Source organism: Myxine glutinosa, chromosome 1, assembly GCF_964187855.1.
Source record: "Myxine glutinosa chromosome 1, kmMyxGlut1.1, whole genome shotgun sequence".
Classification (NCBI taxonomy): domain Eukaryota; kingdom Metazoa; phylum Chordata; class Myxini; order Myxiniformes; family Myxinidae; genus Myxine; species Myxine glutinosa.
The window spans coordinates 162,838,417-162,910,505 of record NC_136261.1 but is presented as its reverse complement, the minus strand read 5'-3'; the positions used below and the strand labels follow the sequence as shown (position 1 = coordinate 162,910,505).

The 72,089-nt window shown below is 44.8% G+C and overlaps 1 long non-coding RNA gene across 1 annotated transcript; it reads right to left on the bottom strand.

The window, feature by feature from the left end:
* Positions 1-36,218: 36,218 nt before the first annotated feature.
* On the bottom strand, positions 36,219-40,428 carry LOC144892518 (uncharacterized). Its single transcript, XR_013623722.1, has 3 exons — positions 40,369-40,428; positions 36,519-36,560; positions 36,219-36,254 (listed from the first exon to the last, which is right to left on the bottom strand). It is a non-coding gene; the product is annotated as an uncharacterized LOC144892518 (long non-coding RNA).
* Positions 40,429-72,089: the final 31,661 nt, after the last annotated feature.

Sequence of the window (72,089 nt, the reverse complement as noted above, 5' to 3'; positions counted from 1 at the left end):
AGAAGGTACGGTCGGGGTGTCAGAAGGTACGGTCGGGGTGTCAGAAGGTACGGTCGGGGTGTCAGAAGGTACGGTCGGGGCGTCCGAAGGTGCGGTCGGGGTGTCAGAGGGTACGGTCCGGGTGACGGAAGGTACGGTAGGGGTAACAGGAGATACGGTCCGGGTGTCAGCGAGCATGGTCGGGGTGTCACAAGGCGCGGTGGAGGGATTGGCCTTTTTACAAACCCTTTCGTTATGTCCCGGTTCACCACACTTCGGACAAGAGGCCCTAGGATAGAATCTTTTAACGTGTCCGAATTCTCCACAATTAAAGCAAGTTAAGGAGGCTGAGGAAGCATACATGTGGTATTCCCGATCATCCAACGATACTTTAAAGGATATATTTAAACCTGTATCGGCTCCGCGATCCGGGAGAATCATGTACACCTGCCTCCTAAAGCTCATTACGTGTTTAACACGATCGCTGCGACACCCGAGCGGAATCATTGAGATTCGGGAAACAATTTTACCATAACGAGACAGAACCGATAGGAGTTTCTCGCCTGGCACAAACGGTGGAACGTTGGATATTGTTATCTTGGTAGCTGCGGTATCCATAGGGGATACCGTAATATAATGACCCCCCTTTTATGGTTAGACCGGTACTAACGACGTCATGAACGAGTTTTTCTTCTGACACGAAGACAACAAATTTCTGGTTCATTCGTGATGCCGCACGAACATTACCGTCTCCTATGATGGATCCCACGGCAAGGATGATGTCCTCAGCGGAGCTCCTTCGGGCGGAACACATGCGAATGCATGCTTACGCGTTAGATTTTCGAACGCCTCGTAACGAGAGCGTGTATTCGCCATACCAGCGAAATCCCCCCCCCTCCCCCCCTTGTCCGAACCGGACAAGAAGGTATCAAACCTAAATAATCGAACTAAAGTAAATAATAAACGTGCATTATAAGCACAAAAAAGGCTTACAAAGCGTCGTCAAAGCCAGTAGGCCGCACCCAGAATGGGCTCGCTCTCAATCCTCTCTCTCTCGAAGACAAGGGTGCAGAACGGATGAAAACACAATGCGAAGCACACAGGATGGAAAGGAGAGGGAGGGGGGCAGGGGGAGGCAGGAGAGGGGGGAAAACTCACAACGGACTCACCAAAACACGAGCAGTTGCTCACAGCCGCCATGACGCTACACCCAACGCACCGACAGCCGATAGGTGCGCGCAGAGAGAGAGAGAGAGAGAGAGGGGGGGGGAGAAGAGAAGAGAGAGAGAGAGAGAGAGGGGGGGGGAGAAGAGAGAGAGAGAGAGAGAGGGGGGAGAAGAGAGAGAGAGAGAGAGAGAGGGGGAGAAGAGAGAGAGAGGGGGGGGGAGAAGAGAGAGAGAGAGAGGGGGGGGGGGAGAAGAGAGAGAGAGAGAGGGGGGGAGAAGAGAGAGAGAGAGAGAGGGGGGGGAGAAGAGAGAGAGAGAGAGGGGGGGTGGGGGAGAGAGAGGAGAGAGGAGAGAGGGGAGAGGGGCGAGGGGAGAGAGAGGAGAGAGAGGAGAGAGGGGGAGAGAGGGAGCGAGGGGGAGAGTGAGAGGGAGAGGGGGAGGGGGAGAGGGAGAGGGAGAGGGGGAGGGGGAGAGGAGAGGGAGAGGGGGAGGGGGAGAGGAGGAGAGGGGGAGGGGGAGAGGGAGAGGGAGAGAGGGAGAGGAGAGAGGAGGAGGGGAGAGAGAGAGAGAGAGAGCGGGAGAGAGTGGGGGGAGGGAGGGTAACACAGCACACTGGAAGTGAAGGGCAGAATGAAAAGAGGGTTCATGGGGAAAGAAAAAATGTTGAGGAAGGATGGAGGGTGACATGAGATGGGTGATGCACCACCTGTATTTTTTTGGGGGGGGTATAAAGAATCGAGGCTCGTGAAAGAGCTAACACCTTAAACACGAAACATACACGGACACATAAAGCATACAATAAAGGGAGTCGGAGACGGAGGAAAGAGATAGGAAAGCACACAAGCACAATAACAGTAGAGAACAGGGACGTCAGTAGATCTGTGGAAGGAGATGGCTGGGGGAAGGGCGGAGGGGTGCATGGTATAAAACAATTGGACACTACGAGAAATTCAGGAATTAAGTCGGAGATTGAAAAAGGTGGATTTGGAGTGTATTAACAGGGGTAGAAAAGATCAAGGTTTTGGATGGGGGAAGATAAGAGATGGTGGTGAACAGCTTTTTAAGACTTGGAGGGAGGAGCGGGATTGAAGAGAGTGTGGGAATTTGTTCAGAGGCTGAGAAGAGAGGAATGAAAGAGTGAAAGGTAAGCAGAGTCTTAATTTTTGCAGCTTCAGCAGAAGAGGGTTGCTGTCAGATCTTGTGCGACTGTAGGAAGGACAGAGCACAGACAGAGCAGGGGAGCGAGGCCGGAGAGGAGTCGGTAGAAGACAAAAAGACCACCAACCTGCCTGCGGTGAGCGAGTGAAAGGCCCTCAGAATCGGCTTCATCGCAAGAGATACCAATGATTCTGAATGCTTTGGTTTCAACCGTGTGATGCCGGGCTAGGTGGGAGGCAGGAGCTCCAGCACAGAGGGAAGAACAGTATTCCATTGAGCTGCGGATGAAAGCCTTATATGTGGTGAGGAGCTCAGAAGTGCCCAGGAAGGACTTCGCACGACGGAGGATGCCCAGCCGGCGACTGGCTTTGGAGGCCAGCTTGGAAATGTGGTTTTCCGAGAAAAGCTCATGGCAGATAGTGAGACCCAAAAGCTTGAGTGACAGAACTTCTTGGAGAGGATGGTTCAGAAAGTAGATGGGAGGGTTGTCCAGTCGGTCTTTTCGGAGAGCCATTGTAAGAGTGTGAGATTTGTCAGGATTGAAAGACATGTTCCACTTGTTTGACCAGTTTGTGATTTTATCCAAGTTTGCAGAGAGTGAAGAGGCTGCAGCTTGCAGATATGAGGGTTGAGATATGCAGCGACAAAGAGTGGAGTCATCAGCAAAGAGATGTAGAGGCAGAGAGATCATTAATGAAGATTAGAAAAAGCACAGAGCAGCTCTGATTTCCTGTTTGGCATTGAGGACCTCCATCCATGTTGACAGCAGAAGCAGCTTGTCCAGAGTAGCGTGAACTGGTCTGAATCCAAATTTATGATCAGAGATCAAGCCATTGGAGAAGAGGAAGGATTTGATGTCTTAAGTGATGATTGATTCCATGACCTTGCTGATTATTGGGATTCAGGCTGATTGGTCTGTCGTTGCAAGGATCTGTGTTTGCACCTTTTTGTGTAAAGCGGTAATGTTGGCTGTTTTCCCAGAAGATGGAAGATGACTTTGAGCAAACGAAAGGGTGAAGAGAGCAGAGAGAGGGTAAGACAGAGCGGTAGAGCGGGATTTTAGGACCCGTAGGCTGATGCCGTCTGGTCCAGTTGCAGAATCAGTCATGGTTTGGCAGAAACTTCACCTTGTTAGGAGAGAGGACACAGAGTCCAGGAGTGGCTGCGTTCAACTGGGTAAGGTGGGTACAGAGAGAGATGGATTTGGGATAGAAGGTTTGGAGGCAAACACAGAGTTGAGGCATTCAGATTTTTCACGTGCGGTGTCAGCTGTGTATCCGTTTGAGGTAAGTGAGGTGATTGGGGGGGAACAAACATCAGAAACAGATTTGACCAGATGCCACCAGGATTTGGAGGAGGGAGACAGGTTTGAGAGTTCAGTCTTGAGACAACAACAACAACAACATGCATTTTAAGGCCATTTTCCCTGCTCGAGCGGGGGTTAGTCTTGCGGTCCCCATGACAATCTTCCCCATTTTGCCCTATTTTCTGCATCTCTCCTTGTTAACCCCCTTGCACGCATTTCTTCTTCCGCCATCTTTAGCCAAGTCTTTCTCGGTCTTCCCCGTCCTCTACTTCCTTCTACATTCATTTCCATCACTCTTCTCAACCAGTCACTTTCATCCTTCCTCAACACATGACCAAACCATCTCAACCTGTTCCTCTTCACACCATCAATCACAGGCTCTATTCCCATCATCTTTTGCAATTCATCATTTGTCTTCCTCTCTCTCTCAACGATACTCCGCACATCCACCGAACCATTCGCATTTCCACCCTTCGTTGCTGCTCTACATTCATGACCCATGTCTCGCTCCCATAAATCATAACACTTCTCACACATGCAGCATACACCTTTCCCTTCAGCTTCAACGACACTCCCCTCCTCATCAGCATGCCACTCAGTTCCCGAAACTTCTTCCATGCACATCTCACTCTTGCAACCGTTGCCGAGTCTCATCCACCTTCTCCATTCAGCATGTCTCCGAGGTAGCAAAATGTTTTCACACCTTCCAGATTCACGCCGTCTCCAAGATCCAACTCAACATTTCCTCCATGTGCAGCTCCCTCTGTGCACACCTTACATTTGAATGTAGCTGCCACACTGGTTAATGACCCTCTCAGACCACTACATTTTTGATGAACCCAATCAGCTCACATTGTACATTGAATGGAGTTCACTCCGACAACATTCCTGCACACAGCACATGGCCACTTCCCAGTTCTTTCCACCTCACCACATGCTTTACCACTTGCCATCACCTTTGTCTTTCCTATATTCACATTCAGACCTTTTGTCTCCATACGTTCCTTCCACTTGTTCATCTTTTCCTTCAGTCCATCCATACTTTCCGCAATCAACACCATATCATCTACATACAACAACTCCCACGGTAAACCCTCCTTTACGTTCTGAGCCAGCACCTCCATCACAGCTACAAATAGTATTGGACTTAGTACCGACCCCTGATGCACTTCCACCTTCACCTCAAAATCACCATTGTTCCCGTCCTTCGTCCTTACAGCTGTGCGCGCTCTTTTGTACATTGCGATGACTACTCTGATCAACCATTCCTCCACTCCTAACTTCCTCAATGCCCATGTCAATACTTCGCTTGGAACCCTATCAAATGCTTTCTCCAGATCAACAAACCCAAGAAACAACTTCTTCCTCTTCTCCATTTACTTCTCCTGCAACTGCCTCCCAATAAAGAGCGCGTCTGTCGTTCCTCTTCCTGGCATAAATCCAAACTGCATTTCATCGATCTTCACCTTCTTCCTTATCCTCCTCTCCAACACCCTTTCCAATACTTTCATTCCATGCTCCAATAACTTTATCGCTCGGTGTGAGCCACACTCCAGAGGGTCACCTTTCCCTTTGTATAGAGGGACGAGGGTACTCAGTTCCCAATCCACTGGAATGCGGCCTTCTTTCACCACCAGATTACAGATCTCTATCATTCTCTTCACACCCCAACTTCCTGCTGCCTTCAACATATCTCCCACAACTCCCGTCGGCCCTCCCGCTTTTCTACTCTTCATTGCTTTTATCGCTTCCTCAACTTCCTTCTCAGTTATCTTCTCTGCCGGTCCTAAACCTGGGTTACTCTCTATGTTACCATCCCATTCATTCTCTGTATTCAACAGCATTTCCATTTATCTTTTCCATCTTCCTTTAATTCCATCTGGGTCCACAACGATTTGTCCCACTTCATCCTTCAAGCAACTCACCCCCATCACATCACACCTCTCTTTCGCTATCTGCTTTGCAATCCTGAATACCGCTCTCTGACCCTCTTCCGAATCCAGGCTTTCTCCGAACATTTTCCTCCCGGCCTCCTGCGCCTTTGCTACCTCTTTCTTTGCAGCCTTCTTGGCTGCCTTATAACTTTCATGCTTTGCTTTTTCTGCTCCCGTACCCTTCGCCTTCTGCCACTCCTTGAACTTCTTCCCCTTCTCGTCAATCCTCTTTCCAACTTCCTCATCCCACCACCATGTTTCCGAGTGCCTCGGTGGTCCTTTTGTCCATCCACATACCTCACCAACAGCTCCCAACAGACTATCTTTCATTGACATCCAACCACGTTCAAGCTCAACCACATCATCCTCGACCATACTCAGCCTCTCTTTTAATGCCTCCCTTACTGTCACCTCTTTCAACCTCCACACCTTCATTCTCGGTTGGTACTTCACCCGCCGAGCTCTCCTCGCACCTTTCACCCTTATGTCGCAGACAACCAAGTGGTGCTGTGAAACAGCCTCCTCCCTCGGGATCACCTTTGTCTCCCGGAGGTGCCCCCTATCTCGCCTACGCACCATCAGGTAGTAAACGGTTGTCGTCGACCCACCTGACGTGTATGTAACAAGCTTATTATCCTCTTTCTGGAACTGAGTATTACAAATCAACAAATCAGCTCCATCAGCAAACTCCAAAATCCTTTCACCTTCTCCATTTCTCACACCATATCCGTAACCCCCATGAACTCCCTCAAAACCGTCCATACTCCTTCCCACATGTCCATTTAAGTCTCCTCCTACCACAACAACTTCTTCATCTTTCACGTTTTCCATCAGCTTCTCTATCGCACACCAGAACCTGTCCTTCTCTTCATCGTCCGACCAACCTGCGGAGCATATCCCGAGATGACGTTCACCAAGAGCTTTCCAATCATCATTTTCACCATCATCAACCTATCACTCACTCTAGTCACACTCACCACACTGTCTACAAACTCCTCAGAAAACAGGACACCAACACCATTCACGCCCTCTGGGCACCCTTGCCACACAAACTTGTATTTCTGTCCCTGCCTACCCTTCAGCATTCTCACACCACTTCCCTTCCATCTCGTCTCTTGCACACAACATATGTCCACTCTTCTTCTGATCAATACTTCCACCACTTCTCCTGATCTCCCTGTCATTGTCCCTACATTCCATGTCCCAAACCTCAGAAACCGATCTCCACTTCGGGCTGTACCCTGCCCATATGTAGTTGTAATTGTCATGGTTCTCTTTTTGAGGCAATGTTTTTATGGCCGGATGCCCTTCCTGACGCCAACCCTCTTAGTCGCCTCTTACGACACGCAGGGATACGGTGTACCTATTCTAACCAGGGTACACACCGGTAACAGATTATTACAGATTATAACAGATTAACAGACCAGATCTCAGTCTTGAGAGTAGATAGATATTGTTGCCTGGCTCTCCTGAGGGTAGACACACTTGTTCCAAGCTTTGTGAAAGGAACTGAGATTACCTTCAGTTGGATTTGCCTTCCAGGAGGCGAAGGCAAGTTGTTTCACAGCAACTGCCTCACCATGAGATTCAGTGTACCATGGATGGGAGAAAGAGTATGACAACTGAAGACGAGATGGGATAAATCTGTGCATGAGAGTGTGATGAATCGGACGACGGAAAGCCAGTTGCTGGCGTGATACACATACCTGTCTGGCAGGGGTGGTCCCTGCGGAGATGGGCAGTTTTGCATATGTAATCAGCTGTGAGAGTGGGAGACTGCCATATTTGCTGCTTTGACTCGTTGAGATCTAGATAAGAGTTATTAATTTGCTGCTTCGTAGTTTGCCTCATTTTAAATGTATTAAGATGCCTTGTTTGTATCATGTAGACTAATGTTATGATCTTGTGTTATGTATCGATGCACCTGGTCGATTTCAATAAAGCCTCCTTTCCTGCGAGGTCTCTGGCTCTACTTTCACAACAGAGAGAGAGAGCACTTTACTTAGGAGATTTCAGAAGAGCTTGGAGAAAGGAAAGGATGAGGAGGACAAAAGATTTGTTGGTGATGGGATGAGGCACAGTGAGGTGTTGTTTGAGGGGGGGGGCAGAGCGAAGTAGAAGGTGTTGCTTGAGGGCGGGGGCAGAGCGAATTAGAAGGTTGGAGGAGGTGGAGGTATGAGTTGGAAGGGAGAGGAAGCAGGGAGGAGTCAGCCTTGAGGAGAAGGGGCGAGAGGGGAGAAACATGGTGGGGAGAGATTTGAATGGGGAGGGGAGGAGTGAGGGAGGAGTTTGGAAGAGGAGGGGTGAGGGGGGAGTTTTGAAGGGGAGGGTTGAGGGAAGAAATTTGGAGGGAAGGGGTGAGAAGGGAGTTTAGGAGGGGAGGGGTGAGGGTTGAGCTTAGGAAGGGAGAGTGAGGAGGTTTTTAGGAGGGGAGGGTGAGAGGGGAGATTTGAATGGGAGGAGTGAGGGGGGATTTTAGGAGGTGAGGGACGAGGGGAGTTTAGAAAGTGTTGGATGACAAAAGAAAATCGAACATTTATTACAAACTGGGTTTCTTGTGATTTTTAAGTCAGAGATCCGTTTGAAAAAGTTAGAGTAGCGGTGGAATGAAGGTGAGTTTAGAGAATGTAGAAAGGAAGAACAGTAAGAGATTGAATTTTTCTTGAAATGGAATGATTTGAAGAGGAAATTGAAGACAGCCTTTCAAAGAGGAAGAAAAATAGCGTGTTGTAATATACAACTGAGTACAGGACTGCAAGGGGAAGTTCAAATATTTTTAAACAAAACCATGAAAACTATCTGGGAATATTCCCTGAGGTGCGGGCATGGATCTGAGAAAAAGAAAAAGGGTTGAATGAGCATGGTGAAAACAAGAATTGGAAAGTTGAGTATCGGCTGGAGAGGTGGAAGGAAAAGGAGATAAAGGGGGTGGGGCGAGACAACACGTGGTCGCACACGGGGGAGGGAGCCGTGAGGAGAAAAGGAAATTATTATTTGGATTGGTTTTTTGGGGGTTTTTTTAGATTTAAGACTAAACAAAGTGTAAGGTGTTCGGAGGAAATAGGGGGTGAACAACACGATGGTTTAGTGATCCGACAACGCGACGGGAAGCCTAGAGGGACAGTCCCCACACGCGGCGCGAACAACAAAACGACGCATTACACACAAGTTTGCAAGAATACAAACCAATATCGAACTAGAAAAACACAGTGAAAACATACACAGTAAAATAACCAGTAGAAATTTGACAAAAATACGATTGCGAAAATACTTATCTTTGATGATGTGGAGAGCTCGGAAGGACACTTCCTCACCGGAGGAACCGGAAGCGGGAACTAGTATTAAGACTTCGAGGGGAGAATGGGATTGAATAGTTTCCGGAGGGCAATTGGAGAAAAGAGGAACAAAAAAGTGGAGGTGTGTGTAAAGTGTGCACTTTGAGTTTAACCAAGAGGCGATTAGTGCAGGAACTTGTGTAGTGAAGGATTGGGAGACATAGATCAGTCTCTTCCAAGACACTCTGCCTTTTGACAGGTCGCATAAATGAGATGAGCCACCCCATCTGCCATGTTAGGAACTGGCAATGAGTTTCAGCCTCATCACGTGATATGATAATAATTTTGAGAGCTTCTTATTTAACAGAAACCAAATCAGTTTGTGATGCTGCCATCTCATCACCTAAATGAGAGGTAGCAAAATCACAAACGGGTCTCCTGGATCCTGTGGAATATAAAGCTCTCAAGAGGTCTCCATTGGACAACACAGATGCCGTGTAGACTATGAGTTTAAGGAATTATTTGGAATGATGGAATCTGCAGCTCAGTTTGAAGACAGCTTTGATATGTGATCCATGTCATGGCTGATGGTGAAACCTATAAAGTCAAGAAATCGAACAACTTCCTGTGTCTGACCAGGAAAAAAGATCAGTTGGTTGTTTTTTTACAATCGTGCTGGAGTGACAGGGTGAAACTGAGATTTGTCAGAACTGAAAGAGATGGTCCAACAATCACATCAAAATTCATGTTTACTAATTACTAACTTATTTAGCTACTCAGGTAAAAGTGGACTTGACAGACACAAAGAGTGGATTTTTCAGCAAAATGACATCAGAAACCTCACCTGCTTCCACATACTCCATAACGAGAGAGACGCGGTGACTGCATAGATGTTTTATCGGGATGTCGATCAACTTTACTGAAGGGAAATGAGATAGTGGAGCATAGGTTAATATGGCATAAGAATCTTACCGAAAGTCAAACACCTTCAAACAACATGATCAACATGCACATTTTTTGTGATGACAAGTAGTCAACAGGTGAGCCTCAACATAATCCCTTCACCATCACCATTCATGATCTTGTATGTAAACATTTATCTGGGTAGTGTGTGTACGAATTGTAATTCGTATCCAGTGGACTTAAGTTTCGGCAAACAACTGATCAGAATTGTTCCGAGAACACGACATTTGGCGAACACACAACTCGAATTATTCAACGTGTTATTTCTTTGATTCGACCATTTCGTCCCTTCCATCTATTGACTGAGCGTGATACGAATTATATCGCTCTAACCGGGTTCCCATAACAAGGTAATTGCAAGGACCACGTGGTACGCCATCCGCTCGGACGTACTCAAATTACGCGAGGTTCGTGCGAGACTTGATTCCCGCTTCCATGGCGGCGCGGGTACTTAGGTACGTGCGAACATTGTCCCGAAACCCTGCCCCACGTCCGACCGGAAGTGGCGATTCGAGTCTCGCGGTTGCGACGACCCAAGGAGAACAAGGGAAACATTACAGGTATGGTCACCACGGTTCAAACAATAATGTGAAATGTTCTGAATAAGAAAAACACAAGACCAGGTGAGAACAAGGGAGGTCAAAATCAGTATCTTGTGTGATCCCCGTGAGCGTTGATGACAGCCATACATCGTCTGTACATGGAGTGGATTAATCGGTTGACGAAGGCATTGGTCACTTGGGCCCACCCTCTGAGAAATGCCTGACTGAGTTGAGCTGCAGTTGTCGGCCTTGGTCGAACGTCATTCAGTCTTCTTTGAACCTCATCCCACAAGTGCTCTATCGGGTTTAAATCGGGGCTGAGCGCAGGACAGTGCATGGTTTGGATGCCATTCTGTTGCAGGAAGTCCCTTGTTGCTCTGGCAGTGTGGGCACGGGTGTTGTCCTGCTGGAAGACATGATTTCCGTGACGTCCAAAATGTGGCACAACGTGAGGTCTGAGGACTTGATCGATGTAGCGAGCAGCTGTGACACCATTGCCTCTTCCTGGACCAATATTCTGGAACACCACAGGACCGACTTTGTGATTGAGAGCAATAGCACCCCATACCATGATGTTTGGACCACCCCACGAGTCTCTTTCCATCACACAGTCATCTGAGTAGTGTTCCCCACGTCTGCGCCAAACTCTCACTCTGCCATCTGCCGTGTAAACACAGTATCGGCTTTCGTCTGAGAAAAGAACAGTGCTCCACTGCTGGTAACACCAACTGCTCCACTGCTGGAACAGTGCTCCACTGTAGTCGGTCACGGCAGTGTCGAGCTGTAAGAATGGGGAAACGATACGGCCTGTGACAACGGACATCCCTGTTCTTCAAACGTCGACGGACTGTATCACCACTAATGTGTCCCTGGTGGGTTCCAACTGTTTGTCTTGCAGTTTCTGTCGCCCTGGTAAAGCGATCTTGGCTGTGATGACGCACAATCTGTCGATCCTGTCGTGGTGTTGTTACCCTCGGTCTGCCACTGCGTGGGCGGTCATCGGTGCTGTTGGTGGCCTGGTATCGTTTCTGTAACCTGTAGATGGTTCTCACGTTGACACGGAAAGCATTGGCAACCATTGGTGCAGTCTGTCCAGCATGCAATCTTCCAATAGCCTGGTCTCTCTGAATCCTCGTAAGTCTGGGCATGGCGCTGGCATCGAAACACGAATGATGAACACACGTTTTGGGGTGCCTTTTATAGGGAAAGTCACAAGAAGACGCACGTGCATTTTGATTTCCATGGGAATCATGCACGACTTTGTACCATGGTCATTTTTTTGCCTGCGTTTTGGTGCCCTGTTTTTATCCACGTGTGCACCACTGTCGGTAGTTAGGATTAAATTTAGATGCAGACCAATGTAAATAACGAGATATCTAAACGAAATGCATTGATATTTATATGGGAAATGTTCAGGAATTATTTTTATGAAATGACGTTTCTCTTGCTGTTCAGTGTGTATGTATGTATATATATATATATATGTAGTCACGTGAAAAAGTAAGTACACCCTATGTAAAGTTTTGACTTCTTCAACATATTTCAACATACAGCTATTTGATCTTCATTTCAACAATATTGATAGATAAAGGTGATATAATATAACAAATATCATGAAACATTTACATTTTGTAGTCCATTGAATAATTTAAATAAACATTAATACAAATTTCGCATGTGGAAAAAGTAAGTACACCCTTGGCTCCAATAGGTGGTATTGCCCCCTTTGGCAGAAACAACCTCAAGTAGGCATTTCTTATAACTGTCTACCAGTCTCTAGCATCGACTGGGAGAAATTTTTGCCCACTCCTCCATGCAGAATTATTTGAGCTGTGCGATGATTGAGGGGTTTCTTGCATGCACAGCTCGTTTCCAATCCCCCCACACCATCTCGATGGGATTTAGATCCGGGCGTTGACATGGCCATTCCAGAACCCTCCATTTCTTTCTTTTCAGCCATTCCTTGGTGGATTTACTGGTATGTTTAGGGTCATTGCCATGTTGCAAGGTCCACCTTCGGTTGAGCTTCAACTTTCCGACAGATGGCCTCACATTATCCTCAAGCACCCTCTGGTACAATGAAGAATTCATAGTGGATTCTATGATGGTGAGCTGCCCAGGCCCTGATGCAGCAAAGCTGCCCCAAACCATAATATTTCCACCACCATGCTTTGCAGTTGGTATCAGGTTCTTGTGGTCAGATGCTGTCTTTGGTTTTTGCCAAACATGTCTTCTGGTACCGTGGCCAAATAGCTCTACCTTTGACTCATCTGTCCAGAGCACATTGTTCCAGAAGTGCTGGTCTTTGCCCAAGTGTTTGTTGGCAAACTTTAATCTTGCCATGATGTTCTTTCTGGACAGCAAAGGTTTCCTTCTGGCACACCTCCCATGTAGATCAAATTTGTGCAGCCTCTTTCTGACGGTAGACTCATGCACTTTGACATCAACAGGGGAAAGAGCTACCTGTAGTTCCCGTGATGACATTCTGGGGTTCTTGGAGACTTCTTTCAGCATCTTGCGGTCTGCTCTCGGGCTGGACTTGCTGGGGCGGCCTGGCCTGAACAAGATGGCAGTTGTTTGAAATCTTCTCCACTTGTAGATGATCTTCCGGACAGTCGAATGATTGATTTCAAATTGTTTGGAGATCTTTTTAAATTCCTTCCCAGACTCGTTGGCATCTATAACCTTATTTTTGAAGGCCTCAGAGAGCTCTTTTGGTCTAGGCATGGTGATGCCACACACTTCAACAGCAAAGAGCAAACCAAACGAAATGTCTAAGGTTTAAATAAGACAGGTTCCCCCAAGATCCTCTCTAACGATTTTCCAATCATTTGCACCTGAGCTGGTGCACCTGATTCTAATTTTAGGTATTTGAAGTAGTGATAAATGTAGGGGTGTACTTACTTTTTCCACGTGCGAAATTTGCATTTATGTTTATTTAAATTATACAATGGACGAGAATATGTAAATGTTTCATGATATTTGTTATATTACATCACCTTCATCTGTCAATATCTATCTATAATTCCAGCAATCTCTGTGTGTGTGTGTGTGTGTCTGTGTGTCTGTGTGTGTGTTTGTTTGTTTGTCTGTGACCGCTGTTTCTCGACAACCACGGGTCCGATATACTTTAAACTTGCCAGGTATATTGCTGGGGACCCGAGGATGTGCCTTTTCAAGGTTTCATATTAATCGGAGAAGTAGTTACCGAGCTATGTCCAAAAAACGATTCAACCAATCAGAGAGCAGCGAGCTATCACGTGTGCCGAACGTGGCGAACAGACTCTGCCTCGGACGGCACATTTGAGAGCGTATTCATTTATTTCACGTTGGCAAACTATGTTGCCGTTAAACTATGTTTTAAAACTAATTAAAACTAATTTGCGATTCATTCGCTTTCCTGCGCGTTTGTGCACGCGATGGCGATTTCTTTACCAAACTCCGCAAGCCGTTCGCTTTGGACCAAACCATTTCATGTAAATAGAGGGGGGGGATTGTCACCGTACTCGCAAGCCGTTCGCTTTGGACCAAACCATTTGATGTAAATAGAGGGGGGGGGGGGGATTGTCAACGTACTCGCAAGCCGTTCGCTTTGGATCAAACCATTTCATGTAAATAGAGGGGGGGGGGATTGTCACCGTACTCGCAAGCCGTTCGCTTTGGCTTTGTGAATGGACCAAACCATTTCATGTAAATAGAGGGGGGGGATATAATTTTAGATATATATATAGTACGGGCATGCCCTAGTTGTTGAAATGAAGATCAAATAGATGTATGTTGAAAGATGTTAAAAAACTCAAAACTTTACATGGGGTGTACTTACTTTTTCACGTGACGGTGTGTGTGTGTGTGTGTGTGTGTGTGTGTGTGTGTGTGTGTGTGTGTGTGTGTGTGTGTGTGTGTGTGTGTGTGTGTGTGTGTGTGTGTGTGTGTGTGTGTGTGTATATATGTCGAGATCATGCCTTTTATTGTGCCTTATGTAATTGTGGTTTGCATTTAATAATGGTTGCTTTGTGAAAAGGATTAAGCTTACTATGTTCCCTCTTGCTTTTTAACTATGCTATATTTTCCAACTGTGCCAAGGAATGTAGAAAGATAGTGAAACTGCTTGCTCTGTTAGACCCCCTCGTGAAAACGCGTCTGTCTGTCCTTGACCAAAAGCCAGCATGGAAGATAAGTTTTGAGAATGTCACGGTGCTCTTGTGCTCTTTCTCCCGCATCTTTCCCTTTGCTCATGCCAAAGAAGATAGGGTCTCGGTGGGAGATGTCGAGCCAGTTTTCCTTTGTCCGTGCTCATTTTTCAGCGGAGATTTTTTGTATAATTTTGTGTATATAAAGAAACTCTGGGTTGCCAATTTTCTAGGAGTGTATGTGGCCATGCTGTTCAATTGTGAATGGTATGACTCTTACACCCTCCACAGCGCTGTGATATTGGTTCATCATTAAATCTTGTTATCTCTTGAACTCAAGGTGTGGAACATGGTTCTATTCTCCTCATATATATGTCAGGTAGCTGATTTGTTACTGTACGAGCTCTGTTATAAATGTTGTTTGAAAAATGTTATTTCATAGTTAATAAAAAGGTTTTCGCTTTGCCATAGTTTAAAATGAGAAATACACGCTTCATCTGTGCAGAACAGATGGCTTTGTTGTATACGTGCGTTCTTTACAGGCCAGATAGCCTTGTCGTAAAACTCTCTCCTTGGCCCGCAAACGGCGTCTCGAGCCGCGGGCAGGAATGCGGATTATACGTGTGTGAAATGTGAACCTTACGTGGGATGCTTGAATTTGTAGACATAGACCTTTGCTGATAGACTGTTAAAACATTAACTATATTTCGTATAATCAAATGATGCTCGAGTTATGATAAATATACTCTGGATTTAAGTTTAAATAAGAAAGTGAGCTGAAAGGTACATCCAACACCTGGAACTCATCAGAACGACCTCATACATTTTATGGCCTTATCAGGACCAGGAATGCAATCCCCCTTCAGTGAGTTATATTTCTTGTCACCTCGGAGCCTTGAAAACACATCTGGTCCAGATCCTAATGGTGCGTGCTTCACTCCTCCAAGACGAAAGGACGGATGACGGTGGGGAACATGGCCCACTGGGGATGCCGGTGGGAGGACCATTAGCCCAGTTTCTTTGTCCTCTCAGACTCCAGCGGAGATTCTCTGATAAAGTGTGCCTCTATATAAATGAACTGCGAATCGATGTGTCCTTAGGAAGGTTGACTTGGCATGCTGTTCCTTCATGCTGTAGACGTCTCCGTTTTCCTCCCAGCTGTGTACTTGGTTTTTAATAAACGTTTGTCATTCTCAAATTGGTGGTGGAATTCTATTACGATCAAGGAGTCACTCCCGACATATATACATATATATATATATATATATATATGTATATATAGACATATATATATATATATATATATATATATATATATATATATATATATATATATATATATATATATATATATATATATATATATATATATATATATACATATATACATATATATATATATATATACATATATATATATATATACATATATATATATATACACTACCAGTCAAGAGTTTTAGAACACCTCAATTTTTCCAGTTCATTGAGATTTAAGCAATTCAAGTCCAGTGAATAACCTGAAATGGTACAAAAATAAGCAGTAAACTGCTCGAGGTTTAAAAAAGGTTTAGGTTGGCAAAAACGGGAAAATAATGTAAATTGCACAGTTATATTGTACAAAAAAAGACCTTCTTCAGGGAACAAGCAATGGGTTAACAACTTACAGCTGTTCTGCAGCAATGTAAGTAAATCAAGCCATGAAAGTAGATATAAACAATTCCTACAGGTGTCCCAGCCTCTGCTGATTACACGATTACAAACCCCGTCTGTATAAAAGCAGTATTGGATCAGACTGTTATTACACCCTCTGAAGCATTATTTGGACAATATTGCACTGCAGGAAGTAGTACATTGCTATGATAATGGCAAGAAAAAGGCAATTGACAAAGGAAGACAGGTAGACCATTATAACCCTTGAAAGTGTAGGTGTTTCCTTTTGAGAAATGGCAAAGAAAGCCAAGGTGTCAGTGAGTACAGTTGTGAAGAATCAGCTCTTCGTTTGCAAAAGAAGTCCACAAATAGCCTGAAAAATGACGCAGTTTATTAAAGCCAACTTATACAGATCCGGAGGAGACAAGACATCTACAGCAAGCTACAGCAAGAACATGCCAAGTCAAGCCTTCCTGACAACGCATTGATTCTCATTTACTTATATACGAATACGATTATCAGAAAATCTCCGAGAGAACGAAGCGACTGGCGAGAGTCCCTCCCACCGTTATCATTCGGGGGAGTCAGCCTTTCCTTATCATTTGGACCAATTGTTTCTCTGGGCTCCGAGAAAACAGAAATATAACTCACAAAGAGGAGAGTGTATGCTTAGCCAAACAAACCCATATATTTTATGGGTTTGTGTACATGAGTAATCCAAAGCATGTTTATACAGAGTCATGCGTTGCTGAGATTAAAACAAAATATATATGGTTAACGATCATGTCATTCTACTAGCATTACGCAAAAACAAGCGCATGTGGGCGTGGTTTTACGACCAGCCTCGAAAAAAGCACACGTATACAATTTGTTCAGCATGACCTCAGCGAGCCTTTTCTCATCCAAAACTAAAACGAAGCAAAAACCCTTTATTAACTTTATGAAATAGCATTTTTAAACATCATATAAATCATAACACATTAGCACCCAACGTCTATAACTGAACTTTAGGCAATAACAAATCTACTACTTGACATTCCTTCCTCTTGTCTCGTCGAGACAAAGTATCTTAAGAGACAACGTGCCACATCGGGTTTTATTGAAAAATAATTGTGTAATGCGGGTATTGAAAAAATAATTGTGTAATGCGGGTATCTCCCAAGGGCATATCGTGCGCCCAAAGCGCCTCGCCCGTGCATTTGGCGAACGTGTCGTGTGGTGCGTGCTCGGAGCCTGAGGGCTCAGAACATGAAAGTCCATTAACGTTTCGGATCCACAACGAAGGTGTCTGGTCCAGATGAGGTTCTGCTCCGCCAGAGGGCCCATCACCTCCCCTGCGGAACTTGCTCCCCCCACCCTTTGCAGACCCAGTCCTTGCAGATCTTCGAAGTTAATCAACGATCATGCCCATGAGGTCCCTCACGTGCTGCTGTTCTGGGGAATACATAGTATTGTCAGTATCTTGTGTCTCAATTTCCTGGTCAGGGTACAGAGCGTAAAAATCCGATTCACTTGAAGCATTTGAACTTAAAACATTTGGAGAAAAGAGAGGGACTTCCTTTATGTCAAAGTCTCCCTTGGGCGCCTGGTCGGCTTGCGGGTCTAGGACATCCGCGTCGGGTCCCTCGACCGCCAGACCCAGTGTCGCAATCAGATCCATAGTTGGGTCGGAAGGGGGCGTGCAGCTGTCAGCTTGTAATACATAAGCAGCGTTAGCCAGTACACGCAAGGGGTTTATAGCACAAGTATCACAGTCATCACATACACCGTTACAGGCAGCAGCCAGTTCCCACATGGGATCCACACAAGTATCACAGTCATTACATACACCGTTACAGGCAGCAGCCAGTTCCCACATGGGATCCACACAAGTATCACAGTTGCCACAAAATTCAATGCAATTTTCTGGAGCGCCGGTCGCAACTGCCTTGTTGAAGGACCCGTTCAGGTCGACGGCCTCAGTGGTCAGAGCCATAGTCGTTGTCGGCGGCTTTTTCACTTTCCATCCTGTAAAATACTTTCTCATACAGAGGAGGACTAGAGATTTCATTAGTGCCCCCCAAATTACTACCCCGATTATCACAGCCAGTGCGGTCAATAACCACTTCACTATGGTGCCCGTCCATCCCTGGAACCAGTCAGTGAGCCAGCTAAATTTATAAGAGTTCTCGCGCGCGATCCGATCGATTGTCAGGGCGTGGCTAGTTTCCCTTAGTCTCACTATTGCGGCTGACACTCCTTCAGATGGATCGGGTATGTAAGTGCAACATTTTCCCTCTATAATTCCGCATACCCCTCCTTTCTCTGCCAAGAGCATGTCCAAAGCCACCCGATTCTGCATCACCATTGTACGCATGTGAATCACCGTATCCAATAGTATGTCATGAGCCGTAGCGGTGTCGTTTGCCACCTTTTCTAGGGCCAAAGCCAATTTGTCTATCCGGAAACTATCCATGACTGTGCGCGCTCCTGGGAAGAAGAAACCAAACACCTTTTCCCATAGACTCCCGTGTAGTTTAGTGGTTCCATCTTCGTTCATGACTGACCTCTTATAACGCCTGTCCAAGGACTTTGGGTCTAGCTCATCCAGTATCTCAACGTCAGGAAGAACTGAACCCAGATAACATGTGCCCCCCCAATTATTTGGTAAATAGGGGTAAGCCTTGTCGCCGCATATAAACATTGTCCCATGGGGTGGGACCAGGTGGGTGGATAAGCACTGGAGTCCCTTTACCACCCCATTAATCCTACTAACCCCCCTAGAGAATGTTATAGCCGTTATGTTGTGGTTGTGTTTATCTTGCAGTACTATTCGTAATGTAATCCCCGAGCTCCCTTGTCCCAGCTTCCCGGGGAGAGTGTAGGCGCATTCTGATTCTCCCATACGCAAGTGGCCGGAACCCTGGAGGCAGACCCTCCCTTTCTGTGGTTTGACCCAGACGGGGGCAGGCCTCTCGGCCACATGGGCAATCATTGACGGGCGATAATTAAATTGTCGATTGCAACTCTTGCCGTTGTCAACCCCTTCTCTTTCCAGCGTGGTGACTAAACATGGGGAATCGATAGGTTGTGAGCAGAGGTCATTGAGGGACAGAGGTAGCACTATCATGTGTATTCCTGTGGTGCCTGCTTGGGGAAAGCGCATGCACGACCAGCAGTGTGTCCTATTTTGAATTGTTGCCACTTCCCTGGCCACTTTCCAATATGTGTTTTCACCCTTCTTTGGGGCCTTATTCTGGGGTTGTGGCGTGAGTATGTATTCGATGCATGGTATGTAGTTCTTTTCGCCACCGGCCGCGCCAGGGGTCCAGACGCTGCACCGGACCTGCATAGTCATGCCTTTCTCTAGGCGCGTGCGTGTTTGTAGCTTAAAATCAGGGGTTCCCCATTTGTATCCTGGTTGGGCCAAGGTCTTAATGCTAGCTTGCCCGTCTTCCCGGAACTCTCGTTGCTTTTGTAGTACCATGCCAACGCGTCCAGGCCCTGCCGACAGTGCTAGCCAATTTATGTTCACCCAATTTGTGTGCAGGGCTTTCTGTTCGAAACATGGTAGTGATACTCTTTGTCCCCATGTTACGGTGAGGTGTCGGGTTTCGTTTTCGCATCTATTGGAATCGGAGTTTCCCCTAGCTGCTGTCGCTATCAATAGTATTGTACCTATGATTAGGCCCATCCTTACTGTGTTCTGGGGGTGTGGTGTCTGGTGCTTGTATGGCCAACTTACAGTGCGTGGCGTGGATCCACGAAGTCTTGCCCTCGCAAAAGACTGCCGTTGGTGTAGTCAGCAACACCTGGACTGGTCCCTTCCACCTTGGTTCCAAGGCGTTCTTGCAGGTGAAGTGCTCCACGAACACCTGGTCTTTTTCCTCTGGTGGAACACCTGGTCCACAAGTCTCCTGGGAGCGCCTGGTCTACAGGTCTCCAATTTCCTAATCCACTTTTTTTCAAGTGGATCCAATTTTATCCAATATTCAATTTTTTTAAATTCAATCCCATTTAATCCAGTCCAATTCAAATTAAATTCAATCCTTCTCTCAGCATCCCATTACCTGTTTCCAACATCAATAAAAATAAAATTATAAAATTAATAAAAAATCAATCATCTCAACTCTCAAATCGAATCAAAAAATAAAAATAAACGAAAATTACTTCAGCGAGAGTTTCAACTAGAATTAACACAAACAAACCACCATTAACCTCCATTAACACAAACAAACCACCATTAACCTCCATTAACACAAACAAACCACCATTAACCTCCATTAACCTCCCCCTATTATTTATTTATTTTCACGAATAAACAAATAATAGAAATAACCTGGTCTACTTCCAATTTCAATTCTGGTCAGTTCTGGTGTCTGGTCACACACAATGTTTTCCTCACCCACTGTGATTCGCTCAAAATAGATTCTCACTGTTATGTCTGAAATTCGTCTCATGAAAACCCATTCAAGAGTCCGGTGTGACAGACAGCCAAACACATAGACACGCCGAAGACCCCAGGGTACCCATCAAACTAGCTTGTCCGCAGATCCACAACACAGCGAAACATGTAACTTTACTAAAATAATCACTTACTCATAACTAGCTGGATAACTAGCATAACTAGCTCAACACCTGGAACTCATAACTAATACTCATACCACTAATTACTCATAATAACTCATAATTACTTCTGTAATTACTCATACCAATACTTACTTAAAATAATGTAATATCCCAATCTTCACCCCTTATGCAAATCGAAGCACCCCGGACAACCCACAACCAATATCAACCACTGTAGCCGCCTTCCCCTCCAGGCAGCCACACACAGCCACATACATCTCCATCCACGTCACACAAGACAACAGCCAACGAGTGTGTCCACCACACAGAAACCTTTGGCAATGCAACAACCGAACTCCCAGACAACCAACAACAAAACCCAATCCATCTCCATGGCTCATCAAGCAGTTCCAACTTAATCCAGCTTCACATACCGATTTCCCCAAAAACTCGTGAAACTTCACCCCCATTTTGGGAAAACCCTGGACTAAACCCTGACACCCTAAATAACTTCAGACCCATCTCCAATCTACCCTTTCTGTCAAAAGTTTTGGAACGTGCTGTGGCCACTCAACTCAAACATCACCACTCTGCCAATAACCTGTATGAAACATCCCAATCCGGATTCTGCTCCAGCCACAGTACTGAAACTGCTCTCCTCAAAATCACCAGCGACCTTCTCTCTCCTCTGACGCCGGCAACCTCAACATTTTCATCCTCCTCACCTCGACGCCTCCTTTGACATCATCAATCACACCATCCTCCTCACCCTGTTTAGACCAGCTTGTGCCTATTAAACCCAAATTAGTTCACCCCCAAGCCTACAAGGACCACCTACAGCACTGCAAAGATGTCCTCTACTCCACCTACTACCCTCAAATTATCCACTCTGGCTCCGGAATCCCAAAAGCACTCTTCTCTACAATAAACAAACTAAATAAACAAACTTTACAACGTGAACAAACTCCTCAGCGCCCTGGATACCGCCACCTGTCATTCAGAGTAGACAACAGCATCTCCTTTCTGGCTTTCAGCATCTCCTTTCTCCTTTCTGGCATCCAAATAAAATTCTGGCTTCAAATCAACTTCCTCGAACTTAACTATGATAAATCTAAATTAATCTTCGTTTGCCCACAACCACTCATAACTTTGCCCCCCAAAAAACAAGTCACATTCTTTGTATATTGCCAACATTGTTCATCGTTTAAGTATCATCCAGAACTAAATTTTTATAAACCATCAACTTGTAGATGCATTTATTTATATCCCATTAACCCAAGAACTCTCAATTGCTTGGTTATATTTTAGTAATGTCATATATCCATATTTCTTTTCCAAATTGTTCCTGATATACACATTAATCCCATCTGTCTTTGTTTCCAGATGAACTCAAATCAGGAAATCAACACAAATCCTTATTACCTCCAATCAATTCAAAATTAAATCAACAATTCAAAACCAGATCGGATCAGCGATCAGAAATCACTTTCCAATCAACACATTCCAAGCAACAATTCATTCAAAGACCAAGCTTAAAAACACAACTCTCATCTTACTGTGACAAATAAGCAACCAACCTACTTCACACTAAACAAATAACTTTTCATCACCCCTTTCTTCTCCACCGCCTCTTACACTTAAACAGATCATAATTACTCACTCATACACTATTGCCCATCACCCAGTTGCCCCAGACCCAAACACAGGTTTGAAATCCCAGTAGGTTGTTCTTCAATCCCAACCATCATGTGATCCCAACATCTCTCCATTTATTTCGTTCCTCATGGGGTTGGTGTTTTATGGCCTTTACCTCTTACCCAATCACACTGCACATTATTCCCCGTCCTTGATGGATAATTTTACATCCAGATGGGCACAGCATCCCATTTTTGGCGACCCAGCCCTAAAACAAGCCCCTGGACTCCTTGCAGGCTGGACCAAAACCCCCGGACCTGCCTCCATGGAACAATGACGCCTAAGCACTCAATTAGCCCTCCCAGTACCAAAGACTTACAATCAGACCGACAGACAGACAAATAACAGAGGCATGTCGCCAGCCCCAGCACAGGACATCCCCTTTCCGGGCAGGCACAATATAATCCACAGCATCGAAATGCCAATTTCTATCCGGAGCCTCGCAAAGCCAAAATCCATGCATGCGTGCTCCATCATGCAACCCGATCTGTACTCGGTGCGCCCGGCGCCCCCTATAATCAGTGAGTTATAATAACCACAATATCTCTGGCACCCAACTCGTGATACCACAATTTAATCCACGTTACTTGCATCTCTTCATCCTCACAAATGTCCTCCATTTAACGTGACTCAAATCCATCTTCTCCAGATTTAAGTCCTATATATCCTGTCGTTAAAGCAACACCCTGTAGACTGACTCCGCCTGTCGTTCTTCCAAGGTTAGTGAATTACCTCTGACCTTTCCCTTGCATATCTCGAACAAAGGTCAACTAAACTTTAAAAGGTCAAACTTCGAATTGGTCAACACAAATGCATCGATGCATCTTCCAGCCGCCACTCCGCACTGTACCTTACTGTATGAACAAGACTTCCTGTTGGAACTTGGCTCCGGAAATTAATTACTCTGTCTTGAAATCGTTTATTTTAGCCATCTTAAATAAATCCATCCATCTATCCATCTTATAAATCCATCTTAAATAAAAATCCATCTTGTAACATTGCCTGGCATATATGTCGCAGCCGGCCACTATTCCGACATGGCTCGTCTGACATGAACGTCCGACATCCAGCAAAGTCGAAATGACCCACAATGCATTTGGGCACACATCCTCCTCTGAGAGTGGGCGAGTTATCGCCAGCACTCTGAGCAAATCTCATACAGCACACCCGTGACTCGCGGCTCGCTCGGCTCCTGTCTGAACACACAATAACCCTCTACCCAAACTTCCACGGAGCCGCACGGCGGAAACACAGGTTTGTACCACACTTTTAATTAAACGAACATTGCCAGGATTCTCGGATAGACGTTTAATTTCACAACACACATGACAAAAATCCGATTTAAATTCAGAGATCGCCGATCGACCTGGCACAACCATCTCAACGCGACGACGCCACGCCGCCCCCCGTCTTGGCGCGCACCCTCGTGCCTCCACACGAATCCCAACACTCCCTGCACGCCGCTCTATTCGCGTTCGCGGCGGGGTTTACATCGCAAAAAAACAGGATCTCCGACGCTTGACCTCTCTGATCCAAAATGCACTATATGACACCAATTCCAAAGGTGAGCTGCCTCAGCGATACATCCCACACATACAATCCACAATATCTGCCATTGAATGAACTCTTCAATTCAAGTAAAACACACATATTGATTCGAATTCTGCAACCATCTCCAAGAAACCGCTTCATATCAACAGTAGATCGACAAGGGCACTCCGAGTGCTTTCCTGACCCGATTTATATCAATTCGCTTCCCAAACAACTCCCAAACAGATGAAAATCCGGACTCAGTTCAGGACCTCGCCTGTTCTCTCGGATAGACGTTAAAATGGACATTCCCGGCCTGAATTTCCCCCAAGTCGAGCAGATCGCTTACAAAGTTTCACACCGAAACCCTCTGCTTTGCACTTGACACACAGACAAACACATTGGCCAGACACACACGTCAATTAATATCCCAATATACATTCATTCCTCATTCATATCCTCATTCATATTACGTCTCTCATTCAAGGAAAAAGGATTTTTGGGACGGGTTGGACGGGGGGTGGGTTGAGGTGGAAAGGGGAGGCAGGGCGGGGGGTGTTGGGGTGTTGCCTAGAGCCCCGGGGCTGAGCTCAGGTCTTGGGGGGGGGTTGGGGGCATGGTGGCTACCTCCCCTTTCGCGGGGTCTTGGTCCGGATTATGGACGAGCGGCATTAGCCGCTGATTTGCTTGCTTAACTACCTCCTTAATTGTTTTGTCCTGAACTTTGCTTCCTGAACTTGCTTCCTTTGGCTCTGAAGCTTCAAATTCCTACAATGCAGCTCCTGCTTCAATTTTCAATATTTCAAAACCTAACCTGTCCTTCTCACCCTGTGGCCACCTGGCCCATTTCCTGTGAGCTTATTTATTTTCTCTTGTCCACCAGGTCCTGGCCTGTTTCTATCTGGACCTTCTAAGTTCACCACAGCCCATCTTTCCCTGGCATGCAATGGCATACCCCATCTTGTCTCTGGGCTGTTCCTTCCTGGAAAAATCTTGGCCACCCGGTTTCAACCTATATGGCTGTCCGACCTCATTTTCCCCTCCTGGTGCTAACTGTAACTTTAAGCTTACTGTTAAGTCCTTACTTGTATCCTTACTTGTTTATCCTGGCTTTAACAAAGCTACGTCATTCTGAGGCCTAAATGAGCCTCTACTTACAATTTCTGTTCGAGTGCAGACAGCGCGGAAGACAAGGAGACTGAACCCGCTCGAAGGAGGAAGGTACGAATTTGGAAAGATAGCCCTCTGATATAAAACAACTCCCACCTTTAATCAAATCAACGTGCCGGCGCCGGCCTCAGGTCAGCCTTCCTCCTGTCCCTCGGGCTCCGTTTCCCGTCCTCCGCGTCTGTTGACACCCCACTCCTGGTACCATCTGTGAAGAATCAGCTCTTCGTTTGCAAAAGAAGTCCACAAATAGCCTGAAAAATGACGCAGTTTATTAAAGCCAACTTATACAGATCCGGAGGAGACAAGACATCTACAGCAAGCTACAGCAAGAACATGCCAAGTCAAGCCTTCCTGACAACGCATTGATTCTCATTTACTTATATACGAATACGATTATCAGAAAATCTCCGAGAGAACGAAGCGACTGGCGAGAGTCCCTCCCACCGTTATCATTCGGGGGAGTCAGCCTTTCCTTATCATTTGGACCAATTGTTTCTCTGGGCTCCGAGAAAACAGAAATATAACTCACAAAGAGGAGAGTGTATGCTTAGCCAAACAAACCCATATATTTTATGGGTTTGTGTACATGAGTAATCCAAAGCATGTTTATACAGAGTCATGCGTTGCTGAGATTAAAACAAAATATATATGGTTAACGATCATGTCATTCTACTAGCATTACGCAAAAACAAGCGCATGTGGGCGTGGTTTTACGACCAGCCTCGAAAAAAGCACACGTATACAATTTGTTCAGCATGACCTCAGCGAGCCTTTTCTCATCCAAAACTAAAACGAAGCAAAAACCCTTTATTAACTTTATGAAATAGCATTTTTAAACATCATATAAATCATAACACATTAGCACCCAACGTCTATAACTGAACTTTAGGCAATAACAAATCTACTACTTGACACAGTTTCCTACACCATCAAAAGGCACTTGGAAACTGGAGGAAACTGACAGGAAGAGGTCTGGCAGACCCAAAGCCACAAAATAATCAGAAGACAAGTATTTGAGAGTCAACAGCTTGCGTGATAGGTGGCTCACAGGACAACAGCTTCAAGTACAGCTTAACATTGGTCGAATAAGCAAGTCTCAGTTTCAACTGTGAAGAGAAGACTTCGAGCTGCAGGTTTGACAGGTCGAGTGGCAGCAAGAAAGCCATTGATAAGATGGCAAAATAAGAAAAAGAGGCTTGCCTGGGCCATGATGCACTTACCAGTGCACTTCTGAAGACTGGAAGAAGGACTTATGGACCAATAAATCAAAATTTTAAATCTTTGGTTCATCACGCAGGGTTTTTGTACGCCGTCGAGTAGGCGAAAGATGGTTCCTCAGTGTGACACACCAACTGTCAAACATGGAGGAGGATGTGTGATTGTCTGGGGCTCTTTTGCTGGATCCAGAGTCAGCGACTTGCACAGAGTGACTGGCACCCTGAACCAAAAGGGCTACCACAGCATTTTGCAGCACCATGCAATAACCTCTGGTCTATGCCGAGTTGGTCAGGGGTTCATCCTCCAGCAAGATAATGACCCTAAACACACCTCCAGGCTATGTCAAAACTACCTTCCAGGAAAAGAACAAGACGGTAGGCTTCAAATCATGGAATGGTCAGCACAGCCTCCAGACTTAAACCCCATCGAGCTGGTTTGGGATGAACTGGACAGAGGGGTGAAAGCAAAGCAACCTACAAGTGCAACACATTTGTGGGAACTTCTGCAACAGTGTTGGGAAGAACTTCCCGAACAATATTCGATTTCCATTGTACAAAGAATGCCACGGGTGTGTTCGGCGGTTATATCTGCAAAAGGTGGCTACTTTGCTGAGTCAAAAGTTTAAATTAAATTTTGTTAAACAAAATGATTCTTTGATTTCTTTTTCATCTCCAATTGTTTATTTGTTCTCTGCTTAATTTCAGAGTACACTGAGACATTAAACTGCGTACATTTCAATATATATGTATATGTATATATATGTATATATATATATATATATATATATATGTATATGTATATGTATATTGTTACAGACGCGGTTGTGGATGTTAGTTTACCGAGCGGTTTGGTATGACCACGTCTGCACAGTTTACCCGATTATGCTCGAACGTTGACTAGTCGCGCTACGCTAGCTCAATGAAGGAAAAGACACAACAGCTGGATTAAAATGACACGACACGACACCAAGGGTTCAGTTCTCAAGACCTCCGGAGGAGGTTATATTAGGGCGGAAGGTCAGATTACAGGAATTAGAGGGACAGCATAGAAAGACAAGCACTTAGACACACTCTTATATTAACCCCAACAGACGACAGATAAACGGGACAAAAACTGACTCACACGGGGATTGATGGCAAGGAAAGGCAGAATCGATGGCTCCAGGTGCACCTGGGCTCAGGGCAGAATCGACCCGGTCCGGTCCGGTCCAAAGATGCGGGGAGGTATCGTCGCGCTGGGGGTGGCTTCCTCTGCTCTCCGTAGTTCAGGCGCATCTGACGTCACGTCCGGTAAGTGGCCGCGTATATCCGGCGGGGAGTGACACGCCCTCGGCTCGTTAGCTCCGCCCCAGATGGAATCGGTCCGCCCTTCTTATTGGGTGCGTGCGGGGGGGTTACCGGCTCCGCCCTTGACGAGGGGCTGACAGGGAGCCCCTTCGTGGTAACCCCGTGGAGCGCATGGTCATGGCGGCTAACCGAGCCGGTGTGAGGACGCACACTCCCCCCGCGCCGCGCCACCCCCATCTCCTCTGTTGTTGTAGTTGTTGTTGTTGTTGTAGTTGTTGTTGTTGTAGTTGTTGTTGTAGTTGTTGGTTGGGGAAGAAGATGGGAGGAGGTATGGGAAGGTCCTAAACTCACTACTGGTGCCATATAATCACATTCTGGTGCAACGAAGAGTCAGAATTAATGGAAACGAGTCCTTAACTGACATAGACTAAGAATAACTAGCAAGATGTCCTATAGTTGTCTACGTGAGATGCGGTGGACCTGGGCACGACATTTAATGGGGGAAAAGGGGAAGGTCGGTTCTACAGAGTGTTATTTACAGGCAATGGGACTAGGGAATGGGGGATTGGGGATAGTTGGGGAGTATTGGGGAAATAGGGGAATATTTACAAGCGGATATGGAGGCCAAAATGCCATATCCGCAACATTGCACCCTTCTCTACCCTCGGGGCGTCCCGACCCGATAAATTTTTACCTATTTTAGTGTGGCACTCAGATGTAGTTCCCTCTACTATTAACTCTACCCTGAGTGCGACAGTTTTACAGATATTCACAAATGAGTAAATATGTCCCCCTGCGACGTTGCACCCTTCTCCTCACAGAAACACACCCACAGGATAACCGAATCCGGAAAGAATTCGCAAACTAAACATACAGCCGGTAGGGAGCATTATTTACAAGACTACGCTGCTATTTACACTACAATCCAGGACCTGTTTTTGGAGGAACACATGCAGATGTTATGCATAGAGAGAGCACGCATGCCAGCATCGATACACCAACGCACGAGTGCTCTGTGGCCGACGGCCTTTAATAACGTGCAGAGCACCCTTTCCCAGCACCAAAAGCACCACCCCAGCACCAATCGGTGCAGTCACCATTGTTCAATGAATAAAAATAAATTCAACAACCCCTAACCCTGCAGGTGTCTCTTGCTCTTCATGTGGTGCACTTGGCCTTCTGGCTTCTTTCAAAAATAAAGAAAGGCGCCAACCGCGTCCATTTCTCTATTGTGGCCGTCAGTGGTGTCAACTAAAAGTGGTTCACCTGTATGGCATAGGTGCCACGTTGACCCATAGGTCCATCCACGGGTGGTGCTTGGCCGCAAAAGAACTGCGGTCCATTGTGGGTGGCCACAAACATTGCGGTCCATATGGTGTATCGATCCAGGCAGCAAGCAGCGAAAGTGCAGGCCCACAACTGCGTAGCCAGCACCTCTCACTCCTCTCTCTCTACCCCAAAGCCAGATCCTCGGAGGTGGGAGACAAAAGAAGCAGACAAGTGAGTAAGGTGGTAAGGGCGCAAAAGTGCACGCAATACAAGATGATGCACACTGGGGGCACATGGGAACCAGGTGAGACAGGTACGTTCCTATCGTACGCCCCCCCCCCCCACCAGGTAACCTACATGGCCCCTCCCTTACCCCTTACTGTATCCACAAAACACAACACTACCCATAAACATCTACTTTACAAATCAACAAACATCCCTACTGTCTTCCCCGTTCCTCCCATATACCAAATTCGTCTTCTCTCCCTCCTAACCAATCAAATTTGCCATTTTCAACTCTCATCAAAATTTGCCATCTCCAACTGAACATCAAAATTTGCCATTACCAATTCATCATCAGTCCCTCCGAAGGAGGGAGAGATGGAATCACCCCAATGTCTCATCCACGTCGTGATGCGTCTCACAAATCCTCACAGCAATCCTTACTTCCTGCAACAGAACAAAGAAAACACAGGTGTGGAGTCATCATCATCACCACAGGTAAGTGGCTGCGTATGGTGCGACAGGTTCATCAATCCTAACTATTTCCTAAATGACTTTAACAACTTTACACTACCCGGGGTCTTTCTCCGGCCAAACCATTGGCCCTCTTACACTATGGGTTCTAAAAACCAATTCCCATTGGCCAAACTGTGGTGCTTTCCAATTTGGGGTCTCACTCCCCCGATTCATCTCCCGGTGCCCTCGCACAATTTCCGGGCTGTGGCGTGTACCTCTCCCAGCGGGTCTACCCACCTGCACACCTCCACCACTGCAGTTGCCTCCGAGCTTACCTGCTCCTTACCCTAACCTAACTACCTGGGGAAGGCCCTCTGGCGCTCTCCCCACTCGGTGCCCTCTCTGGCACTGGGCTACCCGGGTCCGTCCTCCGGATCCTCGGGCCCCATCCACAACTCTACCGGCTCCCAGAGCCCACCTGCGGCCTCACCTGGCCGACATCCTCACAGTGGTGGAGTGCCCAACCAACTACACACACTAACAGGCTACACGCCCAGCCATTTCCACAACACTAATGCACCCATCCAACTACCATTCTGCAACCGCACCACAAATGCCAATATCCAACCACAATTTACCTATACCCTCTGCCTAACACTTACACTACCCGCCCCGGGTACTCGTGAAAGGGGTCCACTCTTCCCCCATCCACACCTTCGCACCATGCACACCACTCCGTACCACTTACTCCAACTCTCTCCACACACCTGTACCTGCACACCTGTGCTCTCACACCTGGTGCCACCTGCACCCTTCTCTCCCCAAGCGCATTCGCGCTGATCCACAACACTCACTACTCATACACTGCTCCACACACCTGTCCAGTTGCACACCTGTGCAATCACACCTGTTCAATTCTCACACACACGGCATCATCTCAGCTAACTACTCCCTTCTGAAACTTGCGCTTCCCAGTCGTCCCTTTAAACTATTGCGCTCCCTCGTCATTATCATCCATACTAATCTACCTGCGTCCCCACTACAGGTATCAGTCACTAACTAAACTTAACGTTACCTAATGTCATCTTCTAGGGCCCTACACACGATATATCCTAACCCACCCGGGCTAGTTTTCACTGCCATACACCCCATAAGCTATTGCTCCTTTGCCCCCTACTTTTGTGAGGGATGACAGAGTTGCTATCCCACCACATCGGGCATCTCCCACTACCAATTTTGCACATCAAATTTCAACAAATTAAAAATTTGCCAATCACTACCCATCATCTGCCAATCACTACTGCCAATCCTTTGCCAATCACCAAATTTTGTTTTTCTTTAATTTTGGGGCCAAAACACTAACCTCATCACCCAGTCTACTCACTACTGCCTCTCGGTGCGCCAATTCCTGTCCAAAGCCCGGCTTTGTAAAGCCAAGCCATGAATGCGGGTTGTTCTGTGCCAGCGGCTGGATGCGTCCGGCACTCGGTGCAGGGAAGGAGGTTTACCCGGGCTGAGATCCCACGCACCATCTCGGCACGGAGCCATTCCATGGCTCGATCTCGACCTGCCGGAATGCCTCAACAGAAAGTGGTCGCCATGACGACCCTTCCTATCCAGCCGCCCGCTCCGCCTATTGGAGCACAGACGCGGCCGTTCAAAGCGAGGCCCAGCGTGGATCGTGCACGGCGGTCCTTTCGAACCCGCCGTGGCTCGGATCCCCGCTGGTTCTCGCGGCACGCGAAGCCCGGCACGCACCGAGGGCCGGCTTCGGCTAAAAGTCGACCTAACCTCTAACCTGGTTACCGTCGATGCTTCACCTGGATGCTTACACCCCGCAGCCCGTTCCTTGCTCACACATCCAGCCGTTTCCATGCTCCTCGTACCGTTCCTTACACACCCAGGTACCCTCATTCCACTCACAGCCTTGGTCACACACCTGACCACCGAACACTTTGGCACACATTCGTTGGTAGCACACCTCACCAACACACCTCTTCGCACCCCCTCCTCGGTCACCTCCTCTGTGACAATCACAGGTGTGCTCTCATTCGCACACCCCACCACGTGCCTCACTACCAACTCCAGCGTGCATTCCCACTCACGCTCTACCATTCCAGGTGTGCATCCTTCCATCCCAGGTGTACATCCTCGCTCACCTGTCACAACTAACTCACTCTCCTTGTCACTCTCACTACTCTCACCTCCATTCTTGACAGCGCACTCACCCTTACTCTTGACAGCGCACTCTTTCCTCATGCACCTGTCCGTCACACACCTTTCTCGCGCACACTCTCCCGTTACACCCTTTGTAACACTCACCACAGGTGTGCATTCTTCCTTGCCTTTGACAGCGCACTCTTTCCCCATGCACCTGTCCGTCACACACCTTTCTCGCGCACACTCTTGCGCACACTCTCCCGTCACACCCTCTGTAACACTCACCACACCGCGCTTCCATGTGCTCCCTCGCACACGCGCTACGACCGACTCACTCTCGCCAGCACCCTCACTCCTTGGCACGCACTTTTTCCTCACACACCCCAGAGTCGGACTTTCTTGCACATCTCCTTTTTCGCACACCAGACCTGTCGCACACTTTACCAACGGCCTCTCACGAACACCCGGGTCCATCTCGACCCCCAAGCTCCTTAAATCCCCTGGCGCATCATACGCACGACCATATTGGTCACCACTTACACCGGGTTCTCTTCCTCTTCGCTTCTCCTCCATCACCTGCGAATCCCTCATCCGGTTAATGAGCACATCACGATCCAAACACAGACTTTGGACCAATTCTTTTATCTCCTCTTTTATCTCTTTGTTATCCCCTCTCCGTCGCTTTTTAATTTCGCTCACCCCCTCTTCCACTTCTTCTAATTTCTGCTTCACCTCTTTTATTCCCCGGTATGTCTCCTCAAGCTCGTCCTCCAAGGCTACCTTGACCGTTTCCATGTGCGTCCTCACCTGCCGGTCCTTCGTCTCCATTACCTCTATCACCTCGTCCAGCCTCGTTGTCAGTCCCTCACGTACCATCTGACATTCCCTCTTCGTCGCTATCAAGTCATCTTTGAGTTCTTTCTGTGTCGCCTTTAAACCTCCTAATACCGCAGTGTTCCTTTGAACCTGCTCCACTAACTCCGTCTGTCCCACCATCAGCTGCTCCACCTCCTGCGTCAGGTCCTCTATGCCCCCTTGTAACTTTACAGTCCCCTTTCTCACCTCCTTCTCCATGTGCTCCTTACAGTGCCTCACCTCCTCGCGCACTCCTCCGACCTCCTCACTCACACCTCTTCTGATCTCCTCTCCCATCACTTGCATCTCCTGCCCAGATGCCACCCTCATCTGCTCCATTTCCTCCCTGTGAGCATCCAGTTTGGTTTCTACCCCCATTCTGACCCCCTCTATCTGCTGCCCCATTTGGTTAACTTCCCTTTCCGCTTGGTCCCTCATGTCCCTCAATTTGCCTTCCATACTGTTTTCTAACCCCTCTTACCCCTTTTTCATCCCTTCCATTTGATTCTCTTGAGCGGCCATTCTGTTTTCTACCCCCGTTAACCTCCCCTGTATTTCCCCTAATCTATTGTCTAATCCCTCAAATTTGTTGTCTAGTCCCTCAAATTTGTTTCCTAATCCCTCTATTCTACTCCCTAACCCTCCGATCTGGGCCCCCATGTCCTCCCTCAATTTCTCGCTATTGGACCCTATGTCCTCCCTCAATTTCTCGCTATTCTGGGCCATAAGGGCCTTCATTTGTATAAAAAAAAAGGTCCAAATTTACCAGCGGCGCTACTTCGGTCGCGGGCGTGGGCGCCGTGGCCATGTGCGAGGCGCTATTTCGCGCGTCTGCTACCCTCGCTGCTTCGCTCTCCTCGCGTCCCTCAATTTGGTCCTGGACCGACCCGGTCTCACTCTCCCCTACCGGACCCCAGCTGTCTTGATCCGCCATAGCGCGACTTTCAAAATTCGGCTTTTTATTTTCGTAAAACAAATTCAAATTTCGCCGTTATAATTTCGAGCGGGAAAAAAAAACGCGGTCCGAATCGAATTCTACCTCCCAAAATTTGGGCCTAACAAATTTAGTCCCAGGTCCGAATTCCACTCCTCGACACCAATTGTTACAGACGCGGTTGTGGATGTTAGTTTACCGAGCGGTTTGGTATGACCACGTCTGCACAGTTTACCCGATTATGCTCGAACGTTGACTAGTCGCGCTACGCTAGCTCAATGAAGGAAAAGACACAACGGCTGGATTAAAATGACACGACACGACACCAAGGGTTCAGTTCTCAAGACCTCCGGAGGAGGTTATATTAGGGCGGAAGGTCAGATTACAGGAATTAGAGGGACAGCATAGAAAGACAAGCACTTAGACACACTCTTATATTAACCCCAACAGACGACAGATAAACGGGACAAAAACTGACTCACACGGGGATTGATGGCAAGGAAAGGCAGAATCGATGGCTCCAGGTGCACCTGGGCTCAGGGCAGAATCGACCCGGTCCGGTCCGGTCCAAAGATGCGGGGAGGTATCGTCGTGCTGGGGGTGGCTTCCTCTGCTCTCCGTAGTTCAGGCGCATCTGACGTCACGTCCGGTAAGTGGCCGCGTATATCCGGCGGGGAGTGACATGCCCTCGGCTCGTTAGCTCCGCCCCAGATGGAATCGGTCCGCCCTTCTTATTGGGTGCGTGCGGGGGGGTTACCGGCTCCGCCCTTGACGAGGGGCTGACAGGGAGCCCCTTCGTGGTAACCCCGTGGAGCGCATGGTCATGGCGGCTAACCGAGCCGGTGTGAGGACGCACACTCCCCCCGCGCCGCGCCGCCCCCATCTCCTCTGTTGTTGTAGTTGTTGTTGTTGTTGTAGTTGTTGTTGTTGTAGTTGTTGTTGTAGTTGTTGGTTGGGGAAGAAGATGGGAGGAGGTATGGGAAGGTCCTAAACTCACTACTGGTGCCATATAATCACATTCTGGTGCAACGAAGAGTCAGAATTAATGGAAACGAGTCCTTAACTGACATAGACTAAGAATAACTAGCAAGATGTCCTATAGTTGTCTACGTGAGATGCGGTGGACCTGGGCACGACATTTAATGGGGGAAAAGGGGAAGGTCGGTTCTACAGAGTGTTATTTACAGGCAATGGGACTAGGGAATGGGGGATTGGGGATAGTTGGGGAGTATTGGGGAAATAGGGGAATATTTACAAGCGGATATGGAGGCCAAAATGCCATATCCGCAACAATATATATATATATTTTTTTCTGTGTATGAAAACATTTATCTGCACATATACATATAAACGCACATCTGTAAACACACATACACAGATATATTTTGTACACGTAAGTACTTGTAAAATCTATTATATTTGAAATTATCACCTTAACTTACAAGCAATTGACTGATTTTCCAATTGCCTGGATCATCAGCTGGGCACTGATTTTCATTGAGGTTTTGATCCTTTCAACCAAGAACCTCTCCAAACGAAAGATCCACAACTCTGGCCGCAGGTCCACATCAGAAGATTACTCAACATCAATGGAATAAGGCTGCTACAAGCTTTCGTCATTTATCTCGATCCTGAGCTACATTCTGTGCCTCACACCATGATAGACCCAACTCATCCAGATCAGTTACCATTGTCCAACACCAAGTTGTTTTTGGCCTGCCTGGTTCCCTCCTTCCTGGCACTGTTCATCCGAATGCAACATTGGGGATTCGGTCAGGGGACATTCGAAGCACGTAGCCAAGCCATTGGAGGCGGCGACGCTGAATTTAAAGGGCAATTCTGTGGCAACCGGTTTTTTCATGCAAGTCTTTGTTGGATATCGTATTTAGCCAGAAGATGCAGCAAATTTTCGATAGGCATCCATTGTGGAAAGATTCCATCATGCACATATCTGACTTCATTACCCGCCAGCACTCAGAGCTATACAGAAGAACAGACATGACATTGCTGGTATAAAGTCTTATCTTTGTCTTCAGGCTGTACTGCTTCGACTTCCAGATAGAATGGATTTGAGCGATTGCATTACAAGCTTTGTGGATCCTTACTTGTCTTTCTTAGCTCCATTGTCTTTGCTGATTAGACTGCCGAGGTATGTAAAGTCATCTACAGTCTCCCGGGCTTCTCCATTTACAGTAATGGATGCAGGAGGTACGGTGTTGATGTTTATCACCTTGGTCTTGGTGGTATTGATATTAAGATCTGTCCTTCTTCTGGATAGCTAGCCTGTCAGTTTGTCCATGCAAATGTGTGTACCTTGATGACAAAACAGCTAAATCGTCAGCAAACTCCAGATGTACAAGTTGGGTGGAAAGGGTCCACTGGATGCCTCTAGGTCTAGCTGATGTGGTGTTCCTTATGATCCAGTCGATAGTAATCAGAAAGTGGATAGGTGATATAATTCAACCATGGCAAACCCCAGACTCTACCGGGAACCACTGTGATAAGGAGGTGTTCAGGATGACACTGCATTCAAAGCTGTTATAGAATTTGCTTATGAGAGTGATCATCTTCTGTGGAATTCCAGAAGATCTCAGAATTTTCCACAGGCTTGCTCTATGAACATGATCAAATTCCCTCTTGAATTCAATGAAATTGATATTAAGAGGTGCATTTCATTCTAATCATTCATATTATTATTATGTTAATATATTCTATTGCAATCAACTTCAATAAGTTTGAGTGAAATCCATACTTACTAATGTTTGGGTGATTTAGTGACTTCATTATCGAAGCTTCATGCAACATCTGCAAAAAAAAAAAACCAAAGAAGGAAAAAAGAGAAAGGGAAAATTATACAAATTGCTTCAATCAGCTGGATTCAGGTTAAGTCACCCCATCACAATAACCACAAGATTGTAACTCTCACACAGAGACGCATGGCCTCAGGAGCCAAGAGACAAAGATGTATCACAGACAAAGATTCTACCAGGACAGTTCAGAGGTAAGTTAAACTGTGTTGTTAGTTCAACAGTTAAAAATACCACGATCCCAATATCAACACAAACTTACCATTTCTCCATCTCGCAAAGATTTTGCCAACTTCAAAGCAACCTGAAAGAGGCGACAATATATCATATGATAACATCTGATACATTGTGGGAAAATGAGTAAAATATATGATATTGGTGTGTCGTGATGTACAATTATTATATCTGTTTGTACTGAAGCCAACGTCAGAGATGAATTATAGAAAGAAACAACTTCACACAGACGGACGATAAAAAGGGGAATAGGTAAACGATTACATCAACACACCACAAGTGAATATATTCGAGTGTTAAGAATTGGAAGGAGGACAAACATTGAGGTACAAAGGATAAGGGAGTAGAAGGGGGGTGGGGGCAGTGATGGGCATCAAACTGTAAATTCGGGAAAAAAATAAAATAAAAATCAATGGTAGGAATGAAAAAGCCCCCTCAATTTTGCATCAAGGGGTTTCCCCCATTATTTTTGGTGAGATTTCTGACACACAACCATCATCTGTCACAGATTACACATTGTTTGTTCATTGCAATCACATCTATGATGTAATCTTCCACACGTGATGTGGGCCCTGCATGTCAAAAGAAAAAGCATCGTTCATCTCATCAGAAATAGAGAAGATAAATTCAGATGCAGGAGAATTTCCCGATCCCTTTGCTCTCATCCTTCTTCCATGTGTCTCTCCGTTGTTTCCCTCTGCACTGCTTGCTATCTGTATTTTCCACCGTGTTCAGTTCTGTGTTCTATCTCGCTCTCCCGTGAGCTGTTCCATCTCCCAGAAAGTGAAATGAAGACACTAGTGGGGGGGGCCAATGTAGCAGATTGAAATGCCCGGTGAAATTGCTTGTTAATTTTTGGACACTGGTTGGGCTGTCTTTAGGGATGATATAAGTTCTAGAAAAAATATGTCTCCAATTGTTTCAAGTTCTTTATGGCGGCCATTTTGGATTTTCAAAATGGCGGATGTCGAAAACGTAAAATTCCATTATCTTGGCTTCTAAATGACCTAGAGTTTCGATTCTGGTGTCCAGTTGTACATTTTTGGGGATAGAGAATTGAATGAAACCTTCTTTAATAACCTACAAGGGATAAAAATAGGTTTTTATGGCACAGCCGAACCAGTGTCCAAAATCTAACTTAATGCACATCTATCTTAATTGTTATTTGTTATTTGTATGTTCCAGATTCGTGACCCTGAGCTATGATGGAGCCAAAAAGCAAGAAAACCAAGAAAGAAACTGATTTCACACTTTGCATTCAGTGCCAGGATCCCCAAGGTGCACTAGTGACTGAGCCAGCACTGGGCTCATATGCAAAGTTTCTCCAGTTCATCCAGGAGAGGGCACGATATGGTGATGCCGACTTCAAACAGATCAGCGAACGATTAAGCTGTTTCACTGCCACTGACTTGAGGAACAATAAAGCAAAGTGGCACCGGGCATGTTATGGATCTACATGCAACACTGCTCACCTGGAGCGTGCTAGAGTTCGCCACCAGAAAGCCTGCGAACATGGCGACACCCAGCATCTTCATAAGAGGTGTGGACGTCCTTCTTCTGCACCTGCCGCTGCAAGTACCTCAGGTTCTACGCAAGACGAGACTCTTCGCTTCACACGTTCATCATCAACTCCATTCAACAGAGACCTTTGTTTCTTCTGTCAAGAGGTCACTAAGGAAAGTGTACATGTTGTATGCACGTTCAACGCAGGTAAACAGCTGAAGAAAGCTGTTGAAGAAGGCAGCAACCACAAGTGGAAAGTTCAGCTGAGTGCTGCCATCAGTGCACATGATGCTCATGCGATCGACGTCAAGTATCATCTCCCATGCTGGGTGCAGAATGTCCAACGTGCTCCCAAGAGTGGGACATCAAGTGATGACAAAGAACACATACTGCAAGAAACTAATGTTATCAAAATAGCCGCAGACATTGAGTTTGTCAGCCTTGTTCGCTCTCTACTCCAAGCTGGGCAGACAGACAAACAGCAGCTGTCCAAGCAGACAAAAGCAAGCTCATGGGCATCCTAGAAGATCTACCCAAGAAGTCAACTGGCACTGGTCAGCAGCCAGACGACGACAATCCTGAACATACTCCACCCCCTCCCAAGAAGGTGACTGTCATAGACGGCATGGCATTAGTGCAAGCAATGGGTAAGCCACAATGGGTCAAAACATGTGCCCAGTGGGCTGGCCATTTCAATGCAACACTGGACTGCAAGACCAACGGGTATGATGAAGTCCACCTCGTGTTTGACCGATATGATCTGCCAAATTCACTGAAAGAGGCCACACGGGAGAGGCGCCAAGGTGGCAAGCCGCCCACTGCTTACCACGTTCAAGACAGCACCCCGATTGGGAAACTGACAGCAAAACAGTTCCTGTCGCACACCAACACCAAAGATGAGCTAACTGTCTATCTGGCAAAGAAAGCTCTGTGTCACTTTGAGGGGACTACCAAGGTCTTCATCGTCACTTCAAGGCAGGATGTCTTCTCCAACTGCATGGATGTACAGCATCTCCGTAGCTCCCAGGAGGAGGCTGATACGAGGATCTTTCTTCACAGTCTAGATGCCGTCCGAAGAGGTGCAACACAGCTGTACATTCAGTCACCTGATACTGATGTATTCATCCTAGCACTCCACCGGTACCATGAACTATGCAAAGACACATACTTCATCACGGGTGTGGGGAACAAGAAGAGGCAAATCTCACTGGAACCAATAGTACATGAACTTGGTGTCAGGAAGGCTGCAGCCCTACCAGGATTCCATGCATTCACGGGAGCAGACCAGACTGGTCGGTTTGCCGGCAAGGGAAAGCTCACATGTTGGCAAGCCCTCAATAGGTGCTCTGTTGAGGTGGTATCTGCGTTTCATGACCTTGGGGCCTCTGAGGAGCTGAGAGCTGACACAGAAAGTGACATTGAGGCATTTGTATGCCAGCTGTATGAGCCTCGTACTACAGTTGTGGATGTGGGCAAGCTGAGGTGGAGACTGTTTACCAAGAAACAGCTAGAGGCACAGAAGCTGCCACCAACACGGGGAGCTTTACATGAAGCCATTGCTCGTGCACATTTCCAGGCCATGGTGTGGCATCAGGCTGATGTACCGGACCCCCAGCTTCCACAACCAACAGAACATGGATGGAGAGCAGAAGGAGATCAGCTGGTGCCCATCACAACCAAGGACCCTCCAGCCCCAGCTGCCATCACACATCTAATCAAATGTAACTGCAAGAAGACCCAATGCATGTCTCACTGCTCATGCAGGTCTCAGCATCTCAACTGTTCTGAGATGTGTATGTGTGGGGCAGATGAAGAGGTGTGTGGTAACACGGGTCAGGAGCGCCCCATGGGAATCGATAACACTGATGATGAGGAGGATGGAGATCCTTCAATGTAACAATGAACACTGCCAACTAAAAATATTGCACAAAGACATTATAAGTGTACATTTGAACACTAAAGTCCAGCCTTTATGTGATTTAGAAGTGAAAATGATGGAAAAAAATATATATATGTGTTGGCATAAGTGCGTGAAAATCCAAGATGGCTGCCATAAGAACCCTTTTGATCATATGTAGGTGTATAAATGTGTGTTTATTGGATTAAGTATCCGCAAATATGTACATTTGGACACCAAAATTAACACTCTAGGTCATTTAGAAGCCAAGATAATGACAATTTCGGTTTTCAACAAACGCCATTTTGATAATCCAAAATGGCCGCTATAAAGAACTTGAAAAAAATGGAGACATATTTTTTCTACAACTTCTATCATCCCTAAAGACAACCCAACCAGTGTCCACAAATTAACATTTGAATTCAACGGGAAAACATTGGCCCCCCCACTACACAGGAAGTATATCACAAGCTTGTACCTCTTCTGCAGAGTTGACATTCTTTGCTTTGTAAACGAATGAATAACCTCCTTCTCCAATGTGGGAGATAACCTTCCACATCCCGACCTGAAAACAAATGCACAAACAGAGCTTCACAACATTGCTTCTGAAATGAAATAGAAACAAGAAAGAGTAATCAGAGATTGCAGACCCTTGCCAGGACATGTTTTTAGTGGTTTTTAAGGTTAATGGGTTCAAACAAATATGGCGGCCGAACCACATGACCTATGACGTCATCTTTTTATCTTTTTTTTTTTTTTAACACCAATTTATCCCCAGATGACGCTCAAAAAATTTCATCTTCATCTGATGAAGTTTTGTACTTGTCGAATTATGACGTCCTAAGGGAGGCACCGATGACATCATCATTAACATATTGTTATGTTCATGGGTGTGGGGGGGCGGTAGGTGAAAGAATACCATCGGAGAGTTAAAATTGTACAGGAAGTAGCATGGACCGTGGGACGAGCAGGATATATTCGATGTAATACGTAGAAAAATCGTAGCTGAAGGTTGTTTAAATGTTCATCACACGAGGGGTGGTGACCTGCTAATTATCTCTCGGGTTTAAGGTTAGCTTTCCACTGTGCGTCACAGCCTCTGCAAATTTTCCCCAACCTTTTTGCTGACATGGCTGGCCATGTAAATCAACCCTTAAATTGCAAAAAACCCTGGCAAAAGCCAAGCAGGGCCGGCGATGTGATCCCGGCCGAACTGAGCCTGCCCGCATGGAGCTAATAAGGCAACAGACCCGGCCAGTAGAGGCAGAGAATCAATGGGCGGAGAAGAAGGCCGGCAGGCCACGCCCCAAGGTACGCGATTGGCCTGTAGGATGTTGGCGGGGCGAACTGAGAGGGAAGATCGATGATTGGCTCTCAGGAGTGAGGAAGAAGAGTGCGCGTCTGCTGCTCGGGATCGGAGAAGAAGGCTTCGACATCTTTGGTCACTGTGCTGAAAGAGAGCGGTATGCTGATTATCTTTGTATTCCTGTGAAGGAGAGCGGTTTTTCTGGACTGACGTGAGGGAGGTTTTGGTGGCTGTGGTGCTCTTCGGAGGCAGAGGGGGCCGCGAGCGAGGTAGTGGAGGAGAAAGGAGGCCATCCTCATGAGCTTGCCACAGGCTCGAAAGCAAGTGCCTTTGACGAGTGGTGCTGCCGCCATTTTGACCTTCCCGCGAGGGAGGCTTTGAACATCGTCACCACCACCAATCTCAAAAGGGCCATTTGGGACACAGATAAGTGCCGGCACACAAAGAGATTTTTTTTTCATTTTATTTTCCCCTGTGTGTGTTGTGCGAATCAGTGTGTGGAGGCGTCACACAGTCAGGTATTCGTTTTACCAAAACATTTATTTCATCCGCGTTTTATTTTCATTAAACCATTGTGTTGCATTTTACTGTCGTGTTTATTTGGTGTGGTTTCGGAATAAACCCGTGTGTTCCATTCAGGTAAACATCTCGCATCTCTTCATTCCTGTGCGTGCCAAAAATAACCGTCATCATCGGGAGGTCACCTCACAGTTAAAGTTGGTTCGACGTTTTTCGCGGAGCGTTTTTCAATTTTTCCAAGATGGCGCCAGTACCACAAGACATATGAAGTCACAATTACAATTTAAAAAAAAATCTACAAGAGGAAGTGCACCTATGGTGAAACTTTCCTGTCAATTGGACCAACAGTTTCAGAGAAAATCAGATTTATTCTGTGCGGACAAACAGACAGACAAACAAACACACAAATGAAATATCACTCACAGAGCGACACTTGGCAAAAGACAACAAAGTAGAATGGCACTCAGGAGAGCATCCTTTTACCTCACAAATAATTGGTGGTTGAATTATATGACCTGATGTGCAAATAGTCTTCAAATTTTAAGTGACTTGGATGACAATTGACAATTTTAGTAATTTGGCCAATGTCTATGTTGGCCTAATTCTAAATTTGGCCTACCATTTGCCTATGTTGACCTCAAGAATAGTTGGTGGTTGCTTTCGGTATGGTGATATGCAAATCATATTCAAATTTAAATTTAAATTTAAAGTAAATCGGATGAAAATTTAGGATTTTAGCAATTTGAAAAAAAGTGGTTGACCTTTGGCCTATGTTGACCTTTTGGCCTACGTTGATCTCAAAAATAGTTGGTGGTTGAATTCAGTTAGCCGATATGTAAATCCTATTCAAATTTCAAGTCAGTCGGATGAAAATTGAGGATTTTAGAAATTTCAAAAAAGTGGTTGACCTTGGGACTATGTTGATCTTATGATCTTTTGACCTCAAAATATGTAGGATTTTGTCGGACCATGATCTCTACAATTTGGCGAAGTTTCATGAAGATCGGTTTAAAATTGTGAACTGTAGGCAAGTATAAGTGAGCGCAAAGACAGACAGACAGACAGACACACACACACACGAGTGATCAACATACTTGCAAAAAATATATTATTTTTTTTGCCAAGGAACAAACACACAAATGAAAAATCACTCACAGAGCGGCACTTGGCAAAACAAAACAAAGTAGAATGGCAATCCGCAGAGCATCCTTTTGACCTCAAATATAATTGGTGGTTGATTTCAGCGACCTGATATGCAAATCGTCTTCAAATTTTAAGTTAATCGGATGAAAATGGACAATTCTAGAAATTTGGCCTATGTTGACCTCTTGGCCGATGTTGACCTCAATAATAGTTGGTGGCTGAATTCAGTTCGCTAATATGAAAATCCTATTCAAATTTCAAGTCAAACGGGTGGAAATTGAGGATTTCGAAATTCGAAAAAAAAGTGGTTGACCTTTGGCCTATGTTGACCTGTTGGCCAATCTCAAAAATAGTTGGTGGTTGGTTTCAGTAAGCTGATATGCAAATCCTATTCAGATTTCAAGTCAATCTGATGAAAATTGAGGATTTTAGAAACTTGATAAAAAGTGGTTGACCTTTTGGCCGAAGCTGATCTCAAAAATAGTTGGTGGTTGAATTCAGTTAGCCGATTTGAAAATCCTTTTCAAATTTCAAGTGAATCGGATGAAAATTGAGGATTTTAGAAATTTGAAACAAAGTGGTTGACCTTAGGCCAATGTTGACCTTTTGGCCTATGTTGATCTCAGAAATAGTTGATGGTTGAATTCAGTTCACTGATATGAAAATCATATTCAAATTTCAAGTCAATTAAATGAAAATTGAGGATTTTAAGAATTTGAAAAAAGTGGTTGACCTTTGGCCTATGTTGACCGTTTGACCTATTGACCTCAAAAACAATTACGATTTTATCGAACCACGGACTCGACCATTTGGTAAAGTTTCGTGAAGATCCGTTTGAAATTCTGACCTGGAGGCCAGTATAAGTTAGCGGACAGACAAACACACAAACTGGGGAGTGATCAACATACTTGTTTAAAAATTTTCTTTACCAAGCAACAAATAGTCAGGTTCACTATGTTAACAAATATAATTTCGTTCAAAATTTTGGTAGATTAGCAAAACTATACATTTTTGGAATATTCAGAGCATGAGGAATCCAAAAATTAATGTTTACATTTGCGTAGACACCTTTGCGAAAATGACACTCAGGACAGTGATGAAGATAGTCAGGTTCACTATGTTAACAAATATAATTTCTTTCCAAATTTTGGGATTAGCAAACCTGTACATTTTTGGAATCTTCAGAGCATGGAGAATCTGAAAATCAATGTTGGCATTTGCACAGACACCTGCATGGGCGCCATTTTGGATTTTGAAAATGGCCGCCATAAAATACATATTTTGCGCGATCTCGGCTTCTAGTCAACCTAGAGACTTATTTAAATATGCTAATCCTATGTTTTCTGGGTCAAGGAATCCAATAAAGGCCTCAAAATAGTGCTCAGGATTATAGAAAAGCAACAAACAAAGGTAATTGAAAACCTTTGTCTTTATATTTGTGATATAACTGTATTACATAATACATGATATTGCAAGTCCTTTGAAGTTATAGGTTGTTATAGGAAGTTATAGGTAGTATCAGATTGAACTATAAGTCCTATACACAGGATCTACGAGGTCTATACCGTTCAGGAATATGCTTTTACAGATCTTCATCACTGTCCTGAGTGTCATTTTCGCAAAGGTGTCTTCGCAAATGTAAACATTAATTTTTGGATTCCTCATGCTCTGAATATTCCAAAAATGAATAGTTTTGCTAATCTACCAAAATTTTGAACGAAAAAAACATAGTGAACCTGACTAATGTCTAAAAGTTGTGGAGGAATGTACATGTATGTATCACGTGGGAGAATAAGGACATTAATCGACAAAGTACAAATCAAGATGGCATGCTAGATTGGAACCTGAAAACCTGGCATTGAGCTGTGTATAGATGGGAATGCCAAGCCGGCTAAATTTCATTTGGCCTAATGTCATTCTCGGAGTGTTATGAGACCTTAAAAAAATCTGGAGATTTTGTTTGACCATGACAGACCCGGACAGACACGGACTTGGACAGACACGAGCAGACATGGACAGAAACAGACACAGACAGAATGAGAATGGCGTTATATATTGACCAGTAATTTGTGGCAACATCCATCAAAGGCTAGGATAGGTGCTTTTCATATAACGAGCTTGTTTTTTGTCGCTGTTTTTGGAGATGTGGGGGGTGGTAGGGCTTTATGGCCTGCATAACTCCCACTGATGCCAAACTCAGGTATAATTATTGGACAGAGCCTCAGCATTTTTTTGATACTTTCCTTGTGTTCTAAATACTTGCTCAGCTTTACACATTTACTGATTTGCCCATTGCATTCCCTTGCCCTTTCATTCATTTTGATGCTTTGTGTCCATTTACCGGATATTTATTTCCTTCTCATCCGTTGCAGGCGGAGAGTTGAGAAAAGCTCCCCACCCCATGGCGTTGTCCTGCGGCATGCCGTACTCAAAGGAATTTCTGCACAACTCGTCTCTGCTGCTGTATGTTTTTAACTTTATTAACTCAACTGGACTATGTCCAGCTGAGTTTTTGTCGACACCCAGTGTCCGTCGTCCGTCTGTCGTCTGTCTATCTCTCTGTCTATCTCTCTGTCTGTCTATCTCTCTGTCTGTCTATCTCTCTGTCTGTCTATCTCTCTGTCTGTCTATCTCTGTCTGTCTGTCTGTTGTCTGTAAACAATTCGACATCTATGCTCTAAAAGTCACAAATATTGATTAAATTTGATGAAACTTGTTATGCATCATCTTTAAGACATAAACTAGTTTGAGATTGCATTTGGGCGTTGCACGCCCAAAAATGGGCGCGGCAGGGCGGCCATATTGAAAATTCAATTTTTGTCATATATTTTTAGCACATATAAACTATATAGTTTGTGGTTCTATTATGCATATTCTAACCATATTGATATAGACCAGTTGAGTTCAGGTTCCCTGGAACCTCTCTAGTTTGCTACTGCTGCTGTTTTTATTATGTTTTTAAAAAATGGTTGGAAGCCTATTGTTCTTGCTGGTGTTTATTGATAATGACGACTATTATTATTATTGCTCCACCATATTTTGACTTGTTCTTCATGGATGCTGCTACACCAATAAACATGTAACTTTTACCGATTTGGCAAGTCATGAGATGTATTGCCTAATCTCCAATGAAGCTGACTTGTCCAAAGGCTTGGCGGCCTTCTTGTTGGTTCACGACTTATCAAGTGACCACTATATTCGTCATGTGTGCGCGTCTGTCTGTGTGTCTGTCTGTCCGCAGCATAACTACCCGATGATACCATCCGATCTTGATGAAACTTGGGTGGGAGGTTGATATCATGATCTAGTTGTGTCCTGCGTAGAGTGGGCGTATTGCGCCCATTGTGGGCGGAGCCACGCCCGAAAAAGATGTCTTTTTATGGGGTAATCGAGTTCAAGCTACATCTTCTCAGGGGTTTGGTGGAATCTGACAGGGGTTTCGATATTTTATTAGGCCAATGTCATGTGTCTAGCCCCACGGAGCTCGATTTTTCATTTTTTTTTTTTTTTTTAATTTTTTTATTTTTAAATTTTTTTTTTTTTTTTTTTTTTTTTCACCGAATTTTCGGTATTGTGTAGCTAACTAACCTCATAACTGATTATACATTATTTTCTATCATTTCAAGGTCAGTAACCTTCATTTTGACATTTCCGGGCCTGGCCTGTCCGGACCTGTTTCGTTAATAGTCCGTCCTTTGTCATTGAATACCGCTCGCCCGTGAACCATCATCGTATCCTGACTTGTTTATTATTTTTTATTAAAAAAAAAAAAAAATTAAGATTTCCAGAACTGCTGAACCAATTTGCAACTTCACATATGGTTTCAGAATTGTTTTTTTTTTGTGTGTGTTTGGGTTCCCTTTCAAATGAACTAGTGAAGAACATGGCTTTACAGATGGGTTAGTTCCCCCACATCCTTACGGATCAGTTTATTCACCCAGAAGTGGCATTTTAATATGAGTTGTAAAACCACCTACCTCACACTGGGAGTGGTGTTCACGAAACATTTACACAAGGGAGAATTGGGGTCCTCCCTCCACCCTGAACGCTTCTGGTTATGACTTTATTGTACCCTCGGACCCCACTATTCACGGGGGATACGTTCCTGGAAAAGCGCGAAACCTGTGAATAGCGGGGCATTGTTTCAATGGAAAAATGGGGGATAGGTTCCCGAGTCACGAAAATCTGTGACTAGAGAAGACCAAACTGCGAATAGAGAGGCAAAATCCACGAATGGCGAGGCAAATCTCGCATATGTCGACGATAATCCGCGAAGGTTTTATAAATACCGAATGTGAAGCTAACGGCTCATGAAAAAAAAATTTGTGCCCCTGAAAAACCACGAATTCGCGGAACACTACTGCAAATAGGAAAAAAAACCCTGCGAATTAGCGGAACACGGCTGCGAATAGGAAAACAAGACCGAAAGTCTAACAGTGGCGTAGCCGTAGTGCCGTACTCTACTCGCTGCAACGTATAGCTGTCCGTGTCTAAGAATACATGACAGGTTCAACCGCTTCTATGACGGGTTCGACCGCTTCGGCAGCATGTTCGGCCTGTATGGCATATAAATTAAAATGTTGGTTGATGGAGTCAGCCGTAATGACATTATAGATGTAATGAAGTAGCGTGATGAATGAAAATACATGAATGATCGTTTTAAGGCCATTTTTCCCCGCTAGAGCGAGGGTTAGCCTTGCGGGCCCCATGACAATCATGGTTCCCTGTTTGAGGCAATGTTTTTTTTATGGCCGGATGCCCTTCCTGACGCCAACCCTTGGTCACGCTCTTACGATGCGCAGGGATACAGTGTGCCTATTCTGAATCGGGGTACACACCGTGATCATTCATCCCAGCAAGCTGGTACTCAATTTGCCGACCTCGGAAGGATGACAGGCTCAGTCAACCCCCCTGGCGTTAATTCAGCGATCGACCGGGATTCGAACCCAGGATCCTAGGATCCCAAGCCGGCACCCTAACCGCTATGCCAACGACAGGCTGGCAACGCCAGCGTGATGGACGGACACAAAACTGCCACTACTTTAATATCTAGAAGATGATATATTTTAACCTCCAGTAAGTTTGCAGTCACTACGAAGGGATTACTGTTACGATTAGATTTACTATAATATTAATGTTACGTTATCACTATTATGAAAATGATATTACTGTCAAAAAACCTTGGCTAATTCCTTACTTCCGCGTTATTAGTACCGTACACCGCTCATCATTGATTCATGAACCATACACCTCAATCCATTAACTTTACAATAACAACAAAGGGATTGCAGTGCTACGATTATATTTACTATATTATTAGTATTAACGCTATTATCATTATTATCTATATAATAATAGCGTAAGGACTCGACTTTGTTATCCCTTTTACGCCACACCCAGTAACCCGATGCCCACGGCACTAATGGATTTACGATCTTCGAACCGTGCTCTTTGTTTATCACGTACAGCCATACTCGAAAAATCTGAATTAGCCGATGTTGGGGCCCAAAAGCATCCGATTAACTGCCGATACGACGCCATCTTACGACGCCATCGTATTGGCGTCTGCTGGGCGAAGGCGAAGCAAGCCGTCCGCTGATTGGACAGGCATAGGCGACAGCAAGCCGTCCACTGAGTGGACAATCCAGAGCATGCATTTGTGCCGGTGTCGGTGATCGTTGTTCATATATGCACTCTTCATTCTCATCTTTCTTCCTAACTCTTACTCGGACAAGCAAATCCCCTATGCCATCCATAATGGTACACTCTATCCATACACCACATCCTCCCTTCCGTGGATGTTCCACGGGTTTCGGCTAGTTGTTATGAAAACAATACTACTGTAATAAGAAACTTGGTTTGTCCAAAGCGGCCTGAAGGTGAGGCATGAAGCCTAAGGCCTATACGTACCATGTTGTTGGAAGAGCCGTAATGTTTATGCTTTCGATATTTGATGGTCATTTTAACAATCAGTTTGTTTGTGTTTCACACTGAATGAAAAACGTAAAGGTAGAGTATGGCGATTGTGATGTATGACAGGTTTGATGATATGTTCGGCCTGAACAGCATATGAATCAAAATGGCGGAGTGTGGAGTAAGCCGTTGTATCTCTTTGTTTACTGCAGCCGTAATGACATCAGATGTAATCACATCACCCTGTCATGTGACCAGATCCTCAGCTCTGATTGGTATATGTTTGAGGGGACAAACATATATACATGCATACGGATGGACAAACACTGTTCTAGACAGCTTTGCCTTATGGGCTACGCCGTAAGAAAACGCGATTTCGCAGAACACGGCCGCGAATAGAAAAAAAACTGCGAATTCGCGGGACATGTTTCCGTGAATAGAGAAACAGGTTGCATTTTATCACCCACGAATACACGGAACCCGCAAATAGCGGAACGACGAATAGCGGGACCCGACAGTATTTATGTACTGCCCAACACCTTCCTAGGATACTCGTTCTCAATCCATTCCATCCATCAGTTCAGGAGGACATAGAGGACAAACAAACACAAGCGCATAGACACTTTTCTTTCATTATGTATTGTATGATTATACAAATGAAGACAAGTGAAAAATCGCATTGCATTGTTGCATACGCATGATGTTGTTCAACTTAATGTTTGTAAATGATGACTGGTCTTCTCTCCTAAAAGATAGCTAACAAATTACAGAAGTATTTGTCAAGCAGTGGTTCACATTTTCTGCATCATAATCGTATTCATACATACCTTTCCTCATCACCTTCTTTCTCACGTTGGGGATTTGTTTTGCAGGAGAAAGCAGATGCAGGGAACCCGACCGCAATGGTGAGTTGCTTTTTAACCAAGATGTCAAAATAAATGGTGTTGGTATATTGCATGGCTGGCTGTTTGTAATTGTTTTTGTTTATTTATTTACTATTTCCTAGCGAATTGTTCATTTGATTTGTTTACATTTAACGTGTTATAAATTCATATATTAAATGTAAATTGAAGATTTTTCAATTATATTGGTTGGTCTTGTGTGTCTCGCTTGGAGACTTTTCCCGGATTTTTTTTTTTTTTTTTCATCGTTCTGTTTGGATATTGTTGGAATATGTTTAAACCGCAGCCCGTGATGCTGACGCCTCCCTCCCCCTCCCCCCACCCCCAGAATTTACATGTTTTAAACGTTTCCCAGTGTGTACCCTGGTCAGAATAGGCACACCGTATCCCTGCGTGTCGTAAGAGACGACTAAGAGGGTTGGCGTCAGGAAGGGCATCCGGCCATAAAAACATTGCCTCAAAAAGAGAACCATGACAATCACAAGTACATATGGGCAGGGTGCAGCCCGAAGTGGAGATCGGTTTCTGAGGTTTGGGACATGGAATGTGGGGACAATGACAGGGAGATCAGGAGAAGTGGTGGAAGTATTGGTCAGAAGAAGAGTGGATGCAAGATCATGTTGTGTGCAAGAGACGAGATGGAAGGGAAGTGGTGTGAGAATGGTGAAGGGTAGGCAGGGACAGAAATACAAGTTTGTGTGGCAAGGGTGCCCGGAGGGCGTGAATGGTGTTGGTGTCCTGTTTTCTGAGGAGTTTGTAGACAGTGTGGTGAGTGTGACTAGAGTGAGTGATAGGTTGATGATGGTGAAAATGATGATTGGAAAGCTCTTGGTGAACGTCATCTCGGGATATGCTCCGCAGGTTGGTCGAAGCGATGAAGAGAAGAACAAGTTCTGGTGTGCGATAGAGAAGCTGATGGAAAACGTGAAAGATGAGGAAGTTGTTGTGGTGGGAGGAGACCTGAATGGACATGTGGGAAGGAGTATGGATGGTTTTGAGGGAGTTCATGGGGGTTACGGATATGGTGTGAGAAATGGAGAAGGTGAAAGGATTTTGGAGTTTGCTGATGGAGCTGATTTGTTGATTTGTAATACTCAGTTCCAGAAAGAGGACAATAAGCTTGTTACATACACGTCAGGTGGGTCGACGACAACCGTTGACTACCTGATGGTGCGTCGGCGAGATAGGGGGCACCTCCGGGACACAAAGGTGATCCCGGGGGAGGAGGCTGTTTCACAGCACCACTTGGTTGTCTGCGACATAAGGGTGAAAGGTGCGAGGAGAGCTCGGCGGGTGAAGTACCAACCGAGAATGAAGGTGTGGAGGTTGAAAGAGGTGACAGTAAGGGAGGCATTAAAAGAGAGGCTGAGTAGGGTAGAGGATGATGTGGTTGAGCTTGAAAGTGGTTGGATGTCAATGAAAGCTAGTCTGTTGGGAGCCGTTGGTGAGGTATGTGGATGGACAAAAGGACCACCGAGGCACTCGGAAACATGGTGGTGGGATGTTGAGGTTGGAAAGAGGATTGACGAGAAGAGGAAGAAGTTCAAAGAGTGGCAGAAGGCGAAGGGTACGGGAGCAGAAACAGCAGAGCATGAAAGTTATAAGGCAGCCAGGAAGGCTGCAAAGAAAGAGGTAGCAAAGGCGCAGGAGGCATGTAGGAAAATGTTCGGAGAACGCTTGGATTCGGAAGAGGGTCAGAAAGCAGTATTCAGGATTGCAAAGCAGATAGCGAAAGAGAGGTGTGATGTGATGGGGGTGAGTTGCTTGAAGGATGAAGTGGGACAAATCGTTGTCGACCCAGATGGAATTAAAGGAAGATGGAAAAGATATATGGAAATGCTGTTGAATACAGAGAATGAATGGGATGGCAACATAGAGAGTAACCCAGTTTTAGGACCGGCAGAGAAGATAACTGAGAAGGAAGTTGAGGAAGCGATAAAAGCAATGAAGAGTGGAAAAGCGGGAGGGCCGACGGGAGTTGTGGGAGATATGTTGAAGGCAGCAGGAAGTTGGGGTGTGAAGAGAATGACAGAGATCTGTAATTTGGTGGTGAAAGAAGGCCGCATTTCAGTGGATTGGGAACTGAGTACCCTTGTCCCTCTATACAAGGGGAAAGGTGACCCTCTGGAGTGTGGCTCGTACCGAGCGATAAAGTTATTGGAGCATGGAATGAAGGTATTGGAAAGGGTGTTGGAGAGGAGGATAAGGAAGACAGTGAAGATCGACGAAATGCAGTTTGGATTTATGCCAGGAAGAGGAACGACAGATGCGCTTTTCATTGTGAGGCAGTTGCAGGAGAAGTACATGGATAAGAGGAAGAAGTTGTTTTTTGGGTTTGTTGATCTGGAGAAAGCATTCGATAGGGTTCCACGCAAAGTATTGACATGGGCATTGAGGAAGTTAGGAGTGGAGGAATGGTTGATCAGAGTAGTGATGGCAATGTACAAAAGAGCACGCACAGCTGTAAGGACGAAGGACGGGAACAGTGGTGAGTTTGAGGTGAAGGTGGGAGTGCATCAGGGGTCGGTACTAAGTCCACTACTATTTGTAGCTGTGATGGAGGTGCTGGCTCAGACCGTAAAGGAGGGTTTACCGTGGGAGTTGTTGTATGCAGATGATCTGGTGTTGATTGCGGAAAGTATGGATGGACTGAAGGAAAAGATGAACAAGTGGAAGGAATGTATGGAGAAAAAAGGTCTGAAGGTGAATATCGGAAAGACAAAGGTGATGGCAAGTGGTAAAGCATGTGGTGAGGTGGAAAGAACTGGGAAGTGGCCGTGTGCTGTGTGTAGGAAGGGTGTCGGAGTGAACTCCATTCAATGTACAATGTGTGCTGAGTGGGTTCATCAAAAATGTAGTGGTCTGAGAGGGTCATTAACCAGTGTGGCAGCTACATTCAAATGTAAGGTGTGCACAGAGGGAGCTGCAGATGGAGGAAATGTTGAGTTGGATCTTGGAGACGGCGTGAAGCTGGAAGGTGTGAAAACATTTTGCTACCTCGGAGACATGCTGAATGGAGAAGGTGGATCAGACTCGGCAACGGTTGCTCGAGTGAGATGTGCATGGAAGAAGTTTCGGGAACTGAGTGGCGTGCTGATGAGGAGGAGAGTGTCGCTGAAGCTGAAGGGAAAGGTGTATGCTGCATGTGTGAGAAGTGTTATGATTTATGGGAGCGAGACATGGGTAATGAACGTAGAGCAGCAACGAAGGCTGGAAAGGGTGGAAATGCGAATGGTTCGATGGATGTGCGGAGTATCGTTGAGAGAGAGGAAGACAAATGATGAATTGCGAAAGATGATGGGAATATTGCCTGTGATTGATGCTGTGAAGAGGAACAGGTTGAGATGGTTTGGTCATGTATTGAGGAAGGATGAAAGTGACTGGTTGAGAAGAGTGATGGAAGTTAATGTAGAAGGAAGTAGAGGACGGGGAAGACCGAGAAAGACTTGGCTAAAGATGGTGGAAGAAGAAATGCGGGCAAGGGGGTTAACAAGGAGAGATGCAGAAAATAGGGCAAAATGGAGAAGATTGTCATGGGGACCGCAAGGCTAACCCCCGCTCTAGCAGGGAACATGGCCTTAAAATGCATGTTGTTGTGTGTGTTGTTGGTCTTGTGTGTTATTATGTTTGTCTGTTTGTCAATCACCTACAAGTTACAATTTCAAAACGATCTTCACAAAACTTTACCATATGATAGAGTTGGTCATAATGAAGAAGCCAATTTTTTTTTTTTTTTTTTTTTAAATACAGAGTCGAGGCTCATGAAAGAGCTAACATTTATCAAACAAACAAATCAAACAAACAAGCAAACAAAGTATATAAAAAGGGGAGCGGTCGACAAGATGGGGAGAGAAGGGGAGGAAGCACACAAACGCAACATTTGAGAGCAGGGACATCGGGAGATGTGTGGGAGGAAGAGGGCCTGGGGGGAGGCAGGATAGGTATAAAACGCAAGGACACCAACGACTTCCAGGAAAGAAGTCGGCACCTCAAAAAAGTGGATTTGGGGTGAAATTAGTGGGGGTAGAAAAGATCAAGGTTTTGGATTGGGGAAGATAAGAGATGGTGGTGAACAGCCGTTTTAAAGACCTGGAGGGAGGAGTGGGATTGAAGAGAGTGAGGGAGTTTGTTCCAGAGGCGGGAGAAAAGAGGAATGAAGGAGTGAAGGTGAGCAGAGAGTCTTGATTTTGGCAGTTTAACCATAAGAGGGTTGCAGGCAGATCTTGTGCGACCTGTAGGAATATTTGGGGGACAGAGCCCAGAGAGAGCTGGGGGAGCAAGGCCGGAGAGGAGTCACTTGAAGACAGAAAGCCACCAACCTGCCTGCGGTGAGTATGTGAAAGGCCCTCGGAGATGGCGTCATCGCCGGAGATTCCAATGATTCTGAACGCTTTGGTTTCAACAGCGTGAAGACGAGCTAGGTGTGAGGCAGGAGCACCAGCCCAGAGGGGAGAGCAGTACTCCATTGAGCTGCAGATGAAAGCCTTGTATGTGGTGAGGAGCGCAGGTGTGCCAAGGAAGGACTTCGCACAACGGAGGATGCCCAGTCGGTGACTGGCTTTGGAGGCCAGCTTGGAAATGTGGTTTTCCCAGGAAAGATCATGGCAGATAGTGAGACCCAAAAGCTTGAGTGACAGAACTTCTTGGAGAGGATTATTCAGAAAGTAGATGGGAGGGTTGTCCAGTCGGTCTTTTCGGAGAGACATCGTAAGAGTGTGAGATTTGTCAGGATTGAAAGGCATGTTCCACTTGTTTGCCCAGTCTGTGATTTTGTCCAGGTCTGCAGAGAGTGGGGAGGCTGCAGACTGCCGATCTGAGGGATGAGGAATGGAGCGGCAGAGAGTGGAGTCATCAGCAAAGAGATAGAGAGGATTTTCAAGAGAGTCAGAGAGATCATTGATGAAGACCAGAAAAAGCACAGGGCCCAGGACACTGCCTTGGGGAACTCCAGCCTGAACAGGAAGAGGAGATGAGAGAAACCCATTCAGGGCCACACGTTGACTACGACTAGAGAGGAAGTCCGCCAGCCATGCGTGGAGATTTCCATGGATACCAAAGGAGGAGAGTTTGGTGAGCAGAGCGGGGTGCCAGACCGTATCGAAGGCACGTGATATGTCGAGGGAGACAGCTCTGATTTCCTGTTTGGCATTGAGGACCTCCATCCATTGTTGAGACAGCAGAAGCAGCAGCTATTGATTTTGAGTTCAAAGGCCAAAGGTGATCTTTAAATCAAATTTCTACAATTGTCATTTTTCATCCGATTGATTTGAAAATTGAACAGCATTTTCATATTGGGTCACTAAATTGGGAAAGCAACTATTTTTGAGGTCAAAATGTCAAAGATGAACTCAAGGTCAAACTCCTAATATCAATTTTCATCTGAAAAATCATTAATTGTAATCCGATTGATCCGAGCTTTGATTAAGATCATCAATTTTAATCTTGATGAAATGGACAATTTGATGTATCCATGGCAACTTTTTTGAGGGGATGGGTGGATTTTGCAAGTATCGTGCTTTGCATGACAGCTTCTTGTTTATTTATTTATTCATTATTATTATTTTTACACATCCGGACTGGTCTCCTATATCCACCTCCACCGATATTAATTAAGCCTGGTAATTCTTCTACAGAAACCTGCTCTCTCTTTTGCACAGATTGATCCCATCTCTTCAATTATCTTCCCCATCCTCCCGCGCTTGGTACTCTTGGTAACATCCTCTCGCTCCCGCTCTGGGTTCCGCAATCCTGTGGTGAGGCAGTTGCTTTAAAACAAATTGCATTCTCCTCCTGGAAGGCAAATCCAACTGAAGACAACCTCAGATCATTCCACAAAGCTCACAAGAAGTGTATCTACTCCCTCAAGAGCCAGAAAACAATATCTGTCCAATCTCAAGAATGAGCTTTCAAACTTGTCTTCCTCCTCTAAAACCTGGTGGTGCCTTGTCAAGACTTGCACCCTCTCCTCTCTGAGCTTTGTCCCCCTCAGATAATTGCAGGATGCACAGTCCACCCTTCGAGTGAAACTGCCTAAATTATTGCAGACCGCTTATTTATTCTTTTTTTCCCACCTGTGGAACCACCTTCCACACTCTCTTCAATCTCATTCTTCCCTCCAGGTCTTCAGGGCAGCTGTTCACCACCATCTCATGTCATCCCCTATCCAAAATCATGATCTTTTCTACACATGTTAAACCACCCCACCTCCCCAACCCTGATTGTGTCTGCCTTGATGTCCTCTCATCATCTGTTTGTTGACTAATAAATGTCGAATGAGGTTCTCTGATTTGTGCTGTAAATGCATTAAAATTAGTCAGACAAACTTGCTCTTCTTATTGCCTTATTCTCTCAATTTCTTCTGAACCACTTAAAGTGAGCCCTTAGACATCAAAATTTCAAAAGCAAAGGAAAAAACGAAGTTAAGCTTAATCGACTCAGTTTTTCATGCTCTTTTCAATGGTGCAACTCTCATCGTCCACTAATTTCAATCCAATTGGCCACCCAAAGTTTGGTTCATGGAAAAAACACGAGGTCAAACTTCAAAGTGAGAAATATTTGACCCCCCACCCCTCTCTCCCCGTCTTTTTAATATTCTTTAAAAAAACAGAGATTTGAAGGATTTAGATGCATCTCTAACGACCATTACAACGGTTTTTGTTATCCTCCCCTCACTTGCCCATATGTGGAGCTCAAAGTTTTGATCCCTGGATTTGAAAACCTTCAAATCTGTTTATCTTTTTCTCGGTTGAAAGAAACCCATCTAAAACACCATAAATCGAGAGATCTTGCAGAGCTGCTCATTTTAACTTGTACAAGTATCCCTAATTGTCCTTATGGACGCAAATCCAGTCAACGAGAGGGTGTTCTCGGAGGGCTCAATACAATTTAAATAGTTAATCCTGCTTCTTTTTGCTTCTCTGTCTCAAGAGTTTGCCCGTTTCACATTCAAAATGTAGCTTCGAATTAATTTTGTGTTTTCCGTAGATACATGGATACATGGATTAATGTTTTCCGTGGATACATGAAGAAATGGCCTGAAGAAAGAAAATATTAGTTTTTTTTTAAATGTGAAAATTCATCTTTTTAAAAAAGGAATTGTTGTCAACGAATAAATGATGAAGTGTATTTAAAATTGAGATTGTATGTCACAGTTGCCAATGACGAGGCGAACAACGCTTAAAATCATACCAACTTCCCACGTAAATCCCCATGCTTCCCACCTAAAGCAAAAGTTGAAAGATATTCTACCAGAAATGACCAAATATCAAATTTTGAGTTAAAAATAATGTTTTGTTTTGACATCTGTGACCCTAAGTCCCCACCCTCTGGGGCATGGAACCGGTGGTTGCATCCAAAAAAAAACTGATTGAAAATGCGAAGCGTCCACATGATTAAAGGAATACACCGAGTTAGAACTTCATTGTATTTCCTTGCTGTTGACTAGAAATTCCCCATAGAGGAACAGGAAATACACAACATGAGAAAAAAATAAAACCTGAATACTTTTTATTCCATTGTGCTGTGCAGACAGTTTCAGAAGTGATTGCTGTTGGCACAGCACATGGCCTGGTTTTGGTGTTTGGTGAGTTTTTTTTTTTTCCCCTGCTTGTCCATCATATCACTTGGTTTCCTTTGGTTGCTCGGTGCTGCAAGGTGTCTTTACTAACCCTATTTCCTTCAGTGACCACGAGCAGGAACCCCACAGAACATCCGTGCAATATATGTTGTGACTAAGTCCTCAACTCCCCTCTCTCCAATATCAACCCCCCACACCCCTCCTCCCAAAACCCGTCATCCACCTCCCTTCCCAACCTTCCAACCAGCCGCACACCACAACTCCTTAACTCCCCCCCCCCCCCCCCACCCCCCTCTCACCGAAGGTACCCAACCTATCCACTCCCCTTCAAAGTATCAACCCATCTTTGATCCCTGCCCCAACTCCATATCCTCCTGTCCTCCTCTCGCTCTTAAAAGCAAAAGGGTATTCTTGCATCGATCATTTTATATATGTAATATTGTCACCACAATCAGAGTTTGAATTAGTCTTACTTGGAACCTCCTTATTACTCGTCAAAAAGCTTAGTATTTTGGTGTATTTTGTGTCACTGACAATCTTTCGAATTATAGCATACTAGCTGAATTCACCCGGCGTTGCTCGGGTTCTTTTTGAATGAATTTAATCTTCTGTACATAGGTCTGACGTGAGCCCAGTATCAGTTAGTACTCAACGATTCCTTGTTCTTTCTTCTGTCGGGCCCCGCGAGAGAGAATTTTGAAAGCATGTGTTGCAATCAGTCAGGTATTCCTATTAAGTGCATAAGTTGTACTTAAAGAGAATTTTGAAAGAAGAACAAGATTTATTGCGAAATGGGCTCAGACCGGCCGAGGCGGCCTCGACCGGCCTCGCCACCTCGCCTATAACCTTCCCGGGGCCCGTTCCGACATAAAAAAAAAAAATTCAGAGGTTTCCTCCTATCTTTCACTGTTCAGGAGATTAGCGCGTGCAGATTAACCCTGGTGTTGGGCTAGCGGCTAGGGTGCCGGCTTAGGATCCAAGGATCCTGGGTTCGAATCCCGGTCTAATCGCTGAATTAACACCAGGGGGGTTGACTCAGCCTGTCATCCTTCCGAGGTCGGCTAATTGAGTACCAGTTCACTGGTAATTCCCTGTTTGTCGTTAAAGGCGGCAAAAAGGGTTGGCGTCAGGAAAGGCATCCGGCCGTAAAACATTGCTTCATAAAGGGGACCGAAAAACAACAACAACCACGGTTCCCGAAAAAGGCCAACCCCCGCTTTGCGGGGAAAAATGGCCTCTAAAGGTGGTTATTTTATTTTTTATATAGACAAACAAACAAACAAAAACTTAATTATATATATATATATAGATAGAAGATAAAATATAAATATATAATAAATAATATAAATATAATAATATAATAATAATAGAAGAAAAAGATTTATCACGTTTGGTAAACGTAAATACAAAAAATAAAATGTGTTTTTAATTCATACCAACCCTTTTTTGTTGCCTCTAACTTGCCACATGTTTATTTACTTAACATCTGTCAATTACATGTTCATTCACATGTGAAATTGTTTGTAAAACTATTGTTTGGGTGGGTGGAGGTTATGTATAAAACCAAAGGTGGGTGGAGGTTATGTTTTCACCGCTGTCTGTCTGTCTGTCTGTCTGTCTGTCTGTCTGTTTGTCTGTGAACAAGATATCTCAAAGTTGTGGACAGGTTGGGTGTGCGACCAGGATGAATTTATTTGATTTTGGTGAAGATCTGGATTTGGATAATATAATTTTAGCGATTCTTCACCTTTGAGTGGCAGGGCTAAAATGATATATCTATCTATAATTCCAGTAATCTCTGTACGTCTGTACGTCTGTTTGTCTGTGACCGCTGTTTCTCGACAACCACGGGTCCGATATACTTTTAACTTGCCAGGTATATTGCTGGGGACCCGAGGATGTGCCTTTTCAAGGTTTCATATTAATCGGACAATTACTTACCGAGCTATGTCCAAAAAACGATTCAACCAATCAGAGAGCAGCGAACGATCGCGTGTGCCGAACGTGGAGGACACACTCTGCCTCGGATGGCACATTTGAGAGCGTATTCATTTATTTCACGTTTGCAAACTATGTTGGCGTTAAACTATGTTTTAAAACTAATAAAACCGAATTTGCGATTCATTCGCTTTCCTGCGCGTTTGTGCACGCGATGGCGATTTCTATACCAAACTCCGGAAGCCGTTCGCTTTGGACCAAACCATTGCATGTAAATAGAGGGGGGGGGGATTGTCACCGTACTCGCAAGCCGTTCGCTTTGGACCAAACCATTTCATGGGGGGGATATAATTTTAGATATAGATATAGTACGGGCAATGCCCTAGTAACATGAAATCTCAAATATTTGTGGATGGATTCGGCTGAAACTTTGTGGACAGGTCGGGTGTGCAACAAGGAAGAATTGATTCGATTTTGGTGAAGATACAGATCCGGATTCGATATTTAAAAAATTTTTATTTTATTTTATGTGATTCTTCACCATTGAGAGACCGGACCAAAAATTATATATAGCATGGTATTTCAAAATGTTGTTGACGAGTTATTGCAAAACTAGGTGGGTGAGTTGGTTAGATGACAAGAACAAGCTGATTCGATTTTGGTTCAGATCCGGATCCAGATCTGGCCTATCAGTGGGATACAAAACATAATTTGTTTAGCCTGGCAGAGGTATACACTCTACCGAGTGCCATTAAGTTTTGTTATGAGAATATGGAGAAGCCAAATGAATAATTTTGTCAAAAGGTCAAAGGTCAGTGTCACATAAAATCCTCACTTTTCATCCCATCGACCTGAGATTTTAGGAATTTCCATATTGGGTCACAATTGGTTCACTGATCAAAAACTAGAAGGCGATCGGTTTTTTTCTTTTTTTTATCAAAAGGTCAAAGTTCAAGGTTGTATAAAATTGTCAATTTTCATCCGATTGATTTGAAATTTGAGCATCGTTTGTATATTGGGTCACTGAAGCCTATTTCTTTTGAGATCAAAAGGTCATGGTCGGCTAAAATTTTCAGGTGTTTTTGTCATGTTTAGCATACGGAAGAAGTATGAATACAAGGCAGATGAGGACGGGTTTTGCATATTCAGTTGCTTTCTTGTTAGCTTTTTGTTCCCACCTCCCCCTTTCATCTAAGCCATGCCAAGTAATCTTTGTGGAAATGTTGGCATACATGAGCATTGAGCATTCCATTAATAGGATAACAATTACATGTTGTCTTCACAGACCCTCAGCAAATTTTGAAAATGTCCTTGGGGAGCTTGTCTACTGGAGCACAGTATGGTTCTGTGTCTGCTTTGAGTATCAACAACAACTGCTCTCGCCTCCTAGTTGGACACGCACATGGACAGGTATTATATACACCTTGTGGGGAAAACATGCTTGAAAAAATGTATTTTTATTTTTTGATAAGACTTGATATAAACTTTGGCAAATCCACATGGCCACGCATTGCTTTTTTATAGGTTGGTTGAACAACCTTAAACTTGGCTGAGAAACATTAAACATCATTATATTGTTCTCAATGTTAGGCATAAATTGCATTAAAATGTAGGAAATGGAAGGAGATTAATTCGTAAAGTATGAGGTTTGATAATTGCTGACATATTTTTTTATGAAATTATGAAATCCACATCATCCATGAACCCTGTCATGTCATTCATACTTTCATAATAATTATGTTAATAATGTGCAGTTACTGTGTTCAACATTTGCATATTTGTGGTGGTGTTTATCCATCCGTATCATTTGCTTTGTATAATTTTCGAATACGGTATTAATTATAGTGATAATGATGTATATATAATAGCCGTAGATGATTCTGTCTGTCTGTCTGTCTATCTGTTGGGTGTCTGTCCGGGGTGTGGCTTACTCGGTTTGCAGAGTAGCTCCACCCATAGCTCCACCCATTCTGGGAGTGGCTATAAACAAATATCCACCATTTTATTAACTCGCATAGCTTTGAGTCCTGTTTTGTAGGCCCGTGGTGTCTTGCTCTCCCCCAGTTTTATTTCAAATCAAATTCGATAAATCATTTCATTTTTCACAGTCGCTAACATAGTTTTAGACTCGGTTGAAAAAAAACGGGAAGAAAATCCGATGAAAGTTGCCGTTTATAGAACGAAATGAATTCTCAAAGGACTGTAACTTCAAGGCCATTGAGTCTCTCTCACGCCTTTATCTCCAATCTAACTCACCATATGATTTCATTTTTATCGATGGTTTTACTTTTAGACTCGGTGTCAGCAATAATTGAGAACAATCCACACACGCGGGAAAATGCAGAGATATATTTTTTAAAATCGCGTCATGGTGTATCATACACCGCCCAACATGACACCGCCGGCAATGTGTCGATATATATTAAAAATTCGCTTTTGCTTTTCCGTTATGATATATTACTATTTCGTTTGATGATAGTCGTCACAAAAACGTCAACAATGATGCCGACATATATTTCTTCGTTTTTATTTCATTCAACATATTAGCCGGAAGTAAAATATGTTTCAGGAAATTACCGAGAGATATTTCTTCGTTTTTTTTATTAGTTATGTGCGCATACACTTTAAATAGGTTTATTTGAAATCTTTAATTTTCCACAAACATTCCACACACGCGGGAAAATGCAGAGATATATTTTTTACAATCGCGTCATGGTGTATCATACACCGCCCAACATGACACCGACGGCAATGTGTCGATATCTATTTTAAATTCGATATATCATTTCATTTTTCACAGTCGCTAACATAGTTTTAGACTCGGTTGAAAAAAAACGAGAAGAAAATCCGATGGATCTGATGACTTGCCAGTAACCATTTTGTAAAAATGAATGTGCAGCATATAACTCAATATGTCGAAATGTCACACACATCCATGCCCGTGGGATTCCCACGGGTGACCCCGCTAGTGATGTATATTGTATATTATGATATTCTAAGGGGTCAACTAGGTATGCTTATCTCATTTGACATGCTGCTGTTTCTGCTCCCTTCTGTGATCTTTACTGTTTGGACTTTGTCTAATTTGATTTGGATGGGTTTTTAAAGCTAAAACTATCTTTTTGCATGGCAAATGCAACCATCTTGCTGCCTTAAAGCTTGTACCATGCCTTGTCTTGTTCCATGCCTCATCAGAAAGGTCTTTGATGGGGGAGTGTCATGGGAATATTTCCAAGGTTTTACATTACACTGGTTTGAGATAGTATGGTCGCGCGGCCGTCTTTGATTAACATCAGACGGTCACGGATCGCGAAGGCCTTAACCCCTGAAGCGAAAACTCAATGGCGGACTCCGGAACCAAAAAGCTACACCAAAGCGCACGGGATGGAGGGGGAGTGAGAGCCCTGCAGCCGTACCTATTAAATCAATCACATGGGAAACTGCGTTCAAGTATATATGTATACAGAAAATAATACAAGGGTTTATTGCAAGGATGGTGGGACTGGAAAAGCACGCACCGGCAATAAATATCCTAATCGGGACGTCCCCACACGACAGATTTCAGAAACAGGACGAGGGAATGTGAATTAAGGAAAAGAACACGTCATGTAATTGTGAAATGTGGTGTGAGCTTATCTGTCTGTCGTCTTGCGTCCCCAAGCTCCGCCGCACACCACGGGGCCCCTCGCTCCAGCACCACAATAACGCGAAGGCCCGAGCCAACGCCCACTCCATTCGCACACGAAGCCCCAAAGCAGGAAAAGCACCGCGCGTCCGACGCAGGCTAGCGGCTCCAAGCGAGGTCGATCTTCACACACGATCGGTCTGCGACGTCCCAGTCAGCTCTTCCGAAGCAAACGTGCAAAAAGCAAGCGAACTCCACTCGGGCTATGACTCAATGAGAAGAAGAGAAGAGAACAAAAATGTCCAAGCACCCAGCGAGACCCAAGGAGACCGCAAGAGAGAATGCCAGAGCCGCTATAAACTGCCAGAGCTGTGTAGGACCAAGAAGAGAAGAGAAAATGTCCAAGCACCAAGAGAGTGAACAAGAGCACGAACCGCGAGAGAGTCTCCAGACCAACTCGTATCCAGGTTTGCTGCTGCTCCAAGCCAAGCGCAAATCCAACTTTGCTGCTGCTCCAAGCCAAGCGCAAATCCAACTTCGCTCTCTCTCTCTCCCTCTCTCTTTCTGTCCTTTGGCGCGTGCTAATATAACCTGGCCGGTGACGTCAGCCTTGGCGCGCTACCAACCAGCGACTTCCACCGAACCTTCCAGCTTCACGCCTCCCGCACTCGTTGGCTGGAGGTTCGCGCCTAGCACGCTGACCAATCACAGGCCCGTAGCGTGGTAATAGCTCGTGCTACTCAATGTTCCTAGGCCGCCGGAGGTGTATAGGCGGCGGCCATCATCATCGGCGGTGTCCTGGCCTGGTTTCTTTGCCAGTTCCTTCTGAAGTCATTTCAGGGAAGGGAGGTATTTAGTGTTGCACTAAGGAGATCCTAACTAAGTGTCTAAGTGGTTGCGGTGCCAAAAGAGACAAAGGTTTGACTACCAGGTGTGGACACACAGGGGCGTTATCTTTTAATCCCTAACTCTACTTATCACTCGAACATCCTGGTATGCTCACAGGTATACATCTTACCCGACAAAACGCCTACACATGAAACTTATTACAAGGTAGATTCCTTACCGTGACAGACGAAGCACGTTACCTATTCAGATCTAGCTGGCTCTACATATCACTACCCTACCGACATAACAGTATTTTAGTTTTACATATGGTAAAATAGGCATGGATACATGAATAGTTAGGGTTTGCTTCTTGCCCATTGCCAAGGTTACCTCACTCGGGTCCCAATACTGTATAAGTAAGTTAACTGTTAACAATGGACTATAATATCTTGAGACTGTATTATCCCCTTTGTATAAGGATCAGATAGATAAGAGTAGATTTGATTATTATTATTTACATGGTATTAATTTATAAATAGTGATTTATGTTGAAATAATTGGCATTATAGCATGAGTTCTTTCCCAGGTAATTAACCAATTGGTCATTTTGATTGCTTGGAAATCTGGGTCGCATAACACCTCCATGACCGGTTATGGTGGTTGGTCAGGGTGTGGAGGGGGGGGGGGGGGGAGGTTGGGGTGGGGAGATGGGTGTATTCCATTAAGCCACTCCCCTCAGTAGGTGTGGCTTTAACTTGGTGTGGGCTCGACCCCTGTGCATGTGACGATATAAGAGAGAGCATTAAGTTTTCTAAGTGTGCCACCATCCCTCGCTTTGGACAATCAACTGTGCATTTGACACCCAACTGATGTTGTGCACTATAATATGGCAATAAATAGCATAAAATGATGACATTATCACTGTGAACTCTCCTTGAGTTTATGCACCTGAGTATGTTTCAGATCACAATGTGGGACCTGCTCAACGGCAAACTGTTACGGCTCATCATAGATGCTCACCCACCAGGGAATGCCATTTTGCACATCAAGGTAAGTTATTTTGTGCAGTTTGTTCTGAACCTGCATGTATAGTCATAATAGCTTTTATTTTTAACAGTTCATTCATTTTTATTATGTGTATTGGGGCCATAGGCAGTAAAAATGGTGTTTATTTCCGAGTAATGTTTGCTATTCTAAGTTGGCTAGAACTTCTGTCTTTTCTCATATCTCTCCTTTAACTACAGTTTAACTGGCCTTCCACTGAGCTCAGCTCCCATAAATTGGATAGCGATACAGTATGGTAGTTTGAGGTTTAATGCAAAAGAGAAACAAAATAGTGACATCGAAAGACCACTGTCACAGGTGTATACTTTTGAGGCATGTATATTGCATACAGATTCTAGTAGAGTTCAGGACACGGACATATTCTGGGCATTTGACACAGTCTGGCATCCTGCTCTCCTTGCCAAACTTTCTGCTTGAGGCATACGATGCTGCCTTCATATCTGGCTCTCTGACTGCCTCCACTTACAAGTCAATTTGTGGCTATCGATGGACAGCAGCTGTCCCACTCCCTGCTGATATGGAATTAATTATATTGTGGTCTGACTAATGGACCATGTCCTTCAATCATGGCACATTCCATTCTCACCATGTCACTCTGGATGGATTGTAAAGCAAACTCAACTACCTCTTTTTTTTTTTTTTTTTTTTTTTTTTTAAATAGAAGATCGAGGCTCATGTAAGAGCCTAACATCAATCAAAAAAATTAAAAAACGGACACACAAAACATACAATAAAGGGAGTGGGAGACAAGATTGGGAGAGAGAGGGCAGCGCACAAGTACAACAGCAGAGAACAGGGACATCGGAAGATCTGTGGGAGGGCTTGGGCGTGGGGGGGAGAGGGGGGGTGGGGGGAGAGGTAGTAAAACACATGGACTATGCTAGAACTTCCAGGAGAGAAGTTAGCACTGTATTTCAAAAAAAGTGGATCTGGGGGTGAATTAACGGGGTTAGAAGAGATCAAGGTTCTGGATGGGGGAAGATAAGAGATGGTGGTGAACAGCTGTTTTAAAGACCTGGAGGGAGGAGTGGGATTTAAGAGAGTGAGGGAGTTTGTTCCAGAGGCGGGAATAAAGAGGAATGAAGGATTGAAGGAGTGAAGGTGAGCAGAGAGTCTTGATTTTGGCAATTTCACCAGAAGAGGGTTGCTGGCAGATCTTGTGCGACCTGTAGGAATATTTGGGGGACAGAGCACAGATAGAGCTGGGGGAGATAAGCTGGATAGGAGTCGGTAGAAGACAGAAAGACCACCTACCTTCCTGCGGTGAGTGAGTGAAAGGCCTTCGGAGTTGGCTTCATCGCGGCAGATTCCAATGATTCTGAAAGCTTTGGTTTCAACAGTGTGAAGCCGAGCTAGGTGTGAGGCAGGAGCACCAGTCCAGAGGGGAACTTTCTTTCAACGATTAGCCCCATGCAAAGGTTCAACCTCTTGAATTAACTAGAACGGCACTTATAGACCATATAGTCTCACCTCACACGTTCATTCTGAACAAAAACATCGTTAACTGAACGTGCTACTATTATGGCCCATATATCCATCCGTATCATCCATGAACCCTATTGTGTCACATAGTTTCTTGGCATGGGTTATGAACATCACAAATTTAATTCTTCACTCACAATAGGGTCTTAGATTATATGAACTTTTAGGTTTTTGGATAAAGATTCCAATTCAACCAATTATGGCTGAAATACCACTTCATCGATGACATCAGTGTTTTAGGGAAAAAAAAAATTTAAACTGAAAAATAAAGTCAGATTTTTCTTTTGGATTTAATATATTTTTGTTCTATGGTGCCTAAGCCTTTGTAGCTACGTGAAAGGTGTTTTAGACACCTACAAAAAAATGGAAAAGAAAACTGATTTTTTTCAAAATGCCAACAGGATTAGAACATCACTGGGCAATGCCGGGTGCTCCTGCTCGTACAGGAATAAATGAATAACACCCCAATTTCCTTTAACCATGGCATTTGTTTGTTCTGACAAAAATACTGAAACCTCCACAGCTATTGGTTGATTGAATTTTAAAAAAACTTAAGGGGGCCCGACACTTAGTATTGCCCCAGGGCCCATTCTGGCTCCCGCGGCCCTGCATGTGACCAGATCCTCAGCTCTGATTGGTGTACGTTTGTGAAGGACATACATAGATACATGCATATGTACAGTCACGTGAAAAAGTAAGTACACCCCATGTAAAGTTTTGACTTTTTCAATATACAGACTTGGCATTTAATATGGAATATATTTTTTTTCTTGACTTGGGGTTACTTTCTGAACTCGGTATATCAATCTGGTGAGTTTCTTTTACGCTTCGGTGATTTCATTGTTAAAAGAACCATGTCACTGATTGTCTGTCCCAGCAAGAAGTCAATAACAGGATTAATATCACAGGTGGCGTGACAAAATGTACGGACAGGTACATTTGACGATTAGCTTCACAATCGGGTATATAGGGGTTGTTGCGTTCTGTATTAGTGGAAAACAACTGCTGCACGTCTACAAAAGTTATTGCCGCTTCCCCTGGAGATGGTCCGTCAACTCGACAATGCTGTTTGTCATTTAGTGGTGGCTTTACGAAATTCCGGCATGAAACAGCGTGCTATTGCTCGGCAGTATGGCATCATTCAAGGTCAGGTGTCAAAGATCCTGAAACGAAATGCTCAGAGGGGTGTCCCTACTCCAATACCGAGGTCAGGACGTCCCCGCAGAACCACAAGGAGGGATGATCACCAGCTGCACCGGTTAGTCCGCAATGGCCGTACCAAGTCAGCTAATCGGCTTCGGGCTGAGTGGCAGCAACTGACAAATGTGCCTGTATCCAGAAGGCTAGTCAACCAACGACTGGTTCAAGCAGGCTATCATGCCAGGCGTCCCCTGAGAAAGCCACGTCTGACCAGACAACACCGCCAGCGTCGATTGCAGTGGGCCAGAGAGCACCGTCAATGGCAGCCAGGACACTGGAATCACGTGATCTTCAGTGACAAGTCTACGTTTCTGGTCTATCGTCAATATGGCCGCGTCCGAGTGCGGAGACAAGTGCATGAAGCCTACAACGAAGATTGTATAGTGCCAAGAGTCCATGCTGGAGGTGGTGGGGTGACCGTTTGGGCTGCTTTTCATGCAGGGGGCAAAACTGACCTGGTTGTTCTGAATGGAAACCTGAACCAGTTCAAGCACAGGGCCATTCTGAAAGAAACATTGCTTCCATTTGTTCGTGCAGCCTGTCGAGGAAACTTTGTCTTCCAAGATGACAATGCACGGCCTCATCATGCTCGCATGATCCAACACTTTCTTTCTGAGCGTGGTGTAGAGCATATGGAGTGGCCTGCCATGTCCCCGGATATGAATCCGATAGAGAACTTGTGGGCAGAATTAACGCGTCAAATCGACAACTTGGACCAGCAGCCGACCTCTGTGCGTGAATTGCAGCAGACTATTGTAACTGCATGGCAAGCGATTCCTGTCCAAACCTTGGCAAATCTCGTGAACAGCATGCCTGAATGTGTACGTGCTCTCCTCAATGCTTGTGGGGGTTACACGAAGTACTGAACTGTAATTTTACTGTCCGTAATCCCATTCGTAATTTAACTTTTGTTTTTGTTTAAAAAAAATTTTGGCTAATGTGCAAAATAAAGAGATACTTCTGGAAAACGCACAGAGGTTTAACACAGTACTGTCCGTGAATTGAGTTCCATATCAGTTTACATCACTTTCAAGGATCAATTTACTTGCTTCGAAATGTCAAATGTGGTTTTTGTTTCTTTTAAAGGTCACATTAACAAAATCTAAAATAATTTCAACATAATTCCAATGAACTTTTGGTTCTAAGACATCTTGAAAAGTAAGTTCACCCCCACAAAAAAAATATTCCATATTAAATGCCAAGTCTGTATTTCAACATTCAGCTATTTGATCTTCATTTCAACAATATTGAAAGATAAAGGTGATATATTATCACAAATATCATGAAGCATTTACATTTTGTAGTCCATTGTATAATTTAAATAAACATAAATGCAAATTTCGCATGTGGAAAAAGTAAGTACACCCTTGGCTCTAATAGGTGGTATTGCCCACTTTGGCACAAACAACCTCAGCTCAAGTAGGCGTTTCTTATAACTGTCTACCAGTCTCTGACATCGAGTGGGATAAATTTTTGCCCACTCCTCCATGCAGAATTCTTTCACCTGTGCGATGTTTGAGGGGTTTCTTGCATGCACAGCTCGTTTCAAATCCCCCCACAACATCTCGATGGCATTTAGATCCGGGCTTTGACTTGGCCATTCCAGAACCCTCCATTTCTTTCTTTTCAGCCATTCCTTGGTGGATTTACTGGTATGTTTAGGGTCATTGTCATGTTGCAAGCTCCACCTTCGGTTGAGCTTCAACTTTCCGACAGATGGCCTCACATTATCCTCAAGCACCCCTCTGGTACAATGAAGAATTCATGGTGGATTATATGATGGTGAGCTGCCCAGGCCCTGATGCAGCAAAGCTGCCCCAAACCATAATATTTCCACCACCATGCTTTGCAGTTGGTATCAGGTTCTTGTGGTCAAATGCTGTCTTTGGTTTTCGCCAAACATGTCTTCTGGTACTGTGGCCAAATAGCTCTACCTTTGACTCATCTATCCAGAGCACATTGTTCCAGAAGTGCTGGTCTTTGCCTCGGTGTTCATTGGCAAACTTTAGTTTTGCCCTGATGTTCTTTCTGGACAGCAAAGGTTTCCTCCTGGCACACCTCTCATGTAGATGAAATTTGTGCAGCCTCTTTCTAATGGTAGACTCGTGCACTTTGACATCAACAGTGGCAAGAGCTACCTGTAGGTCCCGTGATGACATTCTGGGGTTCTGAGAGACCTCTTTCAGCATCTTGCGGTCCGCTCTCTGGCTGAATTTGCTGGGGCGGCCTGGTCTGAACAAGTTGGCAGTTGTTTGGAATCTTCTCCACTTGTAGATGATCTTCCGGACAGTCGAATGATTGATTTGAAATTGTTTGGAGATCTTTTTAAATCCCTTCACAGACTCGTAGGCATCTATAACCTTCTTTCTGAAGGCCTCAGAGAGCTCTTTTGATCTAGGCATGGTGACGCCGCACACTTCAACAACAAAGAGCAAACAAAACGAAATGTCTGAGGTTTAAATAAGACAGGTTCCTCCAAGATCCTCTCTAACAATGTTCTAATCATTTGCACCTGAGGTGGTGCACCTGATTCTAATTTTAGGTATTTGAAGTAGTGATAAATGTAGGGGTGTACTTACTTTTTCCACATGCGAAATTTGCATTTATGTTTATTTAAATTGTACAATGGACTACAAAATGTAAATGTTTCATGATATTTGTTATATTATATCACCTTTATCTATCAATATTGTTGAAATGAAGATCAAATAGCTGTATGTTGAAATATGTTGAAAAAGTCAAAACTTTAGGGGGGTACTTACTTTATGGGGGTACTGGGTGTACTTACTTTTTCACGTGACTGTACATATGGACAAATAAATACTGTTCTAGATGGCTTTGCCCTATGGGCTGTGCCATAAAAATTTAAAATGGTGGGGTGGTGGGGAAGTTAATGGTGGGGTGGTGACAACCAACTAAAAAAATATAAATGGTGGGGAAGTAAATATGAAGCGGTGTGGAAAGAAGTAATTTTTAAAAGAGTGGAAGGATACGATACTGCCAGGCTAAGAACCTCTGACCCATGTTATTCTGCCGCACTTGTGCTCCCTATGAGACGTGGCCTGCTCTTACATGTCCTCCCAGTCACTCACTCACTTCGCTCCTCACTCTGCCTACTTAAGCTCTTCTGGACTCTTTTGGCTTTGGCTGGACGTTCTTTGTGTAGCTCGATTGCAGGTGGATCGAGAGTTTGGTGTTGTGGCTTAATTGTGCCTGTGCTGTACATTGGATAATGTACTTCGTGAGCCCTTCTGCTTGCCCAGAGTGCTTTCTGCTTTTGTTGTAAAACCCTCTGGCAATGCAGGCACAACTCTGGCTTTGCACCTCATTTTCAAGTCATTCACCTGATATCATGGTGCTATCTATTGATGAAAAGTGTAAAGTTTTAAGGCATACAAGTATGGTGAACCAAATATGATCAATGTCTGAGCTTGATGTTTAGTTGTAGTTTGACATTCAGTCATTTGTTGTAGTTTTACTTTTGTTACTCAGCCTACGTTAGATAGTTTCTCGTATAAGTTGATTTGTTTGGCTTTTGTGTGTCTCAGTTCACAGATGATCCAACGATTGCAGTTTGCAATGACAGTGGTGGTTCTGTGTTTGAGCTGAACTTCAGGTAAGGTACTATTTGGTGTGTTAGAGCTGTGGATAAATGTACAAAACACCAAGGAGTTTTGATAATAGTAGGTTCAACTGACATATGTATTGAAAGGACTTTGCTGCAATTAAGATAACCTCGCTTGTTTTTGCACTTGACGTGTTTATTAATTAATAATTATGCTGAAAATAATTAATAATTTGATACAGGTAACGCATCAGGTTACATACATTTGATACATCGATACAAATGTGACGTATTGAATACGGTACCTCCTCTATTCCAGTTCAATGCAGTATTTTGCTTTAAAAATATAATGCACATACCGAAGTTCCAGGTACCTTTAGAGATCATAGTGTCACCAATCAGTTGGTGACAACGAGGGTTTTGGAATTGGTCGATTCTACCGGATTCACTTCTGCAGTCTTGGATTGCTGCAAGTGTGTGCTGAAAGACTTAGTTGGTTCACGAGTTATCAAACAGAGTGACTACTATATTCGTCATGGGTGTGTGTCTGTGTGTCTGTGTGTCTGTCTGTCCGCAGCATAACTACCCGATGATATCATCCAATCTTGATGAAACTTGAGTGGGAGGTTGATATCATGATCTAGTTGTGTGCTGCCTAGAGTGGGCGTATTGTGCCCATTGTGGGCGGAGCCACGCCCGAAAAAGATGTATTTTTAGGGGGTAATCGAGTTTAAGCTACATCTTCTCCGAGGGGTTTGGTGGAATCTGACAGGGGTTTCGGTATTTGGTTAGGCCATTGTCATGTGTCTAGCCCCACGGAGCTCGATTTTTTATTTTCGCCCCAAGGTCAAGGTCACAAGGTCACGAAATTGAGAAAAGTCGATTTTTGATGGTTTTATTACATTGTTCGCTTCCTGATAGGGTGAAATGTCGTACATGATCTTATATTATCACATACATCATGAAATACAAGTTTTCCAACAAATTTCAGAATCTTCGACCTTCGACCTTTGACCTTTGAAGGTCACAAAGGTCAAATTTTCAAAGTTGTCAGAATCAAACCGAATTTTCGGTATTGTGCCGCTAACTAACCTCATAACCGATTATACATTATTTTCTATCTCATTTCAAGGTCAG